Consider the following 72,089-nt stretch of genomic DNA (forward strand, 5'->3'; position numbering starts at 1 on the left):
TCTGTCCCGGGCCGAAACAGTCAAATAACCTGTTTGGTGACGGACATCATTCATTGTGTCCTCCTTACAGAAATGCAATACTAAGGTAAATCATAAACTCCTAACATACCCCTAAAAAGAGAGCAGGACCACAGCTCAGTGGACTGGTCACCTTACCTTTACCATGACCTCTTTCCTGAACAATCATTAAACATTGTATGTTCATTACAACCACCAGTATGGAACCATGTGATTGTTTCAAACCTGAAAGCGATCCCATTGAAAAAGGACATCCAGAGGTCATTGATTGACCTGATTTATTTGTCTTTTTTGGCTTGATTTCAAGCTACACACATCTTGAATGTGTTTTCCATTTGTTCCAGCCAAAGGACGTGTTGTCCTTTGCTTTGTGTCGTTGACACAGGGCATATCAGGGACTGAATGAACTTACTTATTATCTCAACAGTGATTACTTAAAGTGACTAATCTGTGTTAATATTTGAATATATGTGATATATATATCATATGATATATGTGCTATGTGATAGACAATACTTCTCTATACTTAACCTTGTAGAAAGAAACAGAAATGTGCAGTCTTTTAGGGCTTTAATGGGTCATAGGTCATCACATAATGCTGGTGAGGTTCTAGACATAATACAGTTAGCTTGGGCTGTGGTGGTGGTGCTGCTCACAGTGATATCTTTTCAGAGGGCCTTGAAAGGAGGGTTGTATAACCGCTGCTGCTGCTACAGTTTCTGATGTTGATAAAAACATCGCTCATATGTTTTGGTTAACTTCCCTACTCTGGCAGTTTCAAATAATCACCTTGGCTCATACAGACATGGGAGCTTACAGGTTCATGTTCATTTATTACGAGTGTGAATTCAACATATCTAACCATTTGTTCTGCACGATTGTTCCAACTTGCCGTAAGAAAATCCTAAAGCTAAATGATTTTCACTTGCTTTCTGCCAGGGGTTAGCTTACAATGAGAACATTTCCATTACAAGTCACTTGGATATTTAGCTAAAGCGACCACTCAGCTTAATTCAGCTTCAACACTTTGTGCAATGGTAACCAACTTCCCTCTACCAACCCATATTGTCATGCTTATGAATAAAAAGTAACAGGATGTTTGTTAGAATTCACACTAAGGTCAAAGCAACTTGCCTTTCCCTGTGTGGTTGCCAGGCAACTGGTGTAGACTCCAGGAAGTGACAACGAATCACAATATTGTCCAAGTATTTGTTTCAAATCTCTTTAAATAACACAAGCTGACATTTTCACCATTTTTTTATTAGTCTCCTTTGGAAAACCTAATGCAGACAAAGTATTTCATTGCAACAACACGTTTCAATCTACATTGTACACTTACATAGGGGTGTAAATAGGAAGGCCTGCTGAACAGGACCGGGTGTGTTGCACTTAAAGCAAAAATTCAGCCGAACCAAAAACTTGACACAAAGTTGGTGCTGGGTGAAGAGTTACTTACAGCCTGAGGAAGGAAAGGACTCAGTGTTGACTTGTAAAATATTTAGAGACAACATTTTACTGAATAATTCTGTGTATTTTCTACAGTAGGTGGACGAAGTTTGAACACAAAGGCAACAAAAATAATAATAAGGGTCTTAAAAAAGTACAGTACTGACAATTTAAAACCACGTCTCATGTTAATCAAATCTTAAGTCTATTTTTTATTTATACAAAATTTGACTTTCTTCCTTCTACAAACACCCCAAATGCTTATACATTTAAGACAACACATCTTTTATACTTCTTGAGATCAGGCACAGACATGTGACCTATATTAAAAATATAAAAAAGGGGACAGTGGGAGGATAACACAATCAGATTCAGGATGTTCTTAGTCGCTCATTTCCATATCTTCCTGATGGTGATCATCTCCATTCAGCTTGGACTTTTTGGGGATTTGTCCCTCAGATCTCTCCATCTCTTCCTGGCCTTTTGGGGATGAGGCAGAATCAGAGTCGCTCTTCCTCTCGTCATCATCCTCCTCCACTTCTTTTTCGCTGTCGTAACCTTGCTCCTCTTCATCATAATCGCGAGTCACCTAATGAGACAATTTGCTAGTGTTAACAAAAAAGGCATATGTTGTAAATGTTAATTTTCACAAACATAATTGCATGTTACAACTTATGGGTTCCCACTCGTTTCTAGAGATTGTTTTCCTGAACATATTCAGCGACATCGTTCCTGTACACCAATATGTTCCTTTCTGTGGAGGTCTGATGCCCATGTCTATAACCATGAACTCTTGCATGCTTATAAATGATGACCAATTGATCATAGAATCATGGAAATACACCTTCAGATGTATAGCTCTAAATTGTATTAATACAGGAACTTCACAAGAATGGTTTGGGCATTTATGACCTTATTTTCCTCAAAAAAATTAAACTTAAAATATAGATACAACGAAAGTATCTTTGCCTGCCTTTCTCAAAATAATAATAGTAATAATGATGATGACAACAAATGTACAAAAGATCATGGATATAAATCCAGTGAAGAAGTCGATATGAAAGAAAACCAATACTTTAAATAGAAAATTTTAAGTTTCAAACATACCTTAACATCTCCTTTCTCACTATCTGATTTGCGGTCCCGGTCTCGTTCCTTGTCTTTGCTTTTCTTCTTCTTACTAGTGGAGCGTTCTCTTTCATCTCGGCTCCGGTCCCTGTCCTCCCTCCTTTCTCTGTCCCGGTCCTTTTCACGTTCCTTGTCCTTCTTTTTCTCCTTCTTATGTCTGCAAAAAAAAGAAGACATTTTTTTAGTTTCCAATTTCAGATGTATCTCATTAATTGAGTGTAAATGCAACCGACAACTCACCGCCTGGGTGATGGAGACCTGGACACCCTCCTCTTAGGGGATCGAGATGCAGTGCGGCTTCGCCTGTGCCTTCTGGGACACGAAGTTATAAGAAATCAGAAATACTAATGCAAACGTTTGTAACTGCAGTCATTTCACTAAATATGGACTGCTGCCATTTACTGTTCTGAATACACTTACCGATTAATGCTTCGAGACCTCCTGGCGCTGCTGTAGCTCTTGGGGGGTGTCTTAGACCTCTTTTTAGACTTTTCCTCCTTTCTCCTGTCCCTAAAAAATTACACAAGGATCAACAACATTAGCAAGCAGTAACCCAAAGAAGGACAAATAAGGAAACTTTGTTTTATCAACAAAAAAACCCAAAACAACAGCTTCCGTGACAGAAAACCAGCCCGAACTACACCTCAAATTATGCAACAGTAGTCAACATGTGTGGTTGATTAACCTTGATCTGCTGCGGCGGCCTCTTTCCCGGGAGTGGGACCTCCTCCTTCGTGGGCTCTTTGACCTCCTCCTACTCCTAGAATGGGACCTCCGCCGAGACCTGCTCTTTGATCGTCTGCCAAATCAAGAAGCACAACATTGTAAAATAAAACAAATGTTGATTTCTGTTTGTGTAGACACCAAGGGCCATTATTCTCTGATCACATCGTTTATGTCTAGCCCACAAGAGAAATTGTCTGGTTGGAGTCTTTACCTGTGTCTTGAGCGAGATCTAGTCCGCCTGCGCCGTGACCTTGACCTGGAGCGGGAATGTTTCCGTTTGTCATCTTTCTTATCTGCAAAAAACAATGACATACAGTTAATCTCAATGGAGGTACAAAATACTGAATGATCCTAGAGGGGAACAAATATTCCAGCAAAATGAAAAAGGAGAAATTACAGTTTACAGTCATCACAATGATCTATAAAAACTAAAAGTCTCTGGTCTACATCGAGAACATTATACTGAAGCAGCATAGCAGACTGTGCATGCTGTACTGATAAGAGAAGAAACAAGAGAACTCACTTCCTGGTTCAATAGCTGCAGAAATGAGAGATTGGGCCTCTCTGACTCTCTTCATGGCCTCTTCAATCTCCTTATTGGAAGCATCATTCTTCAGCCCTGGATTCAAGTTCAGTCCGGCCGCTAATGGATTCAGTCTGCAAGTGCAATTAATTATTTAGAGTTTTCTACAACAACAAAAAAAACCACACCATGAGGCTCACTGGATGGAAAACATGAATCCAAGTGTGTAATGTTTCTTACTTGGGGTCCATGGACTGCATGAGCTTCAGGAAGTCTGCAGAAAGAGCCTTAAAATATAAGGAAGACAAGTTTAATTACTATTACAATTTGTCAATTATTAACCATCTTGATTCTGAAAATGACTGGTTTAGTGCTCACCTGGGGATTCATATTAGGTCCTTGCATTCCCATGGCAGCCATTTGCTCCATGTTTGGAGCTCCAAGACCTCCGAACGGTGTCCCTCCCATCTGGAGTAACAGACACAAACATTCAGGATACTCTGCAGAGCTAGTGTCGAAAATATTTTTCAGGTATTCAGGTAATGCGAGCCTGAATCTTACCTTAATGTATTTATTGATGTATTATAATTCATCAATAATAATAGTGTATTAATTGTACACATGATGTGTATAAAGCATCATCACTGAAACTGAACTCTCAGGGAGACATGGTATAAAACTCACTGTTGCAAGAGGATTGGGTGTTGGAAGAAGGCCTCCCCCAGGCATCATTCCTGCCACGGCATTGGCTGGAGCCAGCAGGGACATAGCTTTAGATTCATCAGGAATGACTCCTGGAGAGAGACAACATTTCAGTACAAACCCCGAGCAAACATTGATCAACACTCAGACAAGACTTGCAGACAAGCCACCTCAGTCTTACTACTCTGAAGTAAAAAAAAAAAATAGTCAAAAATCCACTGTTTGTCTTGTCTGTAAATCTTGATCCCTGACTTTTTTTTGTGTAAGTATGATTGATTGTAGGATTAGCATCTATGAGTTTAAAAGTCACAATACACACTGTGGTCAACACTGCCAAGATTTTATCACCTGTACTTGTTTTTTAAGTCATGAACCAAACGTAAGCAAGCACAGCCAGTTGTCCCGTGGGATGTGCTCTCAACTTTCATTAGATGTTTTATGAACAAGCGACTCGCGCCGGCTGCTTCGCTATAAAGCACACAAAAACATTGAGATACAGAAAACAAGTTCATGATTTGGGTGTAGACACAATGGTACATTTCAACATCACTTACCATTACCAATACAAAAAGTAAACAGAAAAGGTTTGGTCATATTACCTTTTCTGGGCTATTGTCGGTGGTTACCGTGTACAATCCCACCACAAAAAAAACAAATAACTTACTTTGCAACCAGAAATAGGTACAGCTAAGAAGCTACTGTATTGCTAGAGTTTAACCAATAGTTAATCACTGAAAACACTAAACAATGTCAAAGATAAACTGAACTAGACATGTTAATGCTATTGCAAGCAAAAGCTGTGATAATACAATAAAAATGTGCCCAAAGCTGAAGGAAAACCAAACAGTATAATCAAAGGGAAAATCTTATAAAGATGATCTTCCATGGCTGTGCAATCTGAAAACAGGCTAATTATGTAATCTCATTTTTTACATTTTAAAAAAAGGGGGAGAGAGAGAGGGAGAGAGAGACACACACACATGCGCGCGCGCACACGCACACACACACACACACACACACACACACAACAGAAAGGACACTTGAGAAACAGGATAAGGCTGCAGAAGACAAAACTGTTGGTGGCATTTTCAGCAGGGCCTGGTATATAGGGCTGGCTGAACCAGGAAAAAGAACTGTAAAACACAACAACAAAAGAAACACCACTGTTAAACGTGAGAGTCACTCAACTCTTTCAGAGTCATGTGTGGAGAGGGTCAATAAAAGCATATTTTACTGCAACATCAAGCAGAGGCTTAAAACTACATTATCTCTTGTGTGTTAGTGACAATTTGGAATTACAGATGCACAGTGTAAAATGAAACAAGGCTTTGGCACATGAAGCAGGTCAAAGCCAAAGTCAGTTTAGGTGCTAATCATAATAGCCAAATTATTTGCTAATTAACTTTCAACACATCTGCTTAGTGAAACTGTAGATGATGGCACACACCTTCACGTCTACTCTAGCATGCACAGCCGATTAGTTCATCTATCCTGCATGCTTTGTGCTTGGTGTTGGGATGTCCCGAACAGGTATCTTCTGGATCTGAGCTCTAATCTTATATTTATATTTTCCTTTGAGATGCAAGTTACGCAAATCATTCTTCATGCCAACATTAGACTCGATAATAAGGTATGAATTTGGGGTATGTTTACTGAACAGCTCCGCATAAAATAAACAGAGAACCCAAACAGCCACATTACACCTGTGCCAGTGTTTTCACTCACTTGGCTGATTACACTTCTCCTGAGAAGCTTGCGGACCAGCAAGACTGTGCTTAATTCTGCTACCTGAAGCACCTGATAAGTAGGGGCAACTTACAACTGGAGTTTGTTGGTGTAAGAAACTCCCACAGAATCCCATCCTATTTGAACCTAAAAACAAATGTAATCAGCCACTAACTGAAAACACCAGTGTGTATGTGCAGGGTCTTTAATGGTGTCTTACACTGATGCACAAAATATCAAAATCCAAATGAACCTCAGTGTTGACCTGTTGTGGAGCAAAATGATCCACCTATTTGCCATGAAACATAAACAGTACAAGTTCAAGAGGTATAGGAGATATGCAAAAGTTCTACAAAAAGCTGCTAAAATCATTGTCTCTCTTTAATGCATGCCATTAGTGTCGATATCATGAATAGAGATGCATTTTATACATTAAATGTTTCAGGCATAACGGAATACTTTCAAAACTGGTGCACCCAGAGTTCAAAAATATAAACAGAAGATCAGAAGTTGCTCAATTTGGAGTGGATACTAATTGATTTACCATAAATAAATAAATAAATAATTGCTCAGTCTTGAGCAGATCTGCTCGGGGCATCCCTTGCTGGGTGTGGCTACTAATCAGCATACTTTTTTTTTTTTTTTTTTAAATCCTTTAAACATGTAAGGACTTAAGTTGCCCTGCACCCTCTTCCCAACCCCCTGTATTTGGCTTAAGAGTTGTGTGGCTACTTTTTTTGTAAAGAAATGATGCCTTGAACAGAGAGAAAAAAAATAAAGAGTTAATATTTTACTGCAGAACAAGAGAAGTGGGGCTTGCGAGCCTGGTGCCATATTTTTTTTCTGATGGCAGCAGAGGACCACTTTCAGCCAGCAAGGAAGGGGCTCTCTGCAAATGACTTGTCCACTATGAAAACCACAACACAAATAACAGAGAGAGAGGTTTACAGCTAGATTTTAAGACATGGACACAAATGTACATTTTCCCTTTTACATACCTAGAACTGCCAAGCACTGAAAAGCTTAGCAAATATTGCTTGGTCTGAAAAAACTCACAATGGCTCACATTGGCATTTTGATTTAAATAATCTAGACAATGAGATGTATGTTCAGAGATAGTCATCAGACAGCAACAAAGATAAAACAGATACCCACCTTCAGCAAAAGGGACCACAATCAAGGCTCTGTCCACGAAGACGGTGTTCGTCAGGTGTTGGGATACTCCCACCGACTCAGACTCATGGAACTTTACAAAACAGACACGTGAAGTCACAGGCAAGGGAGAGTCACTGGAAAAAAATACAGACATGTTGTGCAAAGAATACAAACAAAGAGACCCAACATGCCTTCTTCAAAACGACTAGTTTTTTGCCCCCAGGGACAACTGAGTTAAAAGAGGATTATGATATAGTATCTTGTCCAGTCTATGATGTTTTACCCTCCATTTGGACTTACAACTTATCCAAGAATATAATGTTAATGTTTTTCCAGTTTTTCTTGACAGGTTCTTGAGAATAAAAGAACACTCTCAATCAGTCATGCTTTGAAACTTAATGTTTTACTACTTGTTGCCTGGGATTGAAATTGTGATTAAATAGTTACTAGGTTGTGGTTGTTGTTGCAGTCTTCACATTTCCTACCTGCTCAGAAGCCAGGTGTATTTCAGTTGAGGAAAATACAAAGCAGAGAACAATTATTTCCTACTGTGCTCATTATCAAATTACTTGATGTGTAACAACATCCCACGTGTCCTACAGGGAACCCAGGGGTTACCCAACAGGAAGCCATTGCTCTGATATGTTTACTATTTGTAGACAGCATTTAATACACCAAGAAAATGCTGTGGATGACAAATCTAAGGTTGCCATTTTTTTTTAGATCGTCAATCATTTGACCTTACGACAATTTACGACAATAAACGTGACGACATTAATCACAAAAATAGAAAAATAAAAAATATTCCGTTTAAATGAAGTTAAAAAAATTAAGGCATGATTTTACATCTCAATTTAAAAAAAAAATTCAAACAGGAGGAGAAAACACATGCAGTTAAAAAAGCATAAAATGAAAAGTTTTAGATTCATTTTATATAATTATTTTACTTATATTCTGATTCAATTCATGGACGAATATTCAATTTATTGCCGATTCGTTCACTATCATCATGTTCAAAGTTAAGAGTTCAACTATATCCCGGCGTTGACACAAATCTGTGCTGAATCACTCACACGTAGAGAAAACATTAAAATAAATTCAGCGTGTTTTCTGCGGTGACGTCAGGGGAGTGACCGCGTCTGCGTTCACTTGGCGCGGGCGAACATTAGCATTAGCATGCCTTGTAGTGAGGCCTACTCGACACTACAGGCCTAGAGGGGAGTGCAGCTTTAACTAGATAATATTTTATTTCACAATACTCACTCAGGTGGAAACAGCTTGAGCTCTTCTATGTTTCCAAGGAATCCAAACAATGTCCTCATTTGCTCGGACGTTGTGCTCGGGGAGACATTTGTCACCTGAATGACGTGCGTGTTGGAATTCATTTTTCGCGACTGCTAATCAAGCTAGCTAGCTTTACGCCAGCAACGCGCCTGAATTTAATACAAAAAGAGGGTTCCGATAATCTTTAATAGGAAAAAAACCATTAGGCGAATACAGAGGAGAGCATCTTTCCCTTTCGATAGAAGGTAGTAAATATGTGCTGCGGACGAAACGACAACGACCGTGAGCCGACAGCAACAATACCGCTGCTGAAAATGTCGCGAGGCAGGGATGCTGCTTTCAAGTGCAGTTAGTAAATTTGACGATCCAACCCGGTCTAGAAAATAAAATGTCAGGTTGTTTTACTTTTATTAAAGAGCTGTTATAAATGATGTAGCCTGTCTGATAACAGGTTGCTGATGTTGATTTATATTTACTTTTTATTTTGATTAATATTATAGTTTTGGGTTTTTTGATCCTTTAACCACTTGTTTCTATTTCTTTTACTGCTCTTACCTTCTTATTGCTGTTATCTTCTTATTTTCTTTTAGCTCTTTTAGTTTCTTACATCTTTTTAAATCTTTGGTTCCTCTTGGTCTCAGCTCGTGTTGTTGGGTTCTTGTGTTGCCTGGGTTCTTATCATGGTTCTTGTGACGGTCGGGTTATATATATGTCTGTTGGGTATCGTGCACTTTGGGTTCTTTTCTGTTGAATTGTATTTAATTATTTTTAGTATTTTGCATTTGTTATGTTCTTGCTGTTGTTAATGTTCTTCTGTGTTTGGTTTAGTTTGCTTTGTTCTTGTTTGTCAAAACACTTTGTAAACCTGTGTTTTTAAAAGGTGATATATAAATAAAGTTATTTTTATTGATTTTAATATTTTGAGGAAAACACGCTGGGATACAGGCTGATATATATATATATTTCTTATTTCCAACAACATCTGGTTGTGAAGTCAATGTGAAATCTGCTGGAATAGCTAGCTATATTATCACATTATTTTACAGTAAGAGTAATATATTAACCAGGAAAGCAATTTAAAAGCTGCAGAATGTTGAGGAGGAAAGATGCACACCGTTTTCCCTTTGAAATGCAATTATTAATAACCATAACATGTAAATAGCCAACTCAAATGCCACTAAACTATAGCCTACCAAATTGCAAGACGTGGCTTAATTCAAATTTTACTCAGGCTACTTATACTATATTAATGAAATAGAACCAATATAGGGCCAAGAATGTCATACTTTTAAAATCCACAACCCTGTTTGTCCTTTGGTTGACTTGTTGATATTTTACATATTGGTTTTAACTTATTTTTCGTTTAACGTTTTGAATTTGAATTAACCACTGTAATATATGCTATAAAAAAGGTTGAAAATTAAGTCTAATTGTTAGGGTACGAATAGTGAACGAACTGAACGATATTTTGGAAAAGATTGCCATTATCGACCGGTCCCTAAAGGCAGCATGGCTGAAAGTGGGTGTGGCTAACTTGGTTGTGTCACCAGTATTTTGTTGCTAGGCTGCTAGCTGCTGATTTTGCCAAGTTGTCTTTTTTTTTGTCGCGATTCCCCTCGATGTAACAAGGGCATGCAAACACTAAATTTAGAGCGAGAAATGTTTGCAAAGATGCATCGGTCATTTTAAGCAACGGGTTTACTTTTTTGCATGGGTTTAACAAACAGCGTCAGGGGGGCAACTCAACGACCCACATCAAGGCGCAAAGTCGTTGCTTGCTAACGTAGCATCCTCGTTGCGAGTCGGTATGTCAACAGGTCGATGTGCCGGTAGATACTTTTAATTAAATGTGGCTGTCGTGAAAGCCATGGTTTAATTGTATTTCAAAGTAACATCAAGGTAAGGGATGTAGTTAGTTTAGATGCTTCACAAAGTTAGGAAGGATCCAGAAACTCAGCTCTGAATTATCCTCGAACCTCAGTGAAGATGGGACTGCAGAGATCATCGACATGACACAGGCAAGTGTTTCTGTAATGGTTCAATACGTTTAAATGTGCTTGTTTTAAAGACAGTTTGACAGCATCGTTGTGTAAAAGAAAAAGCGAAACCGTGGCACGACATGTTTTGAATGTACTGCCTGCAGAGCTGAGACACCAGGCATCCCACCTGTTTGAGTTTCACAACATGACACAACATGGCAGTGGTGCACTGTGTCTAATTTAACAACTCAAACACCATTCTTATGTGCTGCACTTGATTTAATTTGCAGACTAGACTGTTACATTTCAAGGGAAACATTGCAGAGATAACTATTTGCTTCACGTCATTTGTAAACTGCAACTTCCAGCTTCTTTTCTGCAGATTTCTATTAATATTACAAACATACCAACTTATGTTGTACACTCAAATAATTAATTTTAATTTTTACATTATATTCTATTTTACTGGACCCTGGACACTTTACACACTGACACTTTACACTGTTTACATTAATCTATATTTTATATTTTGTACATTCAAATAATTCTTTTTTATTTTTTACATTATATTCTATATTACTGTATATATGTGTATTAGTAATTTGAGTGTTTATTGCATGGCCTTGCGGAACAGTCCTTACATTTCACTGCACATCTGTATGAGCATGTGACAAATAAAAATCTTGAATCTAAAAATCTTGATTCTTATACATTTTGATGTATTATCGATGAGGCTGCAAATTGATCAATTGATCATTCACAATAATCCTTTGATTTTTAACACAACTTTTGAAATAGGACATTCAGAATACTTAATTATTTTTAGCACTTTCAATTTAATGAGATGTTACTGATGAGTTTTTTTTTTTTTTACTGTGAGATTATTAATTGTCCACAAGTGAAAGATCTTAATTTAATTTAAAAGGACAATGAAGAGGCTTGTGAAATAAAAGTCAATATATGAAGCATCAAATGAATTCAATAAAAAAACACAACAGATGTATTTGTGTTTTAATTGCTAAGTTTAGAAGATGACAGTATAATAGCAGCAAGGTGTAAAGACAGAAGTAATCATTCTCATTGGTAATCGTCAGGAACTATAGCACAGGCATTTATGCAGGGCGGCTTTCAAATTGTAATTTCAGTTAACAGTGGTCCAGCCATGCATCCAAAACCAGATTTTTTTTTAAATGGAAGGCGTTAAAAAGATGTACCAGATTATCAATTTCAGTTTAATCAAAAGTGCAAGCAATTGCTTCATCTACCTTTTTTCTCTGAAACTCATGGCTGAATACATTTAACTTATACTTAAATGTGTCATTAAAGTAGTAAAATGGTGCATTGATTCCAGTTGTTTAACCTTCACATTATCCCTGTTTGGACAGCGCTGCACTACAATCATTTTCTTTCTCTTACAGGAAAGAGTTTTCAAGTTATGAGAACAAACACACAACTGGATGACACACAATGATGAATGGATCCGCATGTACGTCCACATTCTCATGACACAAGCATGAGATATGGGCATCTTAAGACTGATAGCCAGAATCATGGGTAGGATCAGCACCTTCAGGTCGTATCAGTTCGCGCTGCTCCTGGCTGCTGCGCTGGCCGTCGTTGCTTTTTACTACTTTGGCTCAGAGAGACAGAACTTCTCTAGCACCACAAAGAGGATCAAGCAGAGCCAGGCCAGTCACAACACCAACAGAAATGATGCAGACCTGACTGTGGACACCGGGCTCACGCACCCGGCTGGATCTGAGGACCAAGGAGGGGTAGAGCACGACTTAGGAGGAGAGAGCGAGGGGTTTATGTCGAGGAGAGGGGACAGTGGAGCTGTTGACCAACACTACCACGCACTCATGATGTTCACCAAGGTGGACAAGAGCCGCAGCCTGCAGGACAAATTCAGGGTGGCCATGCTGTCTATGGTTAAGCTGGCACGCTTCCTGGAAGGAGAGGTGTTGGTCCTTCATTTTGTGAGTGACCCGGCCAGCAGAGAACTGGGAGAAAAGATGCTGCAAGAGCTTCTCCTTGATGCAACATTTAAGTATGAGGTAGGATGACAAATCCTGTCTTTATGTTGGTTTCATTTTCAGTATAGTTCTCTTTGATGTGCATCGATATCAGCAGAATTTGGTCATCATTACATCGACATGGTGGGATAGTATTTCATAGTATGTCTTTAATTACTTTACTAAGAGCCGAAAAAATATGGATTCAGAAAGTATTAAATCTTTTTAAATGAGTTAAAAAATATATTTTTTGTTGAGGGGCTTTATTCGATAGGACATTGGATAGAGTCAGGACCAGGGGGAGAGAGAGCTGGGAATTACATGCAGGAAAGGAGCCACAGGTCGGACTTGAACGCGGTCACCCGCTTGAAGGACTATAGCCTTTGTACATAAAGCGCGACCTACCCGCTAGGCCATATCTGCGCCCCCAAATGATTTATTTCTTCTACCTGAAATAATCCAACAGCTTTTTGAATTCTTAGTGTGTCAATAACAATGTAAAACTCTGGCTTCTTTAAATGAGCCTGCATACTGTAATGATTGAGACATAGTTGAACAAAATGTTCAGTGATGGGGCAGCGTGAAAAGAAGTTTCAGGATCACTGAAGGAACGGCTTGTCAAGTCTGTCACTTATCTTTTCCAGTAACCCGTCCTCCATGACCTCAGTCTCAACAAGCTCATAGAAATATAACAGACTATAAATAATCAGGACTGTGCACCACAGGTTGATATGATTATCATTGTTTATATGTTTGATAACTGATTACATGATTGTTTGTGTTCTTAAGATCTTCATTAGTCTGCAAAACCAAAATCCAAACCTTAGAAGTCATGACTGACCAGAAATGGAGTGTTAAACACAAACGTGCAATTAAATGGAAGTAATAGTCGATCTTTGTAGTCAAACAGCACCACAGGGGGGCGCTGGTGGCGCAGTGGTTAGTGCGCGCGCCCCATGTATGGAGGCGATAGTCTTCCAAGCGAGCGGCCCAGATGCGAATCCAACCTGTGGCTCCTTTCCCGCATGTCATTCCCCACTCTCTCTCTCTCCCTGATTTCCAACTCTATCCACTGTCCTGTCTCTCCAATTAAGGCACAAAAAGCCCCAAAAATAAATCTTTAAAAAATAAAAAACAGCAGCAGAGGGGTCGGTCTATGAAACTACAAGGTTTATTGTTGTTTGTTCTCTGTAAATGAACGTCTGTGTCTGAAGGACCAGTACAAAGTCAATTGTTTTTACAGAATGAGCATTCATTTAGTTACTGCTCACACAGATACAGACGCAGAGGAGCATTCACAAGTTAACTCATGACTACAGTTTTACACAAAAGCGGTCAGTTTAGGAGTAAAAACCCATCATTTTTAAATGGCATTTTCTACAATTCTTAAATGATTTAGCAAACACTTTTATCCAAAGGGACATGCATCAGAGATTTTGTCTTTCTTGTTGGATGTGGGTGCTTGTGTGTTTGTGTGTGTGTGTATTTGATTATGAGGAGAAGAGGACAGCTCTTAAAGGACATGAGATGAATAATGTGAGACCTATTAACAATTTAACCAGCTTTTTTTTTAATGTACTGCAAACAAACTCGAACATTTTAGTTTGAGATATTATCAGGGAAATCCAAAGCTTCAAGAGAAAATGAGACATCCTACAAGAGAAAAATAGGCTCTAGATTCTAATGTCAAACACAAGGTGGCAGTGTTGCCCAACCAAACTAATTCCTCAGTAATGGGGATATCCCCCCCCTGTTCTCTCTGCCAAAACAGAGGATTATGTCCCCTCTCTGTTGCTCTTTCTGTAGCATGCAATGTGCTGCCCTATTTCGCCTCCTTTTGAATTATCACAAAGACAAATACAAACAAAAATGGTTGAACATTTCTTCTGCTTACAAATCCTCCTCACCAGCTTGGCCCATTGTCATAGGAGTGTCTCATCCTCCACTAAATCAAATGTGCATGTGATTTCCCTGTGTTAGCGCAGACTGATCCCTGCTCTGCGTTGGATTTGTTTAGGGTTTGGCTTCTTGGCAGTTTTTGAGGTTTCAGTCATTTTGCGGCCTGATTATATCATGAGACTGAGCTCGAAAGACTTGCAGCAGCACAGGTGAAGTGTGTGTCACAAAATAATACTGGAAGAGTTTAGTGTACAGTGATGGCAAAGTGCAGTTACACCTGCTAAACCAATATGAAGGATCTATTGTGTCACCATTATGTTAGAGGACCAGGCCAAGTGTCTTTCTCGGAAATATAACACAAACTGGCCTGTAGAGATGATCCTTCCTATAAAGTTTCATGTATGAGTCAGCCTATTCCCAGCAGTGCTTTCCCTACCATTCATGTGTGACCTCCCGCCACTCTAAAAGAAAGGCACAAAATAATGAATTTATAGATTTTATGTAGTTTATATGCACTCATTATATTTCAGAAGAGCATCTGTCCTGTTCAGCCAGTTGAGAAATACATCTCCAGGATGCTGATAATTACGTTGGCGGCCTACATCCAGCGTGTGAATTTGCCCCGAGCCCACCCCTTGCTGACGTCATTTCCAGACGCTGCAGAACCAGCTCTCTGCTGATATAAGACTACGTGCTAAACAAACATGCATGTCCGTCACAGAGCGTGAATCAACTGCTGTACCGAGCAGCGTACGCAGGACGAGTTCTGCGTGCAGCATGATACAAACAGACGACCCTCCTTTCCAAAAGTTTTCCCTTGACTTCTCAAAGTAGTGTGATGAGCGCAGTCGGAGTCGGGCTCTGTGTCAGATGCTGTGAATTACAAAGATGGAAGAAGAAAACAAGGAGTCTTAGCAGTGTTTAAAAAAAAAATCGCATTGGGATTTTCTCTGAAAAAACCATCACCTTCAAATATCATTTAATATTCAGTTCCTTATGTTAACAGCATGTAAAGTCTGAGGATTTTTTTTGATTGTAGTTGCACCTTTGTCTCACCTCATTTCCTGTTATTCATTAACCGTCCCCTTTTAAATAGAGGAAGTAAATGCCCCCATAACCTTTAAATAAAGGCTGTCTCTATTACTGCTACTTTGTTGGCATCAAATGTTTTGATGGCAGCATATCACATCACAACTTCAGAAGGTCAACACTTTAAAAAAATATATATATTCTGGTCTAATTACAGATTTTTTCCCTCGACTATTTATAGGTTCTTGTTTAAATTGCACATATATTTTTATCCCTGCACGGGTTATGTACATTTCTTGTATAAATCTATTTTTGAATTGTACAGTTTAAGTTTGATTCATCTAGGGGTATTCTTTAAATCTTTTTTCGGGTTAATATATATGTATGGGAGGGGGGCGTCGGTTTTGCGGTTTAATTTGTAACAAATATTTCATGTCATGTACGTCTTTGTAACCTGCTACTGGATGCTTTGAATTTCCCTCGGGATCAATAAAGTATCTATCTATCTATCTATATCAGTCAAGACTCAAATAAATAGAAAAGGTTAATATAGATTTAACTTTACGGCTCAAGTTGGTTCGTATTGGTCCAGCGTACCATATATTTTTATTTCTAGTACACTACGTTATGTTCAAATTGACATGCTCCAACAGTGCTCTCACTCTCAAGCTGCACGCCCACGCACCCAGTGGTTTTAGCATTTGCATGGTGTTTTCCAGACCAGTGCTTTATACCGTGATAATCAGACATCATAGGATAATAAATCACTAAACAATGTTCTGCATCCACTGACACAAGTACATCCTCTGTCTCCTCTCTGCACACAAACACAGAAGATTAGGCAATGTTCCAGATGGGACAGTGAGTGAACAGAAGCATGTTTATGAGCATGTAGACATCCTTGTCTGCTCATCTCAAGTGTCATTCTTTTTGAATTATTTATCTTAAAGAGCATGAGGGTACGACCACACAGTTATGCAAGAACTTGTGCATGCATGGCTTCCCAACAGAGGTCAATTCAACAAACAACCTGTAGAGTCACACCGCCTGGTGGCTGTACTCTTTCCTGCTAACCGACATTCACACAGTCCTTATGACACAACATGCTGGAGGCCTGCACTCAACACATTACTTAATGAAACGTTTCACTTTTATAGAATTCCAATTGATCCAAATAATATCATCATCGTTTTATTTGACCAACTTTAAAGGATTTATATGTGATTTCTCACACTTAAATGTAATAGAAATCACGTAGATCCTCTGAAAATAACTCTGAGTCATGACTGTCTACAATGGGTGTAACACGCGAGTCCCGCTGTCTGTGATGCTTTCCGAGTTTTCCGAGTCCTATCTTCAGTTTGTTGACATCGCCCGGACGGCCGGCTGACTCCTCCCCCGGCGTATAAAAGTTGTTTAATTGAGGGACTAGAGAAAAGCAGAATAACATACTGTACTCACTGCTTACCTGCGTTTCTAGATCACGCTCATTTCGCGTAAATTCACATGCAGTGTTATGTGATATGAGCGTGATAAAGATCGCTAACACAACAATGTTAACGCGAGTTGTTTTGGTTTCATGCTGGTGCTCAAGGGCGACATCTGCTGGATCATATAAAGCCTTTAAGGTTCAAGATTCTTTATTAGTACCTAAAAACTTTCATTTGTTGTGCAGAAAAGAGATTCAGCGTTCCAAAGATGCATAACTTTCACAACCTTACTTCAGTTCTTATTGGCTGATTACCCAGGACTGTGTAGTTTAGAGTATCCTGTAACCAGGAAGTGCAAGTAGGCTCCAGTATAAAGAAGGACATCAGGGGGCAATGTCTGCCATCCTGAACCAAACTTTTTCAATAAGGAAATGGTGTTATTATCCCATCTTTATGGACATGTGACCTAGGATTAGGCGGGTGTTTTAGTCAGTTTTATGTGTCAACTATACACATATTTAAATGATTAGACCTGCACTCAGCGGCTTACAGCAATATTTTCTGTCCAATCAAATGCTTTCTTTTAAAATGTGTTTGTCGCTCCCTCATGACACACAGGAGGACCAATACGTTTTCAAGGAGTTATCTGTCATCATGAGCTTTTATTCAAAGCTGTTATCCATGTAAATGCCCAAACATATCCAGGACAGTCCCTTCCAAGCTTCCTATTGATAAGGAACACAAACATACTGTATGTGTAATGAATAGCACTCCGATAAAGGCTAAAGGAAACTTAAATCTTTGATGGAACATTTAAACAGCAGAGCTCAGTTTTCAAGATGGCTGAGCTCCCATTGTTCTGGCCCCCTTTTATAAAGAAATGCATCCTGAGCAATTCATGTTCTATTAAAAGATCAATGTAATTGAAATAAGGCTTTACACTGCACAGATATAAATATTTGATAGATGGTGTTGTTGTGGATGCTACATGAGTGAATGCACTGCAGTCATACGAGCCTGGCTCACACTGCAGGATGATCAGGCCGATTTGAGGTCCGATTCCTCCTTCACGACAATCGCGGGGTCTTTCCCGGCTCAAGGCTGCACCGAACTGATTATTTTACCAGATTATCTTGTAGTGTTAGTGGTTTAAAGATCCAATCTTAACATCACAGATCTGCTCGGCGATCGTCCGGGACACCACCACGGGAAACAAGGGAGGAAAGTAACGAGTGGACAGTAGTAGCGACCAGCGGCAGGATGCAAACTGCACATGTTGTCAGTGTCTCCCCAGATATTTTTCACCCAAAACTTTTTTTTTTTTTACGTTTGGTCCTCTCTGCACAAAGCACAAATTAAACTCCATTGTTTACGCGAGGTCATGTGAGGTGGTGCGTTCCTCTGGCACGATAATCCTAATGAAATCCTGTATTATGTGATGTGCCAAGATTTTCACATCTTGTACTGTGAGCATGTTTTGAGATTATGGAAAAGAATATCTGTTAGGATTCTCCTTATGTGTGTGATGCTACCCGAATTAAAAATCCGAAAGGATTTTAGAACTCCTGCAGTGAGAACACCGTTAAGTTTGGAACTTCAGCGTTGTCATGGAAAATGAAAAGACAAATGAGTTCTGATTTGGTGGACTGTGGAAATGTGTGTTAATGTGACTGTTTTAATGTCACATTTATACATTATATGCAGGGTTGATTTTCTAGGCGTTCTGTCATTTTCTAAGTTTTCATCCAGATAAAAAAAAATATGAAACTGACTGACTGAGGATATACAGTAAGAGTTTCCCCCCCATATCTTTAGCAAAACAAATGGGCACTCTATGGTTTGAATTTTCTCCCTTGCAGATATTTATCGGCGCTTTAGCAACACAAGTTACTCTACCGAGAGCAGCGTACCATTACATCACATTACAAAGAGTCCAAAATGGCACTGATTTCCATAAACGCCTGAGGACTTACCTTTATCCGCCAGGATCAGTAAATCATGTTTGCCCTTCGATGCGCGTGAGGCTGATTTATAATAATGCGGCCCGAATAGTGAAGATTTAATCTAAAGCCTTAAACATACACATTGACTGATACCAAGCTAAACCTAAAAATGCTTCTCCTCAGGAAATGCTGTCAATTCTAATCTGTTATATTTATTTTTCTTCCCACACGAACACTTTAATGATAATCAGTGCTTAAAATATTAAAAGAATCCTCTTCACATCATACATTTGGAAAAGAGCGCCCGCGATGTCAACAGCGCCTTTCTGAAAAGTTGAAATATTATCAACTTGAGCGCTCGGAGCAAAAAGGTGGAGTGCTTGGGGAAAAAAGGACGCTGGGCGCTGCGCTTTTTTTTCCCAAACGTCCACTAGCTGCCGCAAACGCTCTCTCCTCATTGCAAATAATTGTTAAAGACACTGGCCCTTAGAAAAAAAAGCTAACTCCTAACTCACTCTTAGGACAGTTTGATAAAATCCAGACTGGCATGTAGACTTTAGGTTGAGAGAAACACACATACAAGCTATATAACAATAGGTTAATGAGGATCCTGGATGACCTCACCAAATAGTCTCACACCTGGTACATCAGTAGAAGTTGTTCTATTTCTAAACTAAACCTCAGTTGAACATTGCTTTCATATCCTGATTCCTCTGTGTTGAACTTGCAGGTACTGTTCCATGATGTGGAGGCTCTCACACAGAAACTGTTCCCCATCGTGGAGGCCATGCAGAAGCACTTCAGCTCCGGCTCTGGCGCTTATTACAGCGACGCCATCTTCTTCCTGTCTGTTGCCATGCATCACATCATGCCAGAAAGTAAGGAAAAATCTATTTGGCCCTTCAGATCAGTTTTAGATTGAGATCACCCAAATAGGTGATGGTACATTTTTCATGCTAGTCCTTGACGCACAAGTGGCAGGTTCCACTCCCGGCCTCGGCCCTTTGATGCACATCTACCCAACTTTCTCCTATTTACAGTTCCTGTCCCTCTTCATCTCATCAATCAAAGAAATGAATGCCCCAAAAAATAAATAAACGTACAAAAACAACATATTCGTCCATACTCGCTGCTACTCTTTTATAGCTTTCAGTTTAGTATTGTGCTTTGATTTTGCGGCAGACCATGTTTTAAAAATTCACTCAGATGCTCACTTGTCTATTCTGGCACTGCTGGAGCACAGCTGGAGCAGGCAGGTTGGGCAGGTATCTAACAGACACGTGGCAGGCTGCAGAGGCCCTGCAGAGCGAGGAAGGAAGGCTCTGTTCCGTCACTGCTGCCCACATCAGTGCCCCCCATGTTAGTGCTGACCCATGGCAGCCATCTCCTCTGCTGTGCACTGTTGTGGTTCACTTCAGTGGACGGGCAGCATGGGGCGTCTCTCCACAAATGACCCTAAACTTACGAGCTTTTGGCGAATCGATAGTCACCAGAGGCTCACATTAGAAACCTGAAGTGTCTGTGTTGAGGACAGCAGGGCTCCAGCACATTTGAGTGATATAAACTGTATTTCTGACAGGGTGCACAGCGGGTATAATGTGAGCTCTTCAGATCATCACGTTTTTGGGCTTTAAAGTTTTATCATTAGTGATTCAAGGGACACTTCGGGGCCGACAGATAATGAACAGAGGGTGTATTAAAAACGTTTTATAAACATGACAGTTTCTGGTATCGAATGAATTTGTAAGAGCTCTCTGATTGGACAGGAGGCCTTCTATGAGTGACGATATAGGAGAACAACATCACCGGGACTCTTCACAACATGCATCACTCCTCCTCAGCCAGGAGATTTGAACACTAATTGACCTTTACAGCTGACATTGTCTGTATTCATCAATCTCATACCTCAGAATCACACAATATACTCTTAACTTCACTGGTTTCATGAGAAGATACATTTCCTTTCATATGCGAGTAAAGGTTCATAGTATAAAGTATCGATGCTGTATCGTTACCATGGACACGAACTGAGTAGCAAGAGTTCAGTAGAATAGAAGGTTTGGGTTGCATGGCAGCAGTCTAGTCTTGGTTAAATTGTGGCGCTAGTTAAAAATGATTCCGTTGTTGATATTCACGATTTACTTCTACTTTCTGCTTGTATAACGGTTGTATAAAAGCAATATCACACTCCAGGTCAGGATGCTGTCCTGGATATCAGCACTGCCAACCCCGGTGGTCATGTGCAGGTTCCAGTATACAAGCTAACCCATTTTACCTTACATGGGATGGCAGGTAGTCAATCGGGAGCAGGAGGGGAGAACTGTAAAGGAACAGATGGATCTGCAGGGAGAACAGGATGATAAATAAAAGATTGTGCTAGCAGAGGAAACATGTGAATGTGTGGTTGTTCAGTTTCTCCGCTCTAAAATGTAATTAGTGTTGAAGTTTTCTTTTTTCCACAATTTTAAAGGTATTGCCAGTGTGAACTTTTTTTTAAGGTTTCTTTTTTTAATTAAAGAAAAGCAGTCCCTTCTCTGCGGTTGAGGCTATTTGTCTGATGGCGTCTCACACTGTGTCCTTATAAATACTTATTGATCAAGCACATGTGTCTGCCGTGCAAATGGTCACACGCTATATTTAGAGACAGCTTTTATCTATAAAGGGCATTATGTGCTTGCTTGAGTTGACAGAGAGAGAGTGGGGCGACATGCTGCTCCAGTCTCCACCAGTGTCACTTACAGCATCCTGCTTTGATTGAACTATAACATGAAACTCTTTTCATTCGGCGAGCCTCACAGCATCATTAATGGTGAAACGGCATGGTGGAATAAAAGTGGTATTACAAATAGAAATAGCAGCTGCAAGTGGGAGGGCTGGAAATGTAACATCCTCTAACTTGTGAAGTGGGAGATATGGCCATTTGATCAAATGTTATTCAGAAGATTATAAAAACGATCAGCACTTTGGATTTAGACTTCAAACAGCTAAACAGACTTTTCATATAAATAGGAAGTAAAAACTTGTGTGTTTGAGTTGTGTATTGTTTTCTACATATTTTTGTATGAAAAGGTGGATCATACAAAACCATAACAATACATAGCTTATGGTAACAATAATCTCATAACAAACATTTTTTATTTATTCCATTTTATGGACAATCTCATGCTCTATTATTATTATTATCATTATTATTATTATTTTTATTAGTTTATTTTGAATCAGGGACAATGTACAAAATCACACTATTCTCGGAATAGAAAAGATGCTTTGTACCACATTTAGCTTTTTAGTTAATTTCCATCTGTAGTCCCTGGGCAGATAATGGCAGCAGTAAAATACAGATCAACCAGTCATTCAAACACACACACACACACACACACACACACACACACACACACACACACACACACACACACACACACACACACACACTAGTGTTGTAGTACTTGGTCTTTGTCTCAAGACTGTTCTAAAGACCACTTTTTGAAGGTCTTGGTGTCGTCTAGGAAGCTCAAAGCACACACTCGTTCTTGTCTCAGTATCAGACTGGACGGACTCTGGATTTTAAATCAAGACCAGTCAAGTACACCACTGAGGCTATTTTTCCATGTCATTATTGTGATTAGAAGGAAAACACCTCTTTTTAAAAGAACAAATAACTTCAATTCATTCAAAATGTGATTTCTATCCCCCGGTTACAGCCCATTGTAACGGTCTAAGCGAGTGACACGCCGCAGACCCAGCTCTCTGATGAGCTGGGTCATCACATTCTTTTATTCAGACCAACTGTATTGGTCAACTTATTCAAAGCTTTTAAAAACAGCTTATCTTGATATGAATTGTCTAATAACTGATGAAAAACTATGACTGATATTTTCCCTTATAAACTCAGTGTTTATATAACTAAGTGTCAAGCCAACCTAAGTTTTCATAGACAAGTGCAAAATAAAATATTCAAGTACAAAACAAAGCAGAAATTGGCTGATTTTACTCAGGCTGACTATCAGACTCTGGCTATCACTTCTTACCCAAACTGGATCCTCCTCACATCTACAAAATGGATATAAAAAAAACTCTGCAAATCTGAGCTTACTGCTTTTAGTTGCTGAAGAGCTTTTATCGCTGACCATGAAATGTCTAGCAGTAAGTCCACAAATGTGTGAAGACTCTACTTTCTTCAGTCTGTCGCCAACAAGTTACTAATGCAAGCTAGCCGGCTGTCTGCAGATATCAGACTGACGTCCTGTCAACACAGGCAGTACTGATGCATTATTAAGCAATGCATCTGCTGACGATGGTTGAACCTTCTAGTACTGACTGTCCATAAATACATACATAGGCTTTTTTTATGCATAAAATGAAACCCTTTAGAGGGGTTCTTTTTTATTCTTACACATTCACATTCTTGTTATTTTGATTTTGACCAAAAAAGTAAATCCTTTGACAGTTTTTATAACTGGTAAAAGTGTTTATAATTTAGCCTATCATATGAACTATACACCATTGTATACCTAAATTCTTATTTATAATCTACTCAAGTGCAGATCAGTTTAGCCCAAAGGAAGCCATTTAAATGTACAGCATTTATATACTGCACATACGACTGTGTAAAACACCAGCTCAAAGTTTACAGATTACGATGACAGCTGTTTGCAAACAAATTACTTAAAGGTCACATATTGTTCGAAATACACTGTACCGTGTTTTTCTAACACTAATGTGTCCCTAGTCTGTCTACAAACCCCCCAATTATGAGAAAAGTCCATCCTCTCTATAAGTTGCCTGCTCCACTTTTCAGAAAAATGTGTGCTCAAACAGGCCGTTTTGAGATTTTTCCTTCATGACATCACTAAGGGCAGAAACCCCTCCCCTAGGTGGTTGACACTCCCACAGCTAGATGTTTGTTTCTGCCCTCTGTGTCTGCCTTCTCACTGTAAACAATAGGACAACGAGCAAGAAAGCCCAAGCCAACCAAGCCCTTCCAGAGAGGGGCGTGGCCAGACACAGGTCTATTGCATTTAAAGCTACAGACACAGAAACAGCCTGTTCTTATCAAGGCTGAAAAGTAGGTTTTTAGGCGTGCTAAAATAAAGGATCAGAGTATAATATGTGACAGTGTTTCCCCTACCATGATTATTATTATATATATATATTTTTTTTTTTTTTGGGGGGGCTTTTTGTGCCTTTATTGTAGAGATAGGATAGTGGATAGAGTCGGAAATCAGGTAAAGAAGTCTTTTAAGGATACCTTTCCGATAGAAAAGGACAGCTGTCATTAAAAGTAACCCATGAACACCAAGAAGTGTTTGTGTTGCCGTGTGTCCCCCCCCCCAACGCTGTAAACGTGTGTGACCTCTAAAATGAAGACCTATTTTTAGAACAATTTGTCCATGGAGGAGAAGAAATGAAATTGCAATATAAAACCTGATATAATAAATGATAAACGTCCCTAGGAAACATTGTTTTTTTTTTGGGGTGGAGAGATGTTCCATGTTTTGTATCCCTCGTGAGGTTTCTACATGCTGGGACTTGAGTTTTTCCTACCACTGCAACCTCTTGTTTTTCACTTCAGGTAGAAGTGGCATTGCTATTGTGTGAACTGCTTTGCCTAGAGTGTACATAGTACCTAGATGTTGCAAAAGAAAAAGTTAATAAGATAGAAAAATATTAAAATCTAATATATATTGACAGAATTTGAAAATACAATTTTGCTATTTGTAATTATGTTTTTATCTAAGCACAAACCCCTATATGCTTTGCTCTATCTTATTTATTTATTTTTCAAGATTCATTTTCTTTTTTTGTATTCAACATTTTTATTGGTTTTTAAAAAAAAACAATTTCCCATATCGTACATAGAATCTTGTACTTAACATACAACGTGAGAGAAACGGACATAAAATAAATAAATAAAATAAAATAATAGTGCACACACTGTTTCCCCGGGTTAAATACATCTGTCCAATATTAAAATGAATCAAATTACGTAATTACTAAATTGACCTCTTAAATTACAGACACTGAAAGCCAAGCAGTAAAAGGGCCCCACGTAAGCATATATTGATCTAGCTTGTCCAACAGACAATATGTTACTCTCTCATAAGCTGCTAATTGAGCCACAGTTGTGGCCCATTCTTCATAAGGAGGTGGGTGTTTCCTCCTCCTGTGTCTCAGAAGTATCCGGATAGCTATGGTAAAAGCCAAAATAATCCATCGTTTTTCAAAAGAGGACAAGCCACAGTCTTTAAGCTCTGTGGTCGAACAAAATAGCCAGTTTAGCGGAGACTTGGAATTTCTTTTTCAGTACCTTGTAAATTACCTGTTGTATATTGTTCCACCAGTCTTTAATTGCAGAACATATCCAGAGTACATGAAAGATAGAGGCACCAGCCTCTTCGCATCTCCAGCAAGAGTCTGTAGGTCTTAGTTTCCACTTGTGTAATTTTTGAGGCGTCCGATGCCACCAGTGTATTATTTTTAATTGGATGAATTTATTGCCAACTTCTTTATACATTGTATTAATATTTTTCAAACATAAATCCCAATCCTCAGGTGATATGTCCACAGCCATGTCCTTTGCCCATTGTTCTTTTACTTTTATCAAAGGATCACACAATTGATTGTGTAGTGAATGATAAGTCTTCGAGGCAGTGCCTCTGCATGATGAGGATTTAGTAAGCATTTCTTCAATTGCCTGTGGGGCATATAAGGGGGCTTCCTAACCATTTTGATAAAGTACTTTGCATTTGGACATATCTCCAGAATTGGTTACATGGTAAATTATACCAAAAGAATTTGGTTGAAGCTTAGAAATTGTTTAGTTCTGCCATCAAACAAATCTGAGATGTACAAAATCCCAGCCCTCCTCCATAGAGTCCAGACGGGATAAGATGTAATAAATCACTGATGCAGTCATCATTTTAATTGATTGTATTTTGCCCCATAATGAAAGATTCATTTTTGCCCATCTACCAAAATCAATTTTCATTTTCTGGATTAGTGGTTGAATATTTTTAAGGACCATGTCCTTGTAGTCAGGCGTTATCAGGATGCCCAGATACTTAAAATGACAGCTACTTTGTGGCTTATATTATGTCATTTTAGTCAGATACAGCCATGGAACTCTGGATTTCTCCATAATGAAGACGTTGTGTACCCGCGTGCTTGTGCTCGTGCATGAAGTGTACCGTGCTGAAGCACACCTCTCCGAAGTGTGCCAAAGCCAAGGAAGTGTACCGTGCCTGAGCACGATACGGAGCGGTCACACTGGTCAAACGAACTGGACTTTAGCGTTGAAGCGTGCTTGGGCACGGTACGGATGGCCAGTGTGACCGTGCCCTTAATAGCCATCATTGACCAACAAAATTTCCACTGATTTAAGAGAGTAGTGGGGCAGTAGCCTGACATTGCCATAGCTTCAGATTTATCCCAGTTAATACGGTATCCACATAAAACTGTAAATTCCTCAGTACAGCTTAATATAGTGGGTGTTGATTTTTCTGGTTGAGTTATTAATAATAACATATCATCTGCGTACATTAAAAGTTTGTGTTGAGTATCACATACTGTAATACCATAAAAATTCACATTATTTTGTAGTTTCTGCGCTAAAGGTTCTAGAGCTAGAACACAGTCAAGACTATGTTGACCACAAGCAGCCATACAGGAGTTGTTTGATTGACACTGGATACACTTCAGACTTTGTGGATGCAAAGTCACATAATGAGAAATTCAGCTCAAGTGATCTCCTCCTGGAGAAAAGCAGGGTGTTTTTCAGACAGTGTTGGTCAAAGTAGAAATCAATGACTCTCCATACAGACTGTAAGTGCTCACATCAAGACGGACATTAGGACTAAATGACGTTGACCCACTTTCTTCCTGAAAATAATGTGATAACAGTGTGTGCGTTTGTGTGTGTGTGCGTATGTTGCCTCTGTGTGTGTGTGTGTGTGTGTGTGTGTGTGTGTGTGTGTGTGTGTGTGTGTGTGTGTGTGTGTGTGTGTGTGTGTGTGTGTGTGTGTGTGTGTGTGTGTGTGTGTGTGTGTGTGTGTGTGTGTGTGTGTGTGTGTGTGTGTGTGTGTCTGTGTGTCTGTGTGTCTGTGTTGTTTTGATGCTGTGGCTCAGTTCAGCTTTGGTCAAACAGTGCTGCCTGATCTGACCGGAGCCTCAGGCGAGTTGTACGACGCTCTAACAACATTACTCCTACAATAAAATGTGACCACCTGATCAACATTAAAGTTAACCCTCTTAATTTCTACTTAAAAAGAATGGATAGTGTGTAATAAGAGGAGGACTTCTCAGTAATGATTATGGTCTGCGTTGACATCAGTATTTCATATCATGTGTGTTCTTCCTTTGTTTAAAATGTCTGAGAATTCTCAATGAGGCCGGCAAAAGACTGAATCCATGTGGGAGTCAGTTTAAACAATTGTCTTGTTTGAAAAGTCAAAATGGAGGTTACTGTACATGAGTTGATCTGTAATTTACTCAACAGCTCAGTTTTAAGTTTTGAACAGGACAGGTTGAGCTGTCAACTATAGAAAGTTATTTGTTCGGTTTTAAGAGAAGCTAAACATAGGAGAAATGTGCACTTACATTTTTGTCTTCTTTCTTCAGGAGCTCTTAATAAAAAGGAAGGCTGACGGCCTGTCGTAGTAATAAACTAATTAAAGACCTCTGCCGACTCTGCTTTGCATAGTTTATAAGATAATTCCATTTATGTTTCTGTTTATCCTGAAGTGGACATTTTAATGCAAGGGTTTAGTAAAGTCACAGAAATCACTGTACACTTCTGTGTAACTTATAGCGTGTTAACTAATGAACACCTGAGCTTTGTTTACCCTCAAAGAAAAAAATGTGGATGAAAATACTTTAAAAAAGACTCAAGATCAACATTTCCCAGATTGTGTTGATTAGTCATTTACCCTCTTGTTAGCTGCAGACTTTGCCGGCAGATAACAAACTTCTTGTATTTTTTCAATCAGAAACACACTGTAAACTTTTATACACAACAGAAGTGGGATCAATGAAGGACATGCTGCCTTTTCATACTGTTTACAGTTTGTGTTTTAAAGCATTAGCAATTTAGCATTCAATCTAAGTTACTGATATTAAACATCAAATGTTAGAATGCCATCTTGTAAGCAAATCCAATCATGTGAGTATTGACATCATGACCATAACATGTTGTGATGACTCCGGGCTGTGTACTTAAAAGCCGGTCATTCATCTTCATCATGACTTTGTGTTGAGTCACTGATCTAACATCAAACCCACTACATCACTATGTTGTACCAACTCCAGGACTTCTTCCTGTTACACTCCCACTAGTTAAGCCCTGTTAGTACAAACAAACTGAGCCCACTCTTGGTGTCTGCTCTTTCAGGCCTCTCCGTGTTGCCACAGCGCATGAACCCATTGTGACGGACGCTTCCTTGTTTGAAGAGCACAGAAAACAGGTCACTGCAATGCTGCTGAGTCTACCTTTTCTGACACTTGTTTCAACAGCCAGCTCAAAAATCTTTGCAGCAGAATTATGCTGTTCCTATAGCAACAAGTGTACACTTCAACTGTTTTGCATTTCACTTTATGGAGGCATGGGTTGTGATGTTTCCCACCATTTTATTTCATCTGTGTTGATTATTCTATTTTATTTTAAACCTGCAGGAATAATACCTTAATTGAAAGTGTAATTATGGTAGATAAAACCATAATTTTAAACATCTTACACTTTTGACTGAAGTTTAAGCTGGTTCATTCAGCCTGTCGGTGACAAAATCAGCTTAATTCAATTGTTTACTATCGGAGTGTCCTGACTGTCCACGAGCGACAAGGTGTGCCGTTTTTACCCTGACTCAATGTTTCTATTTTCCTCTCTGTCGCTCATAGACGGACGAGAAACGAGAGGGAGGAGGGGGCTCTACAAGGCACTGACACTCCCTTTTCTCACTCAACAGAGCTTTTAGCTTGTTTTACTAAGTGGAGATAGCGGTGCATTAATTATATCAACATCCCTGTTTGAAATGTTGAGCTTTGACTTGTGTCAACAACACCGCAGATGCACTTTTTTTTCGGCTCACCGCGAGCCGATTATTGCTGACTGTTGTGATTTGAGTCAGTAGCTGGTCAATACAAAGCACCACACATCTGTTTGTCTACCTTCAATTTTAAAAAAGCACTAGATGTCATACTTTTGCAAGAGGAAAATGATATTCACAGAGCAAAGAATTAAATATTTAACAGATGCAGTGTGGATAGCCAGCGTGCGATCGTGCGCCTTGCGATGATATATCTAATGCTCCGTGCTGTTAGGACACGGTGTAAACAGTACAACATTCAGTTGAAGAATCAAGACTTTAGTGTTTTTTTTTTTTGTTATTACTTTAAAGGAATAATGATGAACAACAACATGCAGGTGTCCTAAATAAAACCAACACAATAACCAGATTAGGGGAGCATATGCACAGCTCATATGCTGCCATGAGAGTCATTTTACTCTGCATGTTTAAGCATGAAACATACAAGTGGTTGATAAAATATGTTTTTCAAGTACTCCTTTTTTCCTGATAAATATCTGCTATTATCATACAGAACTAGAAACATTCATATCCCTCTTCATGGTAATATTACATTTGTAATGGCAGGCTTAAGAATGAAAGGCTGCTTGATCTCAAAAAGGCTTTGTAGAAACTGAAACAGATCTTAATTCATGTTGAATGGAGCTCAGAAGTTCCATGATGCATGTGACCTATGTTACTCATTATATTTGTGCCCTCATCTTTTAAAGCCTTCAGGATCATTTGCACCAATGCAGAAACTCAACTGTTAAATCAACCGTTTGCCAACAAAATATTCCATCTCTCTTCTCTTCTACAGTATGTTTAACCCCTGACAAGTGTTATCATCAGTCCAATAAGCACATTCCCCTGACACACCATTCAGGAGTATTTCCCATCCTTTCATAACCATAGAAACCAGCAAAACATAGGAAGCTGGAACAATGAACAGATGAGGATCCGAATATCCTGGATACCTTTGTTACTAGTTCATCCAGAAACAAGATCAAGCACTAATCGTTTGCTTTGTATCGAACATACACTGTTTTACAGGCATTGAAAACTTTATATACACTTTTCCTTAATTCAAACACTTTTTTTTTGTAGGTCATTGAATTAGGTAAAAAGTCAGAAACACCCCCACTGAGCAACCATTTGAGATTTCAAAGTCTCTTGTCAGCGTCCTGTCTTTCCTCGAGCCTTTTATTCCTGGAATGACTCTGAGATGTGATCAGGCAGACAGTCACTGGATGATGTGCTGGGTCAGAGAAATTCAACCTACATGCACAGTTTACTCAGAAGTACTTTTCCTGTGATCATTCTACAAATGGGGAACGCATTTACTCGTACCAAACTTGCTTAAAAATGAATTGTGATTCATCTTTTATCCACATTGGTTGGATTCTTTCTCTTTGTTAAACAGTGTCCTTTTAGAAGACTTGAATAATCAAAGGTTATGTTTTTTGGCGCTTGACCCTTGAGCCTTATTGATGTGCTGTGTTCTTCCCTCAGGTCTGACGCGCATTCTGCAGCTTGACCTGGACCTGAAGTACCGGACCAACATCAGGGACCTTTTCCAAGAATTTGACCTTTTCCCTCCAGGAGCAGTGATAGGCATTACCAGAGAGATGCAGCCTGTCTACAGGTAGGCACTTTGGTCTGAAATCTAGATCACCAATTATCTGACTATAAACGTGTAGCTTGTGCAGAGCTTTAAAATCTATTACTTTTCAAAGTGTCAAAATGGCGCTGGCTAAGATTGAATCAAGATCCATCATCTGTAAAAAGATTTTTGGTTGTTTGCCTCTTAACGGAAAGACATCTTTACTTTGTGACAAACATGCACCTGACAGAAAGTATACAGACACAGTTCAGTCAAGGATTTTCATTCTTTTTCTTTTTCATATTCTTGTTTTCTTTTTTCTTTTTTTACTCAGATATTTTAGATTGTATTTATCAATTGACTTGTTTTCTATAACTGAAATAATTAGGGCATAGTCTTGTTTTAGTTACTCAGAGCAACTAAACTAAGCTTGTCTCCCTTTAGACTTACATAAAAGGTTACACAGATAAAATGTTAAGCTTCAAAACTTTATGGATTTTGCATTACTATGATGTAATGAAATTATATAATGTAAAGATTGGTGTAAGGAGCAACATTTGGAATATCCATTATAATCTCTCTCAGTGTTGCTGACCCCAGATGGATTAGAGTTTTCTGGGCCTCATTTACACGTTCACAGTTACTTTCTCTCAGTGTGTAAGTGAGAAAGAACATAAGCAGTCTCTCATGCATTCTCAAGAATTTCAGTAGTGATAACAGCCTGCAGTTATACAACTGTGGACAAGAATTAAAACTCTGTTATGCAACATGTAACAGAAGATAATAGTGGTCTGGGTCCGGTTTTCAATGATGCAATAATGCAACTGAAGATCTTTGTGGTGAGACCAATGAAAATCATCGGTTGCATTTGTTGGATTTTGGTTTCGTCATAGTGCTGTCGATCAGATCCTCACGAAAGACCAAGTTTGGAGGCTTTATTGTTTTTAGGTGCCGTTGTTTGGATTTTAATATTTATAAAGCAAAATATGTATATCATCATTGTGTGGGAAAGGTTGGTATGTGTAGTGTAACATGCATGTTTTTAATCTGTATAGTACGATGTTTCACAGCTGTTGGGCTCAAATCATCTTCCAGTGCTTCAGCTGTATAAAATAGGGATCCTGATAGCAGCTACAATGTCAAAAGTTGCAATATTTTTTTCATAACAAGCTATTTAAAGTCATTCCTGTCAGATAAATAATTGAAGATTTGGCAGAATCTAAGCAGAGAGATATTGGTTGTTAGAAAATGTTTCCCTCTCATCTTGTTCTTCAGATCCATCTCCAGTCTATTTGTCAAACTTGTCTGCAGGAAATAAATAAACAGCTCGTCATCAGAGCTGAAGACCAAACTGACAGGTTCCATAAAACATTTTCTAACTGGTTGTATTTCACTGGAACCTTGACTTTGATTAAGTCAACTCATTGAACCAACATGGTTACAGCACCTTGTGGTGACTTTGCAGAGATTGAGACTAAACCCCTCCCTCTCTTCTTTCATCCTCCTTTTATCCATTGGAGTATCCACATTGAAAGGCTGTGTATGAAAGAGTTAAAGTCGACACTAGTATTGAAAGCTGGAGTCAAAAGCTTGTTTCAAAACATTATAAACTGAGAATTAAAACAAATTCTGCAAATATTGTCAAATGGCAAAAAAAAAGTCATGATTTACTTACTGCAGCTACGTTAAACTTGTGCATCTGTATGCAGAGTCAGGTTTTTCCTATCAGTCTAACAAAGTTGTTAGGAAGTTATGTGAATAAGTAGAGAAAAAGTTTGCATACAATCTGTCCCAATTACCTCCGCTATCAGTCGAGTTTCTTATCTATATTTATTTTTGATCTGAAGCTTCTGATTAAGATAATGAACATACAGACAAACCACTCAATAAAAACAACAGCTGTTGTTGCTCTAAATCCAAATGTCTTATTCATTACTGGCAACAAATTGTGTGTGTGTGTGTGTGTGTGTGTGTGTGTGTGTGTGTGTGTGTGTGTGTGTGTGTGTGTGTGTGTGTGTGTGTGTGTGTGTGTGTGTGTGTGTGTGTGTGTGTGTGTGTGTGTGTGTGTGTGTGTGTGTGTGTGTGTGTGTGTGTGTGTGTGTGTGTGTGTGTGTGTGTGTGTGTGTGTGTGTGTGTGTGTGTGTGTGTGTGTGTGTGTGTGTGTGTGTGTGTGTGTGTGTGTGTGTGTGTGTGTGTGTGTGTGTGTGTGTGTGTGTGTGTGTGTGTGTGTGTGTGTGTGTGTGTGTGTGTGTGTGTGTGTGTGTGTGTGTGTGTGTGTGTGTGTGTGTGTGTGTGTGTGTGCGCATGTTCATAAACAGGGGACTTAGGCTTTCAAGCTCTTTGTTCCTCATCTGATTTTTCCGTCTCTTTCCAAGATAGTAAGACAAACATGTCTGGTACGTTTAGTCTACCCAACTGTTTTCCACTCTGTGACAGCATCAAAACAGGACGTCACTGTGTGTGTGTGTGTGTGTGTGCGTGCGTGCGTCACTGTGCGTAGGATAGTGAGACTACATGAGTCAAGGTCAGGTAAGACGTTTTATGCAGCAGCTGCTTACTGAGATAAACATACAGCCAAGTGGTTGCCTCTGGGCATATTAATAAGAGCTTATTGATATATGTGTTTGAATGTCTTCATTATTTCCAATTTAAACTCCTAAGCAGAGTTACTATTCCATATTCTTTTATGTGAATGTGTGTCCTTATCATTTTTATTTATTTATCAATTTTATTGATATTTGGCAAACATCTCAGTAAAGTGTATCTCACTCACTTAGATATCAATCAAACATGTCCACCACTAGTCCCAAGAAAAGCACCTAACAGAGGTGTTTATAGATATGAAAGGAATACAAGTACAACAAAAAAGGAATAAAATAAGCAATAGGTACCAAGTGAAACTAGAATAATAAGCTTTGTACAAAGTGCAGGGACTGGAGGATATAAACACTATTTACAATTATAAATATACACAATGTGCTGTGTGATATGACTCTATCATAATGGCAGAAATAGAATGTGTAATTCATCTGAGCTTTAAAGGTGTTGCAATTTAAGTAGGGAGATTTTCAACTACACTGTCTGCACTTTTAGTCAGAGCCACAGCTCGCTTCTTGTAACCCTCTTGGATTTAACATACGCATGACATAAATTGAAACAGGTAGGCCTGTTATAATGGAGATGCAGATCCGTTCCAGCACATAGCCTTTATCAAAGCAAAGACAGAGAGAAAGAGACACACTGCAGGCGAGCACACCCACTTAATGTTGACGTTATTTACTGAAACTTGGAGAGGGGAGAGTACAATTTTACCCGATGGCTGTTCCACATTTCACTTTCATTGTAAACTCTCTTTCCCGCTCTTACATGAGGAGGAGGAAAAGCCCTTTGATCAGTGAGCTGCTGGCTCAGAGGGAAACAAGCAGACGACTAACGGAATCAATCTGAGCTGTTGTCTGTCACTAATCACTATTTTCTGCTATTTTTATTTCCCCACCACTGTGGCTGGTAGGTTAAGCAATTAGTGGTGACTTGAGTGTGCACTACAAACAAAACGTGTGTGTTTTAACCGGTGATCAGGGTATGCCAAAAATCTATTTCCTGACAAAATATAATACCGGTTTACCTCACACATCTACTTCATAGATGGGAGAAAATAGTTTGTGAATGTTATAATAATAATATATTGGTGCAAAACACTGAAATACTAATGAAGTAAAAAGGTAACCTTAGCTATAAGATACTGTATGAGTAGCAGTAGACAGGTAGCAGAGATGTCACACTTTATCAATTGTATCTAGTAGAAATAAGTAGAAAACTAGACCAGAAGCTGCAGTACCAGGGGCAGCAGATATTTAAAGGTTTGGACTTGGAATTGGGGTCCAAAAAGCTGGATCATAAAATCCTTTCTATCGAGAACAGAGGGCCGTGTTGCCCTGATTTGTTGGATACCATTGTCGTCATGATCTAAACGTTTTTTAGGGGAAGGTACATTGTCAGTGAACAGGTAGTACTTGTTTATATGTGTGAGGCAAAAAAAGACTATTTTTATGACTGTATATGTTAGTGATGTCAGGTTTTGGAAGTAGAGCTGGTTTCCTGCCCAGGCTCCAGTTGGCACCAGCATCTCCAAACAGATCTCTATCTCTTCCCCGCCACTCGACTGGTTCAATGGGTAACCCAGCCTGGGAACCCCCTGCCACTTTGGTTCCTGTGGGCCTGGATAGACTCATTTCAAACCATGCAGGATGCCTCGCCTCTCAGTGTCTACATAGGAGATGATGTCCTACAAGCTTTTTGAGTTTTGAAGACGATTAAGTGAAGATATTTTGATAGTTGAAGTTAAGAGCAAGGGTAAGCAAATCTGCAGATCTGTAGATTTTCTTTTTTTTTCTGAATGAAATAATAAAAAGGTTGATAGATTTACATCACACTAGATTAAAGATTCTCATGGATTTGCTCTCCATCAAGTCTAGTTTATGATATCTGAATCATTTAAGAAACAACAAGGCGATTTTCATGGAGGTTTTTTTTTTTTTAAACTGTTGTGTCCTGCCATGTTTGGACCGACTTTTTGAATACAATAGAAGTGTGCGATGCTAAATGAATTACAGTTTACTAACTGCAAGGTGCAGCTCAAAGGCCTCTCCCATTGTCTTAGCTGCAAAAGTGAACTGAACTGATTTATACATAAAACTGGTCAAAAATATTTTTTTAAGATAACCCAAACAGTGAATATTTGAGAACTGCATTTGCTCCCAGCCTGCTAGCCCAATGAGCTGTCTAGTTCGTGTGCATAGCTATATTAAAATGTTGAACGTTGGTATTAGTGATTCTTTGTGAGCATCCTCTCCACTGTAGTGTTTTCCTGCGTCGAGTGGAGAAGCTCTCAGCTCTCTCTCTCTCTCTGTGTTGGTGCTAATGGACAGAGCATTATGCAGGAGAACGTGTCCTCCCACCTGCCTCATTCATAGAACACCCTGCCACTGAAAGTTAATTATTGGGAAAAAAAATGCCCCATGTCTATTCCCTTGCAGCTGCATTGTAATGCTTTTAAGCCCAAGAGAAACGACCCACTTACATAAGTCTCACAAACCCACAAACACTCGCACAAGAGACATAAAGTAAGTGGCTCTCTCTTTGCTTTGTGTATTGAGTCTTCTTTGTGTGATGCATCCCACATAGTCCCAACTGTTTTACTCTTAGATGGAATCAACTATTGAATATGAAATATGTATTTTTTATCAAAGAATACTCATTTGTTTTCCAGTCATTTGACCCTGAGCTGTGTAGCACTCTCACTGTGTATATATTTGGTATATCTTTGTTTTGATCAAAAATAAGTTATCTTTTAAAGAAGTAGATATGCTGTTTATGGACAGTCTAACAATATTTTTTTTCTATAAAAAGGGTCATCATGATCCTCAAAGTTCATCAAATAAGAGTCTTTAAAGGCTAAATTATACTGTCAGTTTTCTTTGGTATTGTTTAAATACATTGTTCTTTTTTAATATTTACATTTTCTTAACAATATTGTATATGTTTTACAAGATTTGATATATTTTATCTAACTAATTCCAACAAAATTTGTTAATATCTGCAGCATAGTGAGCATTCTTGTTTGAAGGCTTTTCTCATGTATGAAAGCTGGAATCTTCTTTGACAAACCTCTGACATCGCCAGACTACATTTTGTTCAGAAGCACCAGATAGTTAATTTGTGTTCCTCAGGACCAGACACCTGTTTGTCAATGAGAGAGTTCTGCACAGACTTGAGAGAGCAGGCTGTTTTCTTGTTCTGAACAACAAAGTGGAGGACACATTGGAATGGTGTAGCACAGACTGTCCCCGCTGTCACCTGCTAATGCTTCATTCTTTCACCATTAAGAGGAAGGAAAACACTTAGAAGGCTGGCTGTCTTGGTAGAGCAGGAGGAGAGGTGCAATGGTCTAAGCTAAGACTTCAAGTCTGGTTTGAGTGAGCTGGTAGAAAACTGAGGTCATTGCGACAGAGAGAGGAGCCACATTCTGCACAGTACCTGCTCTTAGAATCTCACATTTTGAAAGCAGAAGTCACACGTTTATTGAGTACTGAAGCAGGACTGATGGGGCTAACTGTGCACTTGAATGTTTTACTGCTTTATTTTAAAAAGTCTAAGAAGTCTATGATTTTGTTATATATACACACACATACATACATACATACATACATCATACATACATACATACATGCATACATACATACATACATACATACACACACAACTATGTACCTGGAAGTTATGTTGTAAAATAAAAGATTCGAAACTGGGAAACAGCTGGCTCTGCTATGACCAGAAAAACAAAATCTGCCTACCAGCACATTGAACAGATTTCATCTCATTTGTTTACCTTGTTGTACATAAGCTAATGTGTGGAAGCGTCAATCCCCCAATGTAAATGTAGCTATATACTTGACTAATCTTGGCATGGAGCAGTGAATAATCGGAGTCTCCAGTGGTTGCTCAGCTTGCCAACTGGTGAGAACCAACAATAAGTTCAGCACACTTTGGTCTGCTCTGTTCTGTTTTTTGTCTCTTGTTGTTGTATTTTTTAACTGTAATGTTCTCTGCTCAGTATAAGCATCGGTCACCATAGGTTAGAAACTGCAGATATAAATAACGCAAATAATAAAAAAAAAGTTAAAAACCAGTTGCAAACGCCTCTTTTATGGCTCGCTATTCCATCTGAGATAGTCAATAACCAGCTCGCTCGCTGTAAATCGTATATTTTTGCAATAATCAGCAAATGCAAAATGTTGCTCTTAGTACATTCATATGTTTAAACATCAGAAGGGAAATGTCTGTGTAAATGTTCCCTCACTGGAAGTACTCATCCCAAATGTGTCTCGGGGCACGTAGACCCAGTGTATGTCTTACTAATGATAAATGCTCTGCAGGGGCCACAAGTCCCCAGCTTCCAACAGGCTGTGCAAAACTGTGTGGACAAGCAACAGCTGCTTTATATAGGTCAGTAATAATATCAAAGAGTGATTCAGGGAATCTGCTGCTCCTACCAGACGTGAACAAGCTGCATCGAGAAAGAGGCATCCATCACAATATGAATCATAATTATTCCCATGTGTTAATCTGAAAATAACCAAGAGAGCATTGAGAGCTCAGCTAATTGTATATTTCACCAGTTAAGTAACACTTTGTATTTTTTGAGGAAACTGACTGCCGTGCAATAGATTTGTCTGGCTTCTATCCACATGTGTTGGAGCCCACACATTTCCCCTTTAATATTTAATCCACTGTAGGTTTCCCCAGGCTGGGCCAAAACTGTGAATAATCTGAACTCTGAGGAGAGTGTGTGCGTGTAAACATGCATGCAATAGTGCATTGCCATTCACTCAAGTGTCCTGTAGGAATAAAACATCGTTGCACTGGCTTTTAGTATAGAGAGAAGGACATCCTGTTCTTTCCTTAAATAAAAAAATCACCTTTCCCCCGAAAAGAGTACACCCACAGCATGGTGACAGTACAGTAAGAAAACAACAGCTACAGACAGGACCGCATGTTTTTACTGCTTTTCTTGTTTGTCCCATTTTGGGTTTTTTCTTTGTCTCCAGAGAGACAAGACAAATAGCACATAATGTACATGCTCGTACATCAGGGGCCCAATATGGAAACAAACATTCCCTCTTTTTAAGTTTTTTTTTTTTTTTCTGGTTGGAATAAGGACTGTCCCAGCGTAGGTCAGTTAAACTGGCCCTTACCCAAACCTTGCTTCCCTTCTTTGCTTTCTCATAACCCTACTTAAATGTAGCTGTCCTCCTGAAGCTCAGTGCACTTTAAACATCTGGCACTTGTTAAGAAACTGGTATTTTTCACACAGACAAGTCCAAACATTCTGTTCATGCCATTGCATCATCTCTTTGTCTCGCAGTATTTTATACGGAGAGAAACATACAGAATATTTTTCATCTGAGTTATTTGCCAAGGCTGTAAGTTAAAGCTTGATCCCATTTCTCATGCAAACTACAGCTTTGCTCCTGGCATGGATATTAGTCAAGTGAGCCAAAAATACTGACCCTTTATAGCACCATGCATTACGTAACATAAGGAGTGCTATCTGTTACACTAGACTTAGAAGTCTTTCCAGGGTAAAATTTGAACGCAAGGCAATATTACAAAGCCCCAAAAAAGCTCTCTACTTATGTGTACACACGTCTTTGCATACAAATGCTTTCAGAATAAAGCTCTGTTTAAGCTACTCTAGAGTCGGTATGTTGGCAGAACAGGGCGCTGAGTTGGCACAAGCGTCTGGCACTCCAGCATGCTCGAACACTTCTGGACCAGCTCTCTTCCTGTTTTTTTGGCTTCAGAGCTGTTGGTTAAGCAATTGTGAATTGAAACAGGGTTGACCCTCACTTTTCTAAATGTACAACAACCCAAAAATGTACAACAGACATTTTTTTTAATTTGTTGTTACAGTAGATAAACTAAGTGATTGTCCTCTATAATACAAACACAAGAAGCAATCAGGTTTATACTTATTGATGGTTATATAATACCATTGATCTTTTTGGACTCTCCTTCTCTCTGTTCCCTTTACTTTGTCCTTGTCAGGTTTTCTTATTGGTCTGATTCTTTATTGAATCCTCTATTGACTCATGATAAGTTTTCTGTGGGGGAAAAAGTTGGTCGTGACAGTTTTTCAGCGTTAACTTAGATGTTTTTTATAAAGTTGCGGCAACAGTCAGTCACTTCTAACATAACTCAGGTGAGAGAATATTGGTAGAGAACTTGTTTTCATTTTGGATTTTAAACCTGAATGACACTGGTGTTATTTTAAATGTAAGTAGTTGTAAAAGCAGTTAGAACATTCTGCTATGAAGATTATTGGTATTTCTTAACCTCTTCATATCTGTAGATTGTAGAAGTGGTTCACACTAGGACAGAACAATGTATTGTTTTGCTATCTCAATTGCTATAGTAAAATCACAGGAAATGCCCCATGTGTGCACCTTTTTGTTGCTTGATGCAAAACAAAAACTAGCAAAACTAGCCTACCTCTCGTCTTCAATGACTTTTCTATAAAAAAGTTTGTCTGACATGACATTAGGTCACCTCTCCACCAAAGCACACAGGGAAGTGCACAGAGTATTCATGACACCTGCCTGCATACATGCATGGGACGTTTTGCTAGTCCAAAAGAAACTTAAAAGCCCCAGATAGTAAAAAAAAATAAAATAAAAGGGGGGGTTATTGAAATTTGATTGTATCTGGTAAAAGGTCCTATATTTCTTTTAGTATTGTAATATATATCAGAAAAAAAGATTGCATTGTCGGTTTTTCCAAAATCATGCAGCCCTTAATCACACATTGGTCAGCTAAGAATGAAGTCTTTTTCATTTTGATCTGACACTTTGGAACAGATTCTAAACATGAACTGTATGTCCAATGATCATTACAGTACAACAGCAAAAACTTGATTCCAGTCACAATAGTCACTGTTAAGAATGAAGGCATTACCAGCGCCTTCAACGCTACAAACCAAAGGTATCACAAAACTGAAATCAAAATATGGCATTTCCCACTTTCATTGTGTGTACACCTCTGTTGTTCTTTCTCTTAGACATACCTTCTGGCAGTATCGTAAGGAGAACCCTCAGAGTAAGGTAGGTGAGCCTCCTCCAGATGGACTCCCAGGCTTCAACAGTGGTGTGATGTTATTGGACTTAGGAGCTATGAGGGCGTCAGCTCTCTACAACCAGCTGCTGGAGCCGAGCAATGTGGCCAAACTGGCAGACCAGTACCGATTCAGGGGCCACCTGGGTGACCAGGACTTCTTTACCATGATCGGCATGGAGCACCCTGAACTGTTTTATCCCCTGGCCTGTGGATGGAACCGGCAGCTGTGCACTTGGTGGAGGGACCATGGATACGGAGAGGTGTTTCAGTTGTATTATCGCTGTAGTGGACCAGTCTACATCTATCACGGGAACTGTAACTCCCCAATACCAGATGACTGAAGTATAGGACTGGACTGATGCTGGAAATGAAAAAGGAGTCTTTGAATTCTACATTTTAGTAAAAGGGAGAGTTCTGCTATTTGGAATGGAGGATTCTGACATTTATAGCAGTTTCTTTTTTCTTTCTTTTACAGACTCAGCCCCCTGCTGGTCAAGGGGCTTTTGAAAGTCCCACCTGCACAACAGTGCTACAAATATGATGCTGACATTTTCCGATAAGACCAAAAAAAAAAAATCCTACCGTATAACAAAGCAAAAAGGTGTAATAATAGGAGAGATTTCTCTCAGGTACAGAGTTGAGAAACAGATTAATGAAATCAAAGGTTTGGTAGTAGAGATGTGGTGATTATCCACCTGTTAGTATACTGCATTAGGAATGTTCTCTTGCTTGCTGGTATTTGATTGGCCATTGCAGCACCTTCTTAGATGACAATACATTGTAAACGAATTTAAACCTTTTTGCATTTGCCCTTTTGAGTGCAGGGAAGGGCTAATGTCAGAATGAATGCAGTCGATTACATCACAAAAAGTAAATCGTAAATGAATGTGAAATAGGTTTTTAGTCAATAATTTAAATAAAAACTAAAAAGTGTTTGGAGGAGAAACCGTCATCCATTTCCCATTTATTTGGCTAACACATTTTTTAAACAGTTATTTGGTCAGGAAATGTGTTATTTGGCAAATGTCCGGACCCTATTATGAAACAAAAATTGTCTTAAAACTGTTTTTCACTTCCTATATTCACTCTGACCACCACAGTGGCCGAACTGCACCCTGCGTCACCTCATACCCCTTCAAAACCGCAGCAGTTTCGGGCTAGTTTTGGGTTATTAGCTGCCAGCCTCTGAGGCTTCAGACTTAGTGGCAACCTGCAGTGTTTGAAAAAGAGGCCAATGCCGGAGTGCAAAAAATTGCAGTTCAACGAGTGTCCGCTTGAGTCTGGCGCCCTGGAAGGCACATACACACCCTATTTAAAAAATGCCTGTTTTTACAGCAGAAATTAACATGTTTACAGCCTGGTACAAAATCGGTACTAGATACCTGGTGTCCTCATGGGCACACACTGTGTGGTGGGGTGAATCTTTTTGTAACACATCGGCTTTGATTTTATGAACATTAAAAGTTACTCTTAGTTAGGCTTGAGGCTGATATGATTGAAGGCTGGGCGCGATGTAGCGGTTTGTCAGGAGGCTTCAAACCCGCCTCAGATTCTGCTCTTTCCCTGTGATTAGGTTGACCGAAAGTTCGGCAATATTTTCATTATGGCGACCGCCATTGATGAGGCTCCAGAGCCCCCCTGCAGTAATCTCTGGGTGAGGTCACTCAAATCTATGCTTGAGACAGGTGGGAGCACACTGCCACAGTTCTATTAAAACACATCTTGTTACAGGTAGGAAAAAAAGTTTAAAAAAAGCTGCAGCAGATTGAGGAGAAGGCGTCGTGGCTAACAATGACGGCAGTGATGGCTGTTCGTGTACTTCGTTTGCAGTTTAGTTGAGGTTGAACACAGTTCCATCAGCCACACACATTTCAGAAAGAGTGAATCTGCCGGGGAACGTGACTCGAGACGTTGACCCACTTTTGAGTTTCCCTTGCTGTGCTCACTGAACTGACACACAGATTCAAAGAAATGTCAACACTCAATATTCACCATCAGGAAACACACACACACACACACACACACACACACGACGCACACACGACGCACACAAACGTAACATGCACATACACTCATTGTAAGAGTAAAGCTGCTGAATGCCCAAGACAGTCAATAGAGTCAATAGAGTCAAAGAGGCTGTTGAAAGCACTTCAGGCTTGACATTATTCTGGATCAATTCACTTTCCTTGAACTCCCCCTGAAGCTGATCAATATGTTTTCTGCCTTTTGCAGAACAACACTCTCAAAAAAAACCCTCACAAAACCCTTTGTTAGCGAGGAAAATAACTGAATCAGTGTAAACAAAATGAAATGAAACCATTTCCTTCTTCAGTTCCTGTTTGCACTTTACAACTTAAAAGCATGCTTCAACAAGGTTTTTTTTTTTTTTTTTTTACATCTGTTATTGTTATTTTTTAAGACTATGCCAATTGTATTGTGTATTTAAATCCATACATTTATGTTTGTGTATATTTCCTATTCTTTAGTTTCAATTTCTGAACTTTCTCGGTGCATTAATAAAATTGCAGAGACTTATATATGTGACCAGTCATCAACATCCAGTTTTCCACATAACTGTAACATTGCAGTGTGTGAACATTGACACCTTAATCTCCCAGAATGGATACATCTATGATGATCAGATTCATTTGTTGAAGATCAAATCCCAAAGTAAAGGCAACCAACCCACAACCAATGTTTAGTCTTTTTTAAACACCTCTACAGTTATCTGGGCTAAAAAAAAAAATGCATTACCCACAATGCAACAATATGACCAGTACATAGGATAAACTATCATTAATATATTTGTAAATTATAGCAAATTGACTCTCATAGTATTGTTAGAGTTGACGCCATTTGCTCTGGTAGATTATGTTAATCGATTGGTATTGCGATTTAAAAGTAATGTCTTTGTTCTTCTCTGATTTGTTCATCCTTATGTGCTGTAAATAACATCAAAGAGTTTTAGTGACACTTTATTTTACCTTTCCATAACCTGAAACTTCTGTCCAAATCTTAGTTGCTGTGAAGTCTCCAGGAAGTGCATGTGAAGTATATTTTAATACTATGAAAATAGTTTTTTTTAATTACATTTTTTGGTGGTCTTTTTTAGGGCTTTTTTTTCGAGACAGGACAGTGGATAGAGTCAGAAATAAGGGGAGAGTGGTGAATGACACGTGGGAAAGGATGGCAGCCACAGGTTGGATTTGAAACGTCCATGAACTTTCTTTGAACTTAAGAGAAAATGAGGGAGATGAAACCTAAAGCATGACCCATGTTTTATGTGCTACCTTTACCCCTCAAAGACACTCCCTGTTGTGTTAGAGATTAAAGATGGATTAAAGTGAGAATGATTTGCTTTAACCCGATATTTTTTGCTTCAGTGTTAAAACTGTAAATGTTCTTTATCACAAGTTGAATGTGCAATTATAACTTTAAAGGGCTAAAATGGCTTTCAAATGATAGTAACTATGTGCATAAATATATCATCCATACCTCACTAAGAAACATCTTGACATAGTAAAGAGCCACGATGTTCCATGTTAAAGAACAATATGTTTAAGTAACAACAAGAGCAGCTCAACAAGAAACCAAAATCTATTTTTTAAATGCTCTTTCTGCTACAGAACTACGGTAAGCTTTTGTTCCTATGTTTGTCTGTTAACTTTACTAAATAAATTATTACTAATGATACCTGTTTTTTTCATTCTTCTATTGTTTCAGTCGCAAATAATTAACCTGACATGGGAAGCGCTAACGGCACTTCCATCACTGTAAAAAAGACAAGACTTTTCTCACTTAAAAACAGATGTCAAATAATGTTCAACCCCATTACATGAAATGAAATATTTGACCAAAGACTGCCATTTATTTTTTCTTTAAGAGGCTTTATCATGCACATTTTAAAATAAGAAAGGATTTATTCTGTTAATAATTTTTGAGCACCCTAGTGCCCTTATTACATAAAAAAAAAAAAACCTGAAGGGTGTATATTCATGCAGGTCTGTCATATCTCACTTGACATTTTAAACCTTATTTTGTCATGAACTCCTTCAGAGGCCAAGACAAAATGAGATTCAGAAAACTGGATTTAATTATCATAAATCATTTAACACTTGGGGGACAACACTGTAGTACAAGTTGAGCTTTACAGAAAGAACTGTTGACATTCATTCTTTTCTTTACAACAGCAGACCTACTAAACTTCTCTATGATCATCCATGCACCGGCCCCTGAGGTTTGACAACCACTGCATTATACAAACCTGTGCTTATGTTCTTGTTCGTCTGCTACAAGCTAGACACGGCCTCTTTCTGTCACTCAGACCTGCCAACACAGACAGTAAACCCTCCATAGACAGAAAAAAATGACATCAATCAGCCTTGACCTCTGAATGTGCTGATATTAAATAACCCAATTTACACCTGCATTTGAATGTCTTTTGTGTCAACAAATGCTGAAATGTATGAATTTGTCTGTCAGCCACATACTGAGATTGGTGTTTTAGAAAAATGGTTTTGCTAGTTAACATTAGCTTTTTACATGTGAATTTGAACATATGTCTACTTTACATGTCTTTCTCCAAATGCCCTGTTTCATAATCAGTGATTGGAAGAAAAAAAAGGCATTTTAATCCATGCAATAAAAAAGGTAAAAACAGACTGAAACCTTAACAAATAGCACTTTTCACACTGGGTTCCTGTCTTAGGCCTTTTACAACAGCTCCTCTGTTGGTGGAAAAACCTTCAGTCTGGATTCACTGACAAAAATGTTGAGCCCAAAGCCAACAGAAACAATAGACTACAATAGATTGACACAGCAGAAGCAATATTGTCTTATCCAAGAAACACAAACAGTTTACTGCAGAGCTTAATGAGACTCTGAGAGTTCCTGCAACGTGATATTGAAATAAAGACAAATACTCTGTTGCTGCTGTAGCTTCTAATCATAGTCAGCAAAATAGTCAAATCCTAAAGAACCATCACATGATGAAACTCCTACAACAACCATGAGAAGCATATGGACTCGTGTAGAAGCCTGTGCATATATGACATGACACAACACAATTTGTCTGTACTGTGAGGAGCACAATATACATTTATGTATGTATGTAAATGAGTCAAAAGTCTGACACCACCAAAATCTAGAATATTTATCTGTAACCTTTGAGAAGAAGTTGTTGTCTGTCTCCTCTTACCCCCAGATGGCGGTCAGTCTGCCCATTAAAAAAGCTGACCAGTAAGAGGCCTCTCTCCATCTGCACACATCGCTCACTTCTCAGTTCGACTTAGTGTCTCCTCTCTAGTTGTCATCAGATTTATTTTTTTACTGAAAATAACAGCAGGACATTTTAAGGAAATATTCTTTGTTTCTGCTTTGAGCAGAGCTGAATTAATACATATATTTTGATAGCAGTTATTTGTATTCATGAAGTCATTACTAGGCTGGTTAACATAATGTGAAGACAAATAAATTGGCTATCCTAGCATAGCCAATAACAACAACACAGTTGTATTTTTTAACATACTTAGTAAGGAAAATGCAACGTTTATTTTTGGAATGTAACCTCTTAACCATTGACTTGATGTGTAGCTATTAAATGACCAACAACAACAACACTCATGTCCTCATGTCTGATGACTTTGGAAAAATTGCATGGTTAATTGTCTTTTTCCAAAAAGTGCTGAAATTAGAATTAGGATGATAAAAAGGTTGCTTTTACACAAAACATACCACAACACTTTGAAATTGTCCATTTTTTTTTTTTTTTTTTAGCTTTGGAGGCCTTCCTTAAGTTGTTGTTATTGGTGCAGCATTTTAGACAACAAAAAACCCATTGAGTTGCAAGTGCACCATATGTACCCTAAGGTTATCATATTTTCAGCCACTTAAAATAATATTGTGAAATTCCATGTTTGTTTGAAGGTAACTCGTTTGTTAAGTTACATAAAACGAATCAACCAAACGTGACAGTTTCAGACAGTAACCATTGATTATTTTGTACAAACGTCATGAGATGTTTTCAGCAGTGGTCTGATGCACCTGTGCTTTGTGTCTGGTCCAATGCCACCATTGTCCTCTAGCAAAGCCTCCAACTCACAGTGACAATATACAAGAATCTGTGTTATTCAGACGACAAAAAGAAAGCCTGCTGATCGCTGATTATTTCTTACTACAATAGCCGATCTCAAGGTGAATGTCAGCAATGACAAACAACAAAGGGTGCTGCCTATGATAAATCTCTCACGTGCCTTTGAATCATGTGGCTTCAAGACTCAAAAGAGAAACATTTTCTAAATGTAGCTGTAGCTTTCAGAAAATACCAATGATTCATAACCAAAACCTTTATCCTCCAAACATTGATCCATGGTTTAGCATCATTTTAAAATGAATTAATTATATATTTTCAGTGTTTCTCTCTGTTAAGTTCTGTTTTTTTGTCTTCATGCTCTTGTCCTTAAAATGTTTTGCATATGAATAACCTGACACAAATTAACGTCTGTCTTACATGCACCACCAACATCTGTAGTCCTTAGAGACCGCTCTGTTTTCCACCACTCAGTGTGAGAACAGCCGTACCTTATAAACAAGAGGGAAGATTATGATGATAGTGGAGAGTCATTTTGTGAATCACCAGCAGGTGAAACATCAGCCGAAACAGCATGGCTCAAAAAGTGGGCCACTGACTGTCAACATCATTTCTGCGGCTCATTACTTTAAGTATATGATATCAGACACGACTCGTGTCGTTTTAAGATTTATCTCAAACTGATTTGATGTTTTTTTTAAAAGCTAAAATTCATTGACAGCTATAGTAAACTAAATTGAAATATGATACACTACATTATTAAGAGGAACAACACCGATGGATTCACACAACCAAGGAAGAGATAAAAAACATTTAATAGCCTATAATTTTATACACATTTTTTTTAATGTAGCCTAGTTACCGAGTTCTTTAATTACACTTTGGTCAAGACTTGTCCCATTATATCAAACTTCACTAAACCTTTAGGCTACACTTTCTTTCCAATGAAGATGTCTTGTACAATATTGGTTGGCATTTTGGGTAATACCCCTTTTCACTTAAGTGTTGACAGTTGTTGAAAAAATATGATGCCTATCAAGAGTTGAACCAAAATTAAAGTTGGTAGAATTAAACAAAGATAATACATTTAATACACAGGATACCCCATGCAAAGGCAGACTAGCGTATATATGTAAGGTGCTGATAGGCTGCAGGAACATACAATTAGAAAATAAGTACTCCTCCACACACTATTACTTCTTCTCTGCAGATAAATGTGTTTCTCCTAGTTTCCAGACTTATGCTAGCTAAGCTTACTTAGCCTAGCCTTAGATTAGCCTTGTACTGATAGGCTAGCTTTGTCCTAGCTTATTTTTTATTTAAGTCATTAGTCATAATTATTATTATTTTTTCACTTCTTTATTATGCTTTATTGAATTCACAATTTGATGGACATTTCTGACCCCTGTCTTTATCAGTTTTTGTTGCGCTAAATGTCAGGCTATCAGAATTGTCTCCCTCTGCTGTCGCGTGGAAACTGATATGCATCCAGCTCTGTGATTGATGTTGAAGCCATAATATGACAGAGGGCTAGGATATAGTTATTTAATGATAAAACTTAGAATTACATTAATATTGAACAGTCACATCCGCACTTTTAGTGGGTGGGCTTTGTTATTATTTACTTTATAAAATATTCCGCTCGCTGCGAGGACGCGAATCACACGCTAGCTAAAAGTGCGCCAAACTAGGCAGGCTAGCGAGCTAACTTTTTCTCTTGATGGCAAGAAACATTACTGTTAGTGAGGAGCTTATCAATGCGACTCAAACGTCTGGACGTTTTTTTAGATTTACTTTTAATGAAAAGTCCGAGTTAAGATGCACATGAAGACATTCACCTGAGCTGTATGTGGTGGTGCAGAAAACGGAGGCCTGTGAGAGACCTTTCAACTCCAGCATAAGAGACACCTGTGGTGGACTTTAACACTGTTTATTGGGAAACATTATTGTGTTGAATTCATAGACTGTAGGTAAATCTACTAATTTGGCGATCATTATAGTAGGCCTACTTGCTATTGCTATTGAGGGTTTTGCACCCGTTGTCAGATTATGTTGATGAAGTGCACATGTAGTTTGTATGATGAGTTGATGGTTTGTAAGGACGATTTGCCTTTTGCTTAAGAAATCAACATTTTTTTGTTTTGGTGCTAAGTCTCTGCTGTTTTCTCATTGCATTGCTATGGCATGCTGACTTGAGTTTTGTTTCAGAGACTCAGTCTCATTCATTTATGTTTGGAGAAAACACTAAGTGACAAGAGAAACATTACTGTCAGGTTGTTTAGTGGGGCTAGCCAGAAAGTTGCTGTAAGTCTGTAAAAAAGCTTGAAGGGAACCAGTCAAATGTCACCTCATCATGCAGGAATGAGGTCGTTAAGTAATCATATGTAGTATTTAATTTTACTTTCTTAAGATTTGCGTTATCCTTCCCTTCAATCTTTCCTGCACATTGTGCTACTACATGGTCTAAGTTCACAGAGTACAGTGTGAACCTACTGTCTAGTCAGTTAAAGTCCATCCATTGACCATGGCAGAAGTGTATATGAGTTTTATATATGAACACAGAATGTGGTAAAGCCACTGTGATATCAAGTGTTACCGAAAACCAAAAGGGGATTATCTAAATACTGTATTGTTATTGTTCAGGAAAAGGGAGAACATTGAGACTTGTTAGCCCAGTTAGATCATTATGTACTGTACTGTATGTTCAGGCATTATGCATGTAGCCTATATGACACAAGAAATAGTATCAGGCAGGAACATTTGATGAATTTTAGAGGTGCGTCACAAACAGCAGGACACATGCTTCCTCACAATGAGCAGACAGGGAGATAAAGTATGTGAACTCAATGTCTCAAGCTGCCCCTGGACACATTACAGCCATTTATTCACAAGATATTGAATCATAATGCCTTCTGGGAGGAAGCCAACTGTGATCACTGGCCAGGAGGCTGACCCACATAATATATGGCTCTATCCAGCAGAAATTGGGTCTCTGTGTCGCACTACTTCAAAGTCAGAGGAGAGAGATGTCAGTGTTAGCGGCTAATCTTGTATTCAGCTGCAGGATCAGACTGAAAATCTAAGGTGGTGAACTACACCTGAGATCTGGAAAGTTTGATTAAACTTTTCACGTTGCAGAAAGTTCAATCAGTTTATGGGACTTACATAAAAAAAAAATCAGTTTCTGAAGATAAGTAAGACATCAGTTAATTGCACTATTTTGTAGTAAGGTAATTAAAGCGTATCAGCTGTTCCCTTTTCAAAAGTCAAGTTTAAACTGGATTGTTTTGCGTAAATGATAGAAGGGTTTCATTAACAGCTGTATCTTTTATTCAGATCTTACATTGCAGAATTAGTTTACTCTTGATAAATTTGTCCCCTTGAATTAATAACTCACTCCCTATAATTAAGTGCAAAACTATTTCAACACTTAGAGCTGCTGTTGTAGTTACTCTAGTCAAAAAAATCAAATCAAACAAATGGGACCAAACATTGACAATGTGGGACAGTTACCTAAGGCACAAGTTGTGGAAATATATGGAAGCTTTTGTGTATGATGTTTACAAGTTCATCTGACTCTATACCTGTCCAAGCCCCAGACCAAACCAACACCTGCAGAGACAGTGGGGATGTGTCAATTATATTCCCTATAAGGTGACCCCAGAGGCATCTTCACATCCTGGAATGCGGGTGTTAATTTTGGACCCTGCATTTATAATCTAGGTCCTTAAACTTCTGTCACTGCTGCAACAGTAAAAAGTTGCAACTGCAACAGTGAAAAGTCTTCCCTGAGTCTGAATGACTTTAAAGGTCCCATATTATGCTTTTCCAGGTCTGCCCGGAACCTGGGTGTCGTGATTGATGACCAGCTAACTTTTAAGTAGCCTCGATTGCCCGGTCATGTTGATTTGCCCTGTACAACATCAGGAAGATCAGACCTTACCTGTCAGAACATGCTACACAGCTCCTGGTACAGGCTCTTGTGATATCACGCATCGATTATTGCAACTCTCTACTGGCAGGTCTTCCTACATGCACTATCAAACCTCTGCAAATGATACAAAATGCAGCAGCACAACTGGTCTTCAACCTTCCTAAAAGAGCACATGTCACCCCGCTGTTCATCTCCTTACACTGGCTCCCAGTTACTGCTCGCATCAAATTTAAAACTCTGCTGCTCGCTTACAAAACAGCGACAAAAACGTCTCTTCCTTACTTTAACTCTGTCATCCAGGTCTACACTCCCTCCCGCCCACTACGCTCTGCCAATGAAAGGCATCTGATCCAACCTTCACAACAGGGTCCTAAGTCTCTGACTAGACTCTTCTCCTCTGTTGCCCCCTGGTGGTGGAATGAACTTCCAAACTCCATTCGATCTGCAGAGTCCCTCTGCACCTTTAAGAAAAAGCTAAAGACCCAGCTCTTTCATGAATACCTACTAACTTAATGATGATGGTCTCGATATTATTGATGATGATGATGGCTGTGACGATTGTTTTTGTTTGATAACGATGACTTATAAGATGGTATCTATACTGATTAGAGCTCTCAAGAACTGCCGTCAATGTTGTGCTTTGCCTCTGTGCAATGCCTGTCAGCACCTGTGTGTCCAATCGGACTCAAAGCTGATCGTTCGCTCTTACTGACATTGTTCCCTTTTTTTCTAGATCCTTGCTTGTGTTGTACTTACTCTGTGATGTACGTCGCTTTGGATAAAAGCGTCTGCTAAGTGAATTGTAAAATTGTAGAATTGTAGAATTATATGCCCTTTAGTGTGTTTTCCATGTGTCCTGTGCATGTTTAGGCACATCTATGTGCAAAAATTCAAAGTCCGCAGAAACGCGGCTTCTCCTACGTCCTCCTGTTAGCTGTAGCATTAGCTGCATGTAACGCTCGGTTCTAGCCCCCCTCGATAAAAATTTGTCAATCCGGCGTCATTGTCAGTGTGAGATCACTGATCTAAGCCCATTGGCTCGTTGTGGCAAGTCCAGCAGCTCATGTTGAAATTTCCGAGAAGCGTGCTGAGCAACTGACCAATAACGACAGAGCGGATCGGCAGACCAATCAGAGCAGACTTGGCCCACGTGGGGTCTAACAGTGGGGGCTCAGCAGAGCGTAGCTGACGGACTCAGAGCGTAGAAGGAGCAAGGAGGAGCAGTACATGAAAACAGACACTTTTTTCAAACTTTAGCTATTGTGAACGTACAAAAGTAGGTACATAGATTAAATATACGAACCCCAAAAAGGGCATAATATGGGCTCTTTAATGACTGTAGACTTAACTAGATCAATTCTCAAATTGACCATCATAGAAAGTATACTTGAAAAATGTGAAATCAAGTGCTCAAATATATTTAACTTTTAGATGACTGACAGTACTTTGGTGTCTGAGCCTCACCAAATTTTGTCGCCATTTTGTTTATTATATGAAAACTAACATTTTTGTTATGTCAGGGAAATGATCATTGTTTGGGCTTTAATGGATCAACATTCTTTGTTGTTTTCATTGAGAACACAGCTTACCCTGCTGAATATTCTTATAGTGGACAGAGACGCATGGACGTATTTGTGTCATGGGGGTAGCTTTTAAACTAAATAAATGCTGCTCATTAAATGTACTCTTTATGAAAACAGAATTAAATTGCATTTTTATTGGATTTATTTATTTATTTATTGATGCATCTTGCTCCTGAAGCATGTCATGGCTTCCTTTAAATAATGTAAATGTACAGCTGCTGATTCTGTGCTAACTCCTATAACAAAATATCTGCTAATGCACAGCTGCTTGCGGAATAACAGAACATCACGTCATTCTGTGGGAAACACTGAATAGGTTCCACTAATGCTATTCATTACTTTCAGGACAAGTTGACCTACTTTTTCTCCCTTTGCTCTGTTAAGTGTCAACAGGACAGCCTGAGGTCATGGTGGACCTAGAAGAAAATTTGTCTTTTGTTGGGCTTAATGGAAATTGATCAGGTAAAAAAAATCAATCGCCAAAGAATCAAATGAGATTACAGAAGTTAAACAAGGCCATCTCCTCTCCAATGAAGTCAATATCTTCAATGATAAGACAGAAACGCTACATGGTCGAGGTTTGCTTAGAGATGTCTTCTCTAGAAAACTGCATCAATTCTCTTCAATTTCATTGCCCGAGGCAGAAATCAGGTGAACTTTTAGTAGACCTTAAATAGTTTTGACTGTAAAAAACATGAAGGTGTGAATGACCCAGATATTATAAAGCCTCTCACACTCCAGGATCAGGATCAGGGATAAAACATATTCGAGATTGAACATCAAGTCTGGTTGGTTCTCTCTTGAAAACCTGTCGTTTTTTTCTTTTACGGTTATATATCAAGTTTATTCAGTGTGTGTGTGCCTTGAAATGACGCACGTCAGGTGATTTTGCTTCACGATGATGCTCGATGTGCCAGTTACCTGATGAGACATAAATGTTGACCCAATTTTGTGGTATTTGTAGGTGATATGAAGACTGATGCTTGTGACCGCATCATGAGATGGCATTTAAGTGAGATTGTAGGCTGTGTGTGTGTGTGTGTGTGTGTGTGTGTGTGTGTGTGTGTGTGTGGTGTGTTGTTCAGGTTCTTAGTTCAAATGAATTCTAAAGGACAAAACGACTGCAATGTGCCTGTTCTGATTCGTTTATACAGTGACTCAATAAGAAGACACATATAATAGTACCCTTACATACACTGTCTGTCACACACATTTCACTAAAACGTATACACACACAGTCATGCACGTACAAAGCGTACAAAGAGTCTGACAGGAAAACCAGAGGGAAAGGTTGCGATAATGAAGCCCTAATGTGTCGGGCCCATTCGTCTGTCTGTGTGTCAGGCACGTTATAAGACACAAAGTGAAGACCACAGAAGTAGGTCAGTGTGCTACAGTACATGCAACAGGCGAACAGTGGAGAAGCTTCAGTGGTGATTAACAGCCATTCAAATCATGCCAGAGCATAATTTGTGAGGATGACACATATTATAACTGGATAGGTTTTAATGAAACCTTCTGTATCAGATGAATCTACCGTTTAATCAATTCATAAATCACTTTTTTTCCTCCAGATTCAGTAACTGGAAATATTTCAGAATATCCCACAGAAGTGTGATCAACAGATGGGGTTTGTCAGACAACCAGAAGCTTTGGGTTCAGGCCTCATGACAGTGAGCAGCTGTCCCACTGGAGGCAATGAACTCCAGTCGGTTCACGCTGTGCTGTAGTTGGCCATTGGAATCTTACTTAGATGTGGGGAAAGGCAAATAAAGGAAAACAGCGAGTCAATCACCATTTTACATTGTCTTTTCAAGACTAGTCTGCCTTTGCTACACCTTCTATCTTCTTTGTTGACCTGATTGTGGGGCAAAGTCATTCCGATGGTGAGCCTCATCAGAGTTGATAAATGAGGCGTAACCGTGCCACTGTAAATGCAATGTGTTGGGTGTATCTGCACATCTGGTTGTCTGTGTAGATAAAGCATGTACTGGGTTTTTTTTTTTTACATTTTCTGCTTCTGTAATTCCATAACACAATGTTAAAACACACAATGTTTTTTTTCCCCATATTGCCCACGCAATAGATTGCCATGAAATGACTTTTTATCTAAATTCACTTGTAATAAAAGGAGTTAATACAACTCTTTATCAGAAGACGGTTCTGAGGTGCAGTCCTTTTGGTCACAAGTTACAACACAGACAAAAAGGAAAACCCAGTCTGGCCAAAGTAGAGTTGAGTAATTTCTAAAAATAGCCATTGCAAACATTTTTTTTTTAACTTTCATTTAGGTAACCCTTTGTCCATCCAGCAGCTTTGTTTTAATAAGCATTACAGCCTCATGGAGCAGCAAGCATGGCCATATAAAGTTTTATTTCAGAGCAAAGAAGAATTAAGCCAAAGAAAAAACATCTTACAAATTTCTGGACTTGGTTCTTGGTACCAACAACTAGCATTACCATGGCAACAAGAGCCCTATAACTTGTCAACAAGCCCTGCCTCCATTGTTGGGAGCATCATTATAAAATGATGCATGCTTGACAGAGAGTCTGTGTGTCCATGGCTCTGTCCGTGTTTCTTGGCCCAGATGGTGAGCTTCCACACCCCGAGTCCCTGTCAGAGCAGAGACTGTGACTGTCATTTACAACAGAAATGACAGAGCTCTCTTAGCTGGTGCTCATGCTGTAACTCTGACTGCTATCTCTGACTGTGAAACATCTTAGTCTAATATATATACTGTATATAATGAACATCAACAATGAAAAATATAACAGTGTAAGAGTGAGAATGACAGGGCAACCTGAGATGATGCAGACTGATTTGACTCAGCCAGTGGATTAAATGTGTCATAACATAATATATATGTTTCAACCAAACCCTTTACTACTACACAGACATGTCTGGCTGCTCGCTCTGTAAATTGTGCTGCTGCCTGTGTTGGTCAAAAATAGGTTTAATAAAAGTAAGTATTAATCAGCAGGGCGTGGAATCTTTGGGTGTCTCATGATTCAATTCAGTTTTGATTCTTGGGGTAACGATTCGATTCAGAATCGATTTTCTATTCAAAACGGTTCTGGATTCATAGATCCCTGGATTCAAAGTCTATTTTTGAATTAGTACATACTTCAGGATCTACTCCAGTCCTCTGTGAGACTGGCTGAATTTCTTGTTGCTCTATTTGGCAATTTACTGAGTTAAAGAGCTAGCATTAGCACTTAGCAGGGAATGACTGATTAGCCCCCCCCCCCCCCCCCCCCCCCAAAAAAAAAGAAGAAGAAAAAGAAATCGATTTTTGGAAGTTATGAATCAATTTTAATCTTAGTAGAGAAGAATCTCGATTTTTACAAACATCCATTATTTTCCCCCACCTTGATTGATTGGTCACTTGGTCCGTCTGCTGTTTTTGTAAACAGACGGTGTACAGTGGCTTGACAATCTTTTTTGTCAACTCTGAAACGGGACAAAACTAAAAACTAAAAGATATTATACAGCTGAGGGGTATACACTCTCTGTGGGTTCATGGGCCCAGTGGACCTTTCATTCTTAGTCTTATCTTCTTTTTTCACCTCACTGTGACTGGCCCTGGGAAAAAAAACAATTACTGATTTCTAAATGCTTGTGTCATTTTCATTGACTATTATGATATACTGCCTTCTTTGCTCCATCTATCATACTTCACTCAGACACACACACACACACACACACACACACACACACACACACACACACACACACACACACACACACACACACACACACACACACACATACAGTATAAAGCCATTCCTTTACAAAGCATATAAGTTGTTAATGTCCTTACTTGATCTGTCTCACCTCTCTCACAGACCACACCACATGAGCACCCATTTCCACCCACATCCAACATCCTTGTTTTCTTTCTAGGATGTTGGATGTGAATGGAAAATGGGTGCTTTCGTTTGCTTTTTAAATCAACATCCTCCACTGGACAGCAAATCATTCTATATTTTGTATCAACATCAGCATGTTTTCATTAACACTCGCACAACAAAACACACACCTGACTGCTGCTCTCATGTGGCCCCGGCAAAACATTTTTCATCAATTCATTTATGCTGCCTTTCAAGTGGAAGGTGTTTTGAAAAACAGATGCTTGATAGAAAAAAAAAACACTTTCCTGCAATTTGAATTTTTATGCTCAGTCTTGACTGTATTGTTGATTTTTCTTTTGGTTTATAGAGCAAATTACTGCCTGGCTGAGGCTCGTTTATAATACTTGAAACTCTATTTTAAATAGGTAAGTGTTTTTATTCTGGGGCACGGATTGTAGTGTTACACAATAATGTAGGTCATGTTACTCACTTTAATTTTTTTATCCTGTGTGTGAGTATTTAACTTTTAAAACGTTTCCCCTTCATGGCGAAGAGCAGTAATGAATATCAGCCCTGAAAGAGAAAGGCCATAAATGACATCAAAGCTCTGAATGACGCAGAGAGAAAAGAGGGGAAAAGGAGGAGGGGGATGTGTGCAGGTGAGCAGCTGACTGATAACTATCTCTTTTGGACATGCCGTAAATGAGCAGATGCACAAAAACATGTTTTTGTGTGAGAAATTCATAAGCACACATACTCGAACACACACACGAGCAGGAACTGTAGAATAAATTAATTTCTCCTGGCAGGCAGAGAGGGAGTTTAAGTGTCAGGCCTCCATGAGTTTGACCCACATTCAGTATGCCTACTGTTCCAATCTCTTAGTGCCGTTTTGTTTGTTAAATAGCAAATTGCAAAGCACAACAAAGACAAAGCTGCACCCAAAGGGGCTTCATAATGTCTTGCTTTGACACAGGTTGCCTAGTTGCACATGCTGTCTGCTTTTCATGACAACAGATTGCCATTGTGTGCGTCTACTGAAAAGCTAAAGTTTATCTCCTGAGCTGTTATGGCACTGCAGGTATGTGTGCGTGTGTATTAGTGTGCAACTAAGGCCCTGATATGAATCTAAGCTGACATGCACGTGGCGTCCCACATTTACTCGACACAGACTTGCTTTTTACCTGCAGTCATGTTCCAGCTGTCCGTCCATCGACAACTGTGCTCTTTCACAGATGAACCAATTATGTACCACAATGACTCATACTGATGGCAGTAAAATAAGACCTGGGGAGAATAAAGCTGGTCATTTGCTAACCGCTGCAGATATTTTGCTGCTTCATCCCATCTCCATTGAAAGTCATTCATAAGGTGATTTAGTTATATGTTTCTGCAAATTTTATACACTGAAATATATATTTTTTTATTATTAACCTTTGAATCTCTCAAGCTTTTCTGCAAATCTCCTCACAAAACAGTTGGTGCTGAGAGCCATTGGTGACATACTGTAAACCATGCTAGCAAGTCAACTAATGTAGCTGGCTAACCAAATGCTAACCCCTGGATAGCAAGCCAGGAACAGCTATCCTCTCATCTTTCTTTTCTCTCTGCTGAGCTGTTTTAACCCCTTCACATTTTCTTTATCTGGTGTTAATTATTTTAAAGGTGATGGGTAAAATAAGCTATCAACGCTAATAAACTTGATCAACTTGTTGGTTACCTTATTGCCCCTGAGCTTGGTTTCAAAGAGAACAATAACTCCACAACTTCCTTAAATGGTGCATTTGTATCATGAACACCTGTCTGTTCGTCATGTCTGTGTTGTCCAGCAGTTTAGACTCCAACAGGCTCCACTGTTCTTGGTTTCCTCAAAGGGCTGCACTGTCAGGACAACCTGCTATATGCTGGCCATGTCAAAGTCACCAAACCTTTCTCGTTGATTTTAAGCTTGATTTATCTGGTATGTGAATCCATTGAATGCCAATATTTAAGCAGAACTGTTTCATTCTCTGTGTTTTACCATTTGAAATGCTGTGGTACTAGGGAGTAACTCTGTTGAATGAAACATAGCTATTAACAGTTGTTCATCTTTCTCCTTCTTCGCTGATTTTCAATCACAGGGAAATCAGTTAATCTTTGAATCTTTGAATCTGAAAACAGGGTTACTAACTAGTTTATTAATAGTGAAGGCATGGCCAGCTGTCTGTGATGAATTAAAAGGTGTGGGCGGTGATGGTAGATTCTGAAAATATATTCTGGCTGGTCCTGTTAATTTGTGTCTCAGGCTCTCAGTGTCTTGCTGTTGCTGTGGCTTGTGATCAAATTGAGACTACCATCTGTACAATTCTTGTCACCTTACCACTCCATGGTTTAGCATGCACTTTCTCTCTCTGTCTCCGTGTGTTTAAACAAGCTCATTTTTTTACCACGGGAGCTTTATTCATCCATATCGTTTTGGGGTTACTAATACATTGTCGATGTAGATGTATTGATTACTCAAATAACTCAAGTAACTCAAATAACAAGCCTAACAAGTCCGAGGGATCTAATCATTTCCATGTTCTACTCAACAATTAAACCCATTATTTATATGTTTGTTTTCTATACTTATAAGGACCATCCGAACCCTATGCAGGTTGCTGGAGTTAATCGCAACACAGACACTTGATAGAGACATCAGTTGATTATAGGAATTACACACAAATTGAAACATGCCATGTATATGCAGAAATGGGAAATTGCTCTTTTGAAATCTAGTTTCAGGAAAACTTTTGTAGCATAAAGAACACACCACTCACTTCATTTTTTTTGTTAAATAAACTTAACTAATTTTATAGTCACAACAAACAGTCAATTAATCAATCTTTATTAAAATAGTGCAAATTCATAAAGAAAGTTATCTCCAGACTTTACAAAAGAGCAGTTAAAAGACTTTACTTAGTTGTACTATTTACAAAGACTCAACATTATTCCATCATGAACAGTACTAAGCAACATTACTGAAGTTACAGCGGTAGCAATTGGAGTCGGAGGGTCCACACCATGATCGAGAGATTATTTTTGATTTACTGTAACAAAGGGTCTGGGCCAGGGGACAGACACTCTCTATAGGATAATTATAATTTTGAATTGCAGTTATAGACATTGCTGGGGTGCTTTTATGAAGGAAGTGCAGAGGAGGTGCCTACTCTGTGTCTCAAAACAATCAGATCAGCAATTATATTTGTCACAGTCGCAGTAAAATCATATCCCATCACAGCTTTACTTGCAGAATGAGAACAGGGACCCAAGATCTCCAATAAATAGATAGATAAACCAGTTATTTTCTGATAGTGTTTCACTGTTTTTAGAACATGGGTAGAGAATAAATACATATCAAGATTTTTTAGCAGCCCTATAGTTACAATTATGGGCAATTTCCCAATTTCTATCTATCTATCTATATCTATCGGTCTGTCTGTTTGTCTGTTTGTCTGTCTGTCTGTCTGTCTGTCTGTCTGTCTGTCTGTCTGTCTGTGACAGAATATCAGCTGATATTCTAATAAACGTACTCCAAACCAAGTCTGTGATACCTCAAAACACTCAAACCTGATCTCACAGGGATAGCACTACAACCACCCGGCCCTGATCCCGCCCCCATAGCAGTGCCACTTCCTCCGTCTGCCCCAGTAGAGGCTGCCAGTTTAGCTTTGGCACAATAACCTGTTAGCAGCCTGGACTACCCACTCATTTCTGCTGAGACTTCAGCTGGAGTGACACCAGTCACAGCAACTCTAATTTACTCTGACAGGAACACACACACATATATATATATATATATATATATATATATGTGTGTGTGTGTATACATATACATGTATATGTGCTATTTCACAAGTCAAAAGAGGAAAAGATCTTCTCTGAGTAGAAAATTCCAAAGATCCTCGCTCCTACATGCTCAGCTGGTCTACTTAACGACAATTGCTCCCATCTACATGCATGCAACATTCACCTGCTCATCCAACACTGTAAATTGTGAACACACTGAGGCTGCAGTTGACAGGGTGGTGGTATTAGGCTCTTCTTGGAACTGCAAATGGATGCCGCTGTGCTTCCAGTTGATTGTGTTACATAACTTTGGTCACGGCTCATTATTTACGGCTATCACTGCAGGGGGAGTTTGATTTATCAATGCTAGTTAGACTGCAGCTGCTCTCATTTCATTACATGCAAGCTCTGTGGTTAAGGTGACATGCCTTCGTATCAGAAGGGGACAGAACATGATGTTTGCTGTCTTACGTTTTGTTATTTGTCATCTGCACTTAGCCTGCCTTCAAAGTTCCCTCTGGTCAATGCTGTCTGGCACGACTGAGTGGCCGTTTGCTTTGGACATATTTTCAAGCAGGCTGTTTTCTGATAATCTACAACTCATCTTCTTAAATGAGACATCAAAAATATTTCCTCAATAGCTGAGTGGATCATCTTCCCTGCCATTTGGCTATCATTCTTGTCACTTTTATTTTTTCCCACATAATCAGCTTTTAACAGAGCAGTGTTGAGATTTCAAACCAGCAGGCTCATTCTTCATTTCAAATGAATTGCAGCTTAATGAAAAGTGAATCATGAAGTTGTACATCAAAAGGATAAAATTCAGACATGGTTAAAATAAAATAAAAAGTTTCTATTCACCTGCAGAAACCAATATCAGTAAAACAAGTCCACAATACAACTGTCACGACATTATAATGTCCAAATTCTGCTATAAATATAACTACTGTATAAGTCAATCAATCAATCAATCAATCAATCAATCAATCAATCAATCAATCAATCAATCAATCAATCAATCAATCAATCAATCAATCTTTATTTGTATAGAGCCAATACATAACAAATGGGATCTAAAGACACTTTACATTCTAGACCTTGCATTTTCAGGTCAAATGTGTTTGAACATTACTGTGTCATTTTCTAAATTTGATCGAAATTGTTTTATTGAAAAAGTGACAGCCCTACTGCAAGCCTGGCTACAGTGCTAAAGATAAAAGATACATCCTAGGGCTGCGCTGGGACGTATCATCAGTGATGTTTCCTGGCTTCATTCGGTGTTTCAGATCTCGCAACATCATGCACCCTCACCCAGGCGACCCAGCGGGGTTGATCAAGCCCCGACTTGCGTCCCAACAGCATTAGGCCACGAATCCCCCCCATTTTACCCACAGCCACCTGGAGACTTTCTCTGCTGCCTCTGTTGCAATCCTGGTGGCTGTTCTCCTCAGCGATCCCTCTCATACCCAGCAGGGTGTAGACTCTGTGGAGAGAGGGGTCTGCAAAGCCTCTGCAGCCTACCTCAACTCGGTAACAGTTTGCTTTCCACCCTTGTTTCCAGATATCCTCAAGAAGTCCCTGGTATTTGGCCAGCTTCCTTTTAAAAAACCTCCTCACAGCCCTCCCAGGGCACAGTCAACTATCAGGGCAAACTGTCTTGAGGCCGCCGATAAAATGATATGAACGAAAAGGTACCTTGGATTGTTTTTATTTTCTTTGATTAGCGAGGAGTATAAGTAGCTGGAATAACCTTTCTTAAATTTAGCTACAGCACTATCAGATAATCTTCTAGTGAACACATTTTTGTTGAGTGGAGTAGTCTAGTAGGAGGAAGTCAAATGTTTTTAGTAAATTATCTGATAAAAGAGGATTTTCTGGAGTAGCTACCACTCCATCAACAGTGTCTCAAAGTATATGAGTATTAAAATGACTGGGAGGAGTGGTTTCATTGAAGCATCATTCTGACACAGCCAGGTTTCTGTTGATCAATACACATTTTCTGATATCAGATCATTTGATCTGATATTGAGCAGACCACATTTATTTTTAATGCTTTATTATATTTGGCAAAATTGTATTCATAGTTTTAATTTTAATCAGATTTTTATGCTTTACACCCTTTTTATTTATATTTAGATTAATTGTGACAAAGGGTCTAGGCTGTGGGGGGCCGACTGTTGCCATAATATAATTATAGTTAGAAGGGCTGGGAAACTGCTCTGAAGGAAGAGTAGAAGAGCATGTAAGACTGCAGCTCTGCCTCCTGGTCTGAACTCTGTGTTGTCATGGTTTTGGACTTATAAACTCAGCCATGTTTCTAGACCATAGATGTGCATTATCCAAAGTGGGATGGATTCCATCTATGTCCAGTTAAGAAACCCACATTGTTTTCGCTATAGCATCTGGACATATTGTATCTTGTGCTGTACGTTAAGGATCTATCCACATAGAGCAGAAAATAGGTTAGAAAGATCCTGCCTATTGGAGGCACTGCTGTACTCTGACAGGAACATTGCTGCTGCTCGTAAAATAGGACAATCCATTTGCTGTGCTCACATGCCACAGTGGCATGAGGTCCATATAGAGCACCATGTAATGTAGTTGATGCTTATTTCAAAAAAGACTCAACAGGGTATCGATTATGTGAATGGAGCACCAAAGCTCCATCTTTGAAAGTTTAAAAGGTGTAACACAGGCTAAAAGAGTCCTGCAGCACAGTCAATGAACTAAAATAAAACTTCACAGTACAAACTATTAGGTATAAATAACACTATACATGCACAAATCTGAACTTCTTTGTCATTATGTTCTTGATCTCTGTCAATGTTTCAATAATGTGAGTCTGTCTGTGTCTGCATTGAGTGCTTATACCAGAGGTCTGTGGTTACACACTGTGATCCCAAACCAAGGCCTTACATAATTTAAAAGAGAATCTATATACCTTCCAATATTTCCCATCATTCTACTTAATATTATATCTCTGTTTTTTTCTGTATTTCACCTTTTTGTTGACTTAAACTTACCTCTCACAACTGTAGCTCTATTTATAACCTCCGTTTCCGATTATTACTTTAATCATCTGTTTCCTTTGTATGCCCACTTGTTCTTTTATTTGTGTCTGACGCTCTTCCCTGACATGTTTTCCCTTCCCTGACACACTAACATACATTTCTGAATTGATGACCTACATTCGCAATTCTGGACTTCCATCATTCGCCACAGCAATCACCCTCTCTTGTCACCTGGTTTATCTCTCTCTGTCTCTCTCTGTCTCCTTCTTAAACCCCTCTTTCCCTTTCAAGCACTGTTGTTCAATTTCATCTGTAGCTGCCTCATTATTTGTTGAGTGGTCTCTGTATTGTTTCTTTCTTTACTCATATAATTGTGAGAGTGCTCGTGTCTATATAATGGATGTGGTTTTGTATAATTTAAGATCTTTTTTCCTATTTTTTTATGATCAAAAAAGTGCCTCATTGTTTTAATGTAGACTAGGCTTTTTATCTACTAAAAAACAGGAAAAATGTGTTGAGTTCTTTTGTTGTTAAAAAACCTATTTCTCTTTGGTGCAATGGGCAAGATTGTGCTGATAAAAGATTGTCCAATTTGCAAAATTGAACCATCATGGTGAAAAAAACTGTTTTACTAATGTCATGTGATAATAACATGATAACAAGTCTACGGTACAACATTTAATGCGAAAATTTAAATCCAATCAAATCGATGGAAAGTCAAAACATCGATCTACATCATCATCTTTATGATAAGCCATCAGAAGCTCCTGCACTGATTTTTCAAAAGGCGGGTACATGTGTGTAGATAATAGTGTCATCAGCATATAAGTGTAATTTTCCTTTGATGTTCTTACCCTGCTTTTTAATAAAAAATACAGAACAGAATAAGCCCCAAAAGAGATCCCTGAGGGACACCTTTAGTTATCTGAAGAACATTTGATTTGTGGCCTTCTGTATTGGCACACTTCTAGCTGTAAAATAATTTCTCAACCAATTTACTATCTTAAGACTGAAACCAGTGTTTATAAGTATTGTTTGCAGCAATTCATGGTCAGAAAGATCTACAAATAAAGCAGTGTAATGCTGTTTCTGTCCAAGACACCAATCATTTCATTTGTTACAACCACAGCAGCAGAAATGATCCAATGCAAGTGACATCACAGTATTTTTCACATATACCCGGGCGTGCCTCCCAGGTATTCACATCTGCCCATGTATAATTGTTGATGCTGACCTTTTTTTTATTTGGGATATTATCACAATAACATACGTACACGAAATAGAGATATGGGAATCTGCTGTCCATCCAGTAAATGCACATATTGAGGTAAAATCTTTTGTTAAAACTGAAGCTTCTACTGCCTTCATTTTAATATCTTATGCACCTTTTGCTGATGATGCTGTCCTGCACTTGTAGTTTATAATGAGGTTTGGCTGGTTTTGGTTCAGTCTGGTTTTAGAACTGGTTTCAGTTCCATTTCTGCTGATAATGTTGCCCCCTTAAACAAAAAAATACAACTAGGACTAAGAAGTGCCAAAACAAGTGGGATCCACGGCTTTAGTACTGTAGGTTTAGAGTTTAAAAAATATTTTAGTTTTGCATTATTGTAATATAAATGCATGAATAATCATGATCAAGTAATGGGCAAATTGACTAATGATCTGGCACAGCTTGGAATCAACCTGTCCTGTTCATTGTGTGTATACAGGGAAGAAGTCTTTTGATCTTACAGGATGCCCTTACTTAAAGTTTTCATTTAGAGTTCTTAAATTATCTTTATTTGCAAAATGTAAACTTCATGAATGATGTACAACACTCAGTGTGCAGTGGAAACCATTTCAGAAAAAGCACTCATCATTATTGCAGGGTGGCTTGACACTGTCACTGGAGAATCAGCAGGGGGAATGAATGATATGCTATGCTATGAAGATAGCCACCCTGAAAATTATAATCCCCACCCCATTTTTAGGCTGTTTGAAAGTCACCTGAGAACATCTGCAGGGGAGTTTTTAGGGGCTGTATAAAGCTAAAGTTAAAAGAAATGCAATTACAATTTGTATGAATACTAAGAACATCTTCCTTATTTAATATATGAACAAATCCTTTTAAGGTTGGTGAGTTTCTTTTGTTACTTGTATGCACACAAGGTCACCAATAAATATGTAGAAATGAAGACTGTAGGTGTTTCTTTGAGTAAATAAATGGATCGCATCATATTTATCTCCCTACTCTCTGTTCTCTCAACCCCTCTGACGAGTGTAATTGAAAGAGAATAAAGAAATGAAAAAAATGTCCTCAATGCATTTTTTCTCCTTTCATGGTCTTTTTATTCAAGAGCACATCATCACTTGCTTCTATCACTAAAATAGCAGTCACAGTGAAATCCTGTGAGCGTGATGGAATCAGAGAGAAAGGACCTCCATTATCACATGCTCCACACATGCTCCATACAGCTTAATGTGATCAGATACAAAAATAGATGTTTGCACCCATCAACCTTTACCTTTAAGTTCTTACTGAATTATTCTGCCTTGTATCTATTTTCTTTTTTCCCAGTGAAGAAGTCTATTTATGATCCTGTTGCTTTTTCCCCCTCAATTACTCTCTTCGTCCCTGCTAAATCTCTCTCCTTTGTTTTCTCTGTCATAATTTTCTCATGTGTTTTTCCCCCTCTTAGTTCTGTGTATTTCCCCTTTCTTTATTTTGCTTCCCACTTTTACAGTGTTTTTCTGTGGACACCGAATGGCTGCTGTCTGATGCCTCTGTGCAGCAGGTGATAAATCAGACTTTTTTTTCTTCTCCACACAAGGCACCAGGGTGCCACAGCAGGCAACCATGACACGTGCTTGTGGGTCGACACTACCCCCCCCCCCCCCCTCCCTGCACAAATCCAGCTTCTATTCCTGAGCTACCTGTGTGCTTTCTCTCAAATGTGCTTTTTTTTTTTGTTGCTGCTTCGTGACCATTTACTGAGCATATATTCTTTTCATGCAGGGCTTTTTGTGTCTGCATATTTAGCCATAAAGTATTGCCCACTTTTAAATAACATGATGCATCTCAAGGTCCGATCCTTTATTAAATTCAAATCGTTTGCTAATGTTTCATTTGTAGTTTTCCTATCAATTATATTGGATTAATAACCCTGTCTGCAGATTTTTGCTTTCATCTCCTTCTTTGTCATATAAAACATCAGCTTCATAGCAGTCAATTGGTCACAGTAATAAAATCTCATTTAATGTTCTTTGAGTGCTGTTTATTTCACACAGTTTTAGCTCTCAATAGGCCTTCCCAATCACTACTTTGAAACAGCAAACAAAAAATGGCATGTATAATTACAGCTATTCTTGTAAAACCCACTAACACTACTTCTAAGTATAGCCTTGTGCATTTCTTATTGCACTTCTGCTTTCTTTTTGATTAGCCCTATCTCTGCAGCCTCTCTGATGGTCGCTGTCTACTGGCTGCTTGCAGTGGTTTGGCTTTCTTCTTGAACTCCTAAAGATTGTGTGACAGAAAATCAAAGACTGCATAAAAGAAGTGGATGTTTGAGAACACTGCTATTCCCATGTATCTTTTCCCTTCATAGCATATCCTAATTTATTGTTGATTTACTCAAAACCATAATTTACTAAATTACTATATATGCTTTTATAAAGAAGACTTGACCATATACTCAAGAAATAGTCTGTCCTCAAGATAAAAAACCCAATTACCTTTATACAACCAGTTCACATATGCTAAGTGCCTCACATGTTGTGAATAACTGAAGGGATACACAAAGGTTTACAGATGTTTAACTGCTGACACATAAAACAGGTCGCAGGGGTATTGATAAAAATGACAGTCGATCCAAATATGTCTGTTAGTATAAAAAAACAACATTTCTAATGTCACAGAGTTTTTGTTGCAGAAAAAGTGTATAATCTTCTGAGGGGGAGGCCTCAGTCGAGCCCCCCACCCCCCTTCCTTATGTAAGGTGAAAGAGAGAAGGCAGACTATAAACAGAACTATAACAGCTCAGCCCTCACTCTCACTTTTGCTGGTTTGCTGTTAAATGTTGCACCACTTTATCACCTTCTCAGCTCTCCTGAGATGATCCCTTCTCATGGCAGTGAGACAATATTCAGTTTTTCTGCTGTCTGAGTGAGAAGCTAAAAATATACTTGTACAAACAGACTGGACGCATTACTGAACAAGCTGAAAGAATCTGCTGTCCACTCTCCCTCAGTAATTATCATCAAATATCATCAGCTTAAGTTACACCATGTACAGGAATCTGTCTCATGTATACTGTGAAATGAGTCCATATAAATTGCTTATCCAACTACTGAACTTTTAACAGAGATTGAGTTGTGAGAAGCACCTCTAATAAATACTACCAGCCTATGTTGTTGTCAGTTTTCTATATTCCCCTGACAAAAAAAAGGTTGTCACTGTGTTCAGACATCACTGCATATTGACAACTTTTATTCTGGCCAACAACTTCAGATTTTACAGGTCAGTCATTATGGGACAACACAAGAAGGATTAGTCAGACTTCAATTAATCAATCAATCAACCAATCATTAATTGTATGGCGCCAATTCACAACAAATGTTATCTTGAGACATTTTACAAAAGAGCATATGATATAATATGCAGGAAGGATTCTCCGTTGTATTCCTTGAGTTCCTGTTGTCCACACTTCCTTGCCACTGAGGTGGAGGTCGGAGCAGGCCGTGCATGAATGAGAACAGCGCTGGTTGTTGGGACGACCCAGTCTGATGTTGGTGGCTGGGCTTCAGGTGGTGGTTGTCGGCGTTGTTGGTGGCTGGGCGTCAGGGACGTCAGGTGGTAGTAATGCCACATCACCTCACTAAAGGTTGGGGGAGCTTGGCTTCTGCTGCTGGGACAAGGCCTCCTGGAGGCAGTTGGAGCTGTAGTACTTCAACAGAATTAACAAATTAAATTAACATAAATTTCAACTAAATTAAACAGACACAAAGCACATAACTTAAGGACTATAGGCAGGACTACTGGTTTTGAACTCAACATTATAAATTATAAATTTACAAAATTAATATTATGATAATTTTTCATTCTGTTTTTGAAATCACCACATGAGACTCATCCCGGTTCATTTAGATAATTTGTGGGAATACTACTTAAGAAAATATAGAAACTGTAAAAAAAAACATTTGTTAACAACAGAGTGATTGTAAATAACACAAAAAAAAAATCAGCTGCATCAAGACTGTGTGCCATAATTGAGTCAACCCTTTTTTTAATCACCGATTTCTGGCGTATTTTGCTAGGTTTTATATTTAACTGCCTTTGGTTAAAGTACAATTTAAGGTCAAAGGTCAAGGTGTGTGCTTTGATAGACATTTGGAAAAGCTTGTAAAAGGCAGCATAATGAAGAAACTTTTGATCTACCATCCGTACTGTCAACTTCAACCCCACTCTTCAATTGTTCTCATCCCTTCAACTTGAACATTAAACTCCCCCTCTTTCACTTTCACCTGCCACATCAAACAGTCCCAAAGCTTACTGACAGTAACACATTCTCTGCTTTTTATTTGACTTAAACAGTTGCATAACTGTTTTTCACAACTGCTCTGGCATTTTGACTGCATTTCTATTCAGCTGGGCTCCCAAAGGAATGTGTTGTTGGGGACCACCTCAGGCACAAAAGAAATATGAAGAAATATATAAATAATAACGATGGCAGCTATTGTCAGATTGTCAGCTGCTGCATGATACCTCAATGTTCCATTTTCTTTTATATCGTCTATTTTGAGTCTGGATTCTGCTGCAGAAAGTTGTGATGATTTGTGCTGTTAAACCGATGCATGAATCGGTGAAGAAAAACTGCGCAGCCTCTGGGAGGCTGAGAAGTAATGACAGGATGAAGGTTGGTGAAGGAAAAAAGCAAAGAAAACATAAAAGGATTTATGAATAAAACTACCTAATTGTGGTGTGCTTCAACACATGACATTTTAATTCCATTATTTATCTCTTGCCAAGTAACAGCTGGGATTGGATCCATACCCCCTGCAACTCTCAAAGTCAAAACAGTGTAGCCAATTAAAGAATTGATGTACATTTTGCAATGATGTATAAAAAACAAACAACAAAAAAAACACATGCGCTACACACTCCTGAAAATGTCCTGAAATTTTACAGGTGAGCTGCATGAATGCAAACACCCAATTTTTTAAACTTTGCTCAATTTTTAAGAAATAGTCCCCAAATAATCAGAGCGAGCCGATGTGCAATCTCAGAACCATTCAGCAATCATTGTCAATCAGTTTGATAGACAATGATAGACAGTGTGCCCTTAGTTAATTTCAACAGTTTATTATAAGTTCCACTCACTTCAGTGGTATGAGCCCAAATAACACAATTAAACTGTTGTAATTAAATTAATTCAAAAGTTAACACGTAAGCTTCAATATCATGGCCTGCCTCCTGATTTAATTTCCTCTATTTGGTAAAAATCGTGTTGAAAAAGATGTTGAAATGAAGCAAAGATAATGGTCAACAAATTGTCCAATTAAATGAGATACCTGTCATTCCAAACAGCCTAGTGGCGTCGGCCATGGTTTCTTGTGAAAGTCTAAACACAAACAGGACTACTATGGCCAACAATTGAGCAACACCCCAATCCATTCATATTAGGAGAGACAGGCAGCAAATTAATAAACAACGCATATTCAAGAACACATGAGAAACTCTTAAAAATAGACGCACTGCTGGGAATGCACTGCACGTGACAAAAAATGTGTCAAAAAGACTTAACAAAAATAAAGAAACTTTTTTCTTTGGTCCATTCCAAATGTAGAGGACTTCAACTTTTAATCAAGACTATAATACATCTGTGATTTAAAGAATTGTTGCTCAAAATTGGTTCAAGCTCAGGGTAAATTGTCAGATTTCTTACTTTTGGAGTTTCTAACTGCTTCTAGATAGTACGTGGACTATCGTGGAAATTCAGTAACTTGATAATGTAGAAAAAAATGGGGCCGAAATCTATTAACCTAAAAAAGGGCCTTTGACCACAAATGCCAAGCAGCTTCGTGAGGGCTTATGGCTGAGTCCCGTGAGGGGTCCAATGGGGAGCACTGTGGTGGTTTATGGTGCCAGTCCCCATCTAGCACAGGTTCACCCTACACTGCACTTTCATGAGCTGTATAATCCAAAATTGTCTGTTAGAGCTCATGTAGCATTTCAAGCCAGTGTGTTGGGCCAAACTTTTGTCCTGAGGGATGCACAGCACTTAACACCCTCTGCCTGGATGTGATCTCATTATGGTCTCATTGGCCAGCTGTCAATATGCAATGATGCCAGGGTGAATATCAGGTCACAGTACCGACTTCCGAGAGTACTAACCATTGATATTAATTGGCGCTTCAGTCAGCCGAGGTCAGCTTTCCAGTTGGGGTGTAATTGGGAAAAGTGGAGGGTCGTCCAGATTGGTCACTCCTCTCCCTTTGTTCCTGTCTGGCATAATTAACGTGCACTCAGTCACACAGATAATTTGACATAAAAGCATGGAGGCATTGAGAGGGAAGTCTCTCTGAGGAAGAATAGGAGAGAAAAAAGGAGAGGAAAAAGTGTGAGAGATAGAGAGGGACATCTCACAAGAAGGAAATACTCCTGCAATTTCTATGTTGATGATGAAGTGGAAATTATTGTTTGACGCTGTTCTTCATGAAAAATTCAGAGTGGAGCACTTAAATCACTTGAGGCAAATTTATTTTGGTGCAAAGGACTAACCTTTCGACGCTATGCGTCTTCCTGAGAGTCCTTTGCACCAAAATAAATTTGTCTGAGTGATTCATTTGTTCCAGTACTTTCTTAGGATTCTGTCTGAGCGAAGAAGTCGATTGAATTATACTGTGAACGTCTAAGGTCCTTCTCTGAGAGCACCGACCTCCCCATTGTTCCTGCACTGCAAATTGACGTCAGGAGACGATTGCTATGGAAAGATTCACAGGGTGGCTTCAAGTCAAAGCCTTAACATGTGCAAAACAAAAAGGCATGATCTTCTCCGAAACCAAACAGCCAATTGATCCTGACATTTTCAATGAGACTGGAAAGATTGAAATAGACGCCGAGTTCAAATATCTTAGCGTACTACTAAATTCAAATCTCAATCTTAAGTCATACTCGGATGCTCTCTGTGGTTCTTTCCTGTATGGGACCAAGCTGGGAAACGGTCACTAAACCACTGCCATCTCTGTTTAAACAAACCTTAAACATTTTAGATGAAACAATCTATGCAATATCGTCACTGTAGGATTTTGGAGAAGCTTCATTGTCTGAGTTTTTACAAGTGTGCGAGTGTACAATTCGAGAGTAGCGAGCGCGCTCGTGGGAGTGACAGCAGTGAAGCCGTCAGCTGCATTTCAACTATAACACACAAGCGTGCGCACGAGCGCTTGATACGTTGATGCTGCAGCAGTTATTAGTGCAACATTTTTAAAATAATTACTGACAAAACACCGGTATGACAGGATAGTGCTGTGAAATTGAGAACGTGTTACAGTCTTTTTTTTTTCAGGCAGCATTTTAACTGGCCCGAGTGGGCCAGCTGAACGTGCAATCAGCCGGACTCTGTCAATCATTCATCCAGGCCAGCGGGCCAGTTATAATGTCGAGCCCTGCTTCACATAGAGGAGTCCACAAAATCCACAAGAATATCATCGACAAGAGAATGTTCTGTAACCTTTTGTTGAACTGCCTTTGGGCAGTCAGCTTTCTCTGCGAAAGCCTCAACTCAGTGGAACACTCTGTTTTTAAAGCTGCCAATAGAATCACATTTCTTCATATTGTCTGGCAAACTGAGAAATATGCTGAAAAACACTCAATTCTGTAACCACAATCTTACATTAATCTCTGCTTTAAAGTTGAAGTCTGTAGAACTTCAATTCATTGGCTGTGTTTTAGTTTTTTTTACTTAAGTCTCTAAAATGATCCTGCCTCTATTTGGGTGTCAATATGAGACGGCCTTTAGTTGTTTTCAAACAATACTTGTGCACACCAAAGATGGAAAAACTATTACATTTTCAATTTACACAAGAAGCAAATATATTAACTGTGTATAAAATGAGGATATTGATAAATAAATTGAATTACAAATCATTAGTTTGATCTTACATTGAAAGACAGCCCACCTATGCCAACCTGCTGCACTGTGGGGAAGAGAGGGAGAGAACCGTGTTAATGTATCATTAGTGAGTTTAAGTGTTAAAATTTAGCTTGAGACAGAAAAAAACATTTTTTTTTTCATAATTTCATAATTTCCATATCTAAAGCCATCATCATGCAGGAGACTCTGGGAGGCAATGCTTTCTTTCTGTGGAAGTGGAAACGATTTCAACAATTAATGCAATTCATGTGGTGATTAATCAGTCTCATCCTTCAATTACCTGACATGCTAATCTCTCTTTATCAATGGCAAGATACTGCACAGATATTGTAAGCTACAGACTGCTTAA

At 38.8% G+C, this 72,089-nt stretch overlaps 2 protein-coding genes across 5 annotated transcripts; one reads left to right on the plus strand and one right to left on the minus strand.

Annotated features, from left to right (window-relative positions):
• Positions 1-1,257: 1,257 nt before the first annotated feature.
• On the minus strand, positions 1,258-9,042 carry srsf11 (serine and arginine rich splicing factor 11). 4 transcript variants are annotated; one of them, XM_061033700.1, is made up of 12 exons: positions 8,687-9,042; positions 7,424-7,557; positions 4,526-4,635; positions 4,220-4,309; positions 4,082-4,128; positions 3,842-3,975; positions 3,530-3,611; positions 3,278-3,391; positions 3,013-3,102; positions 2,833-2,904; positions 2,572-2,749; positions 1,258-2,053 (listed from the first exon to the last, which is right to left on the minus strand). In XM_061033700.1, exons 1-12 carry the CDS (start codon positions 8,806-8,808, stop codon positions 1,847-1,849), a joined length of 1,380 nt encoding a protein of 459 aa, XP_060889683.1. In that variant the 5' UTR covers positions 8,809-9,042; the 3' UTR covers positions 1,258-1,846. The 4 variants fall into 4 exon arrangements, with proteins under 4 accessions (XP_060889683.1, XP_060889686.1, XP_060889685.1 ...); XM_061033703.1 differs by lacking the exon at positions 8,687-9,042 and adding an exon at positions 4,892-5,011 and having other exon boundaries at positions 7,424-7,560; XM_061033702.1 differs by lacking the exon at positions 8,687-9,042 and having other exon boundaries at positions 4,526-7,175.
• A 1,243-nt stretch (positions 9,043-10,285) lies between these two features.
• Positions 10,286-44,023, plus strand: xxylt1 (xyloside xylosyltransferase 1). Its single transcript, XM_061033704.1, has 5 exons — positions 10,286-10,725; positions 12,105-12,743; positions 19,733-19,880; positions 30,570-30,702; positions 40,277-44,023. The coding sequence occupies exons 2-5, from the start codon at positions 12,207-12,209 to the stop codon at positions 40,671-40,673; spliced, it is 1,215 nt and encodes a 404-aa protein (XP_060889687.1). The 5' UTR covers positions 10,286-10,725; positions 12,105-12,206; the 3' UTR covers positions 40,674-44,023.
• Positions 44,024-72,089: the final 28,066 nt, after the last annotated feature.

This window comes from Labrus mixtus, chromosome 3, assembly GCF_963584025.1.
Source record: "Labrus mixtus chromosome 3, fLabMix1.1, whole genome shotgun sequence".
NCBI lineage: Eukaryota > Metazoa > Chordata > Actinopteri > Labriformes > Labridae > Labrus > Labrus mixtus.

Excerpts from the sequence above, each read along its gene's own strand:
- srsf11 (XM_061033700.1), bottom strand. The coding sequence starts at position 8,808 with ATGAATTCCAACACGCACGTCATTCAGGTGACAAATGTCTCCCCGAGC. Across the intron at positions 7,558-8,686 it reads CTCAAGCTGTTTCCACCTGA|TGACTCTCCCTTGCCTGTGA; the intron begins GTGAGTATTGTG and ends ATTTTTTTCCAG. Across the intron at positions 2,905-3,012 it reads AGGTCTCGAAGCATTAATCG|AAGGCACAGGCGAAGCCGCA; the intron begins GTAAGTGTATTC and ends TTCGTGTCCCAG.
- xxylt1 (XM_061033704.1), top strand. The coding sequence starts at position 12,207 with ATGGGCATCTTAAGACTGATAGCCAGAATCATGGGTAGGATCAGCACC. Across the intron at positions 12,744-19,732 it reads ATGCAACATTTAAGTATGAG|GTACTGTTCCATGATGTGGA; the intron begins GTAGGATGACAA and ends TTGAACTTGCAG. Across the intron at positions 19,881-30,569 it reads GCATCACATCATGCCAGAAA|GTCTGACGCGCATTCTGCAG; the intron begins GTAAGGAAAAAT and ends TTCTTCCCTCAG.